Genomic DNA, 62,685 nt, shown 5'->3' on the forward strand with positions numbered 1-62,685 from the left:
TAGAAGCCTTCCTCACTCCCCAATCCCTCCCCAAAATCTCAGACAAAATGCTTAACTTTTACCTAAGCCAGCCCAGCTAAATAAACAGGTGCGTTTGGGGCTTTGGTTGATCACTGGTTTCTTCATATGGCTAACCTGGGAATTGAGTGCCTCCGAATCAAGACTCTCCCTCCTCAACAGGTATTGTCATTATTATTGTTGAGAAAGACAAGGAAGAAATTGCTGCTGCTGACAAGAGACCATGGTTATGAATTCCCATCCCTTCCCCTAAGCACGAACACAGCACTAGGAGTAGAGTGCACAAGTGGAAGTTTGACTGCAATTGTTGGAAAGGATTAATCCTTGCCCAGACAGCCAACTTCCACAGTGCAATAATTAAGTGGAACCATTGCACAAGATGAAGCATGAGGAAGAAAATTAGAGTATGCTGTGCAAGGGTTGTTTTGTGCTAGAGCTGTCCCCACATGGGTTTGCACTCCATCATGCTCACTATATGCAATGCTGTCAAGCATGTGGACTAATGCATTATCCTAGGATGAAGTGAGGAGAACACAGGGCCAATCTCATTGTTCTTCTGTGTAACTAATTGCAGGAGACAGCGCCTTGCTATTGTATGGGAACAGAGGTAGAGAGACAGAGCCCACAGGCAAGCAATATGAGAAAATAAAAACTGAAAGTACATACAGACATTATTCTTCTGTGACAAAAATTGTGCCTTCCTTTTAAAAAAAAACCAACCCATCAGACATGAAATTGCACAGCCAGAGAACATTTAAAAGATACAAAACCTAGGTTACAACAAATGCATAACTAAATATGGAAAGGTGGGAAGTCCTGATGAGCAAAGCATGCGTAAAAAGCCGTCACTGTTCAGTAAAGCTCTGACTCATGTCAACATGTCACTTCAGAGGCAGAACGTCTTGGCATATCTAGCCTAACACTGACACATGGCCGCAGACTGTAGGTGGCAGTGCTCTGGTGGGAATCCCCTTTACTTGAAAATTTCAAGAGCATCAAGGAAGACTTGCTTGTAAAAAGACACAAGTACCCCACTCCCATCCTAGCTCAGCATCAATTTATCCCAAAAGCCCTCTTCACTACCCAAAGCAAAAAACATTTCCACTCTGTTATAGAAAGATAAGGTTATAAGTCGCCTCCCTAGCCAACTCACTGCACAAGGATGTAACTTTACGGGGGCGGGAAGCAAACCACAAAACCCAGTAGATCTTCATGCAGTCATCAATTGAAAGACTGGACTGCTTTGCAAGGAAGTCTTTCCTGCAATGTATTCATTATGTAGCCAGATTAAGGCAACTGCCTCAAGGTTCCAAAGAAAATTTCCTTTGGATTTCTGTGCAACTTGCTTTTATATGACATTACTCTGGAATTACCAGGGCCTAAAAGCTTAAGTTCTAACACAGTATTTGTATTCAAGGTATAGCTAAAAACCTCACTGCTGAAATCCATTCTTGTTTTAAACTGACATGACTCCAGTAAAATGAACCAAGTTACACTGGTGGCACAGTGTCAAGACATCACACGGCAGAGCAATTCACAGAAGAAGTTAAGGGTTATTAATCTAGTGTGCTCTCTCTGAAATTAAAATCCCTACAAAGTTAGGTCTCCAAGACATGCTGTGCACACAGAACATCATCTGGTGCATGAGGAAAAAAAAATCAGGTACACTCCAGTCCACCACCATGGTATAAGGACACAATAGAGTCACTGCCACTGATGGAAGTGCTGGAAACATCCTGGAATGCAATGGGGCCAGGTGGACATCTCTCCCACCACAGAGATGCAAAAACTGCAACCTGGCTGCTTCTATCTGCGTTTCCAGCCCTGCGCCATGCCTGGCCTACAGAGGAGAGGTAAGAAGCTGGCAGGGAGATTTCTCTGTGCCTCCTCACCGTGTTGTGGAGCAGGTCCACAGAAGCTCAGATACAGGCAACTCCATACCCCACTGTCCCAAAGGTGGTCACCACTCTGCAATCTGGAAAACTGAGCCAAGCACTTGCCCATCCCACGCTATTTAACATAAGTATTGGTCTTATCCATGGAACTATTGTATCTTGTGTCTGTCCTGTATTTAGAAACAGTATCATTTTTCTTACTAGACCAAGGGTAAGAAGAGGTCACATAAACCATTATAGAGCCTAAAAGCCAGATATTAATTTTGAAAGACTGTAATAGCTTCATGATTGTGAAGAAAAAAACAGAACAAAACAAAACCCACACACCATCATTCCAGATGATGTCTTACATGCACTGGCTTCTCTGTAAAACGAATTTGCCTTTTCATTATTATTTACTGACTGTGCTTGTATTTCATTTGTATGGATTTTATCCAGCAAGTCAGGGAAAAAAAGCAGCCCCAGAAAATCTAATAAAAAGATAGAGACAGTGAACAATCATTGGAGTCTGTATCTTGACTCTTGAGGTCATATTTCTGCCTTTTTAATTATGTTCATTTCAGGGAAACAAAAAAGACATTCTCTATGGGAACAAATCAGAGCTGGTAATGGCATGGACACATTCTTCGGGAGCAGTAGTGCCAAAAAGCACAGCTGTAACAAAATGAAGAGTTCACCCTCACTGTTAGGCTTGAACAGCTAGTTCATCATCCAAATCAATATTAAAAATCCCTAAGACTTTTTAGCAGCTTCCTAGTTCAACTACATATGCTTAAGCATGGCTGAGCAGAGATCTGTGCTTTGCAGCAGATAGTGGCCTACACCCATGCTGCAAGTGGTGTCCCTCAGGTGGCCATATTGGGACCAGTACTGTTTAGTATCTTCATAAGTGACCTAGACACTTGGATCAAGCACACCCTCAGTAAGTTTGCCAACAACACCAACCAGAGCGCTGCAGTTGACTTGCCTGACAGGACACCATCCAGAAGGCGTTAATCTTAACCAGAAAACTCCGTCAATCAGTTCAGTAGTGGAGCAGATAAGGACATTTTTGAGTACCTTAAATCTCAGGGTAAAACAATCTAGAATTTGGCCCAGGAGCTTCCAGAGCCAATACTGAGTTTTTCGTAACAAGTTCCCAAGGACTCTCAATTTAAGTATTTTCATTAGTCTCAAGTCAAGCATGAGTTTTCTATAATGACAGCCTGCATATGTTTAACATATTAAGAGGCAGAGCAACTTAATAGGATACAAACAGAACCCTTGGCCGTACCCCATTGTGCTCAAGGTAGAAATAGCATGTAGGTTTCAGCAATAGGCAAAGAATTCATGACAACCAAATTCCATCACCAACTTTAAAACAAACTGCCTGGGGTTTTTTTTTTGCCCAAAGCCAGTGAGGAACACACATGCTTTGTCAGAGATTGAAAGGGACCACTCCCCTAAACTCAAAGGTCTTTCTCTAAATCGAAATAAAAATATGTATTAGGTCCTTCAGTAAGAATCAATGCTCCACATGCCCAGCACTAGGAATGAGGGCTTCAAGTTCAACTGCTGCATGCATTTCTTGAGCTGTTTCTACTGATCCAATCCACTTCAGCTGTAGCATTTCCCAGATCTGTCAGGGGAAAAGGAAAAAATTGTGCTTTCCAAGGGCAGTAGAAAGAAGAAAGTAGCTTAACTAGCACTCAGCCAAGTGATACCTTCTATTCACTGTCCTTCTGCTATTAGCCATTGTGGTATACATTGCTGTCCTATAAAAATACTTCTCCAAAGTTAAGACTCATTTCCAAACCACCCAAAGAATGTGGATCCCATGTCTGTAACAAATTTGGGATATGGTCCAGAACTATCTATTAGTAGTCATCACTGCTCACACAGGCGCTCTGAAAACAACATTTTCAGAGATGTATGAAAAGTCTAGGGATACAATGTCAAAAACCAAGTTTTGCCAGGAACAGAGTCAAAGAAGCAGCAAGAAAACAATTTGCTTCATAAAAACGTATGAGCAACTGCAGGTTCAAGAAATATCATCAGCTTATTCATTCACTGCATGAGTGCAGATGATGTAAGAACTGAGTGATGCCACTTCTCATGGCCATAGAGACATACTCTACTCATGCAGTCCTTCGTGCCACTCATACAGCTAATCTACATGTTTTCTTGATAAATTCTCTCCAAAATAATGCAGATTTTGTTTAACAATGACTTCAATAGAGGCTATTTGTAAATCTGTTGAAGTCACAGATTCAAAGAGAGTCCCAAAATTCAATTTGACTTGCCAGACATTTCATTACAGTGTCATTGTATTACCTTATTGTCATCATCCTTTGACTTAGCAGGGCTCCATGCCTTAAAATCCAGTTTTGTCCTAAGCAAGAAGCAAACTGCAGTCTTCAGCACTTTTCCCAAAGCACACAATCCTGTTGCTGTAAACACGCACCTAACAGGGCTTCCTAGTGAGCACAGTTAACATTTCAAAAACAACTGCAGTTCAATTACTGATGACCAACTCCAAAAGCAGGAAGAATGCAGAGGGACATCAGCACATCAGCTATGAAGATTCTCTTAAGAATCATATATTTAAACTTTCACCAGAACAATTTTTGTTCCATCTACAGAAGAATACATCACAATCTATATCTCAGAATAAATATTATATATAATATACACACATTCCCCAATATTTATACAGAATACATTTTAAAACGAGTTATCTAAGTTCTATTTTATTGTGTATGCAACGTGCATACATGTAGGCGTGTTTTTAAAAAGGCAAGCTGTCCCTACAAAGCTTCCTACCATGACTGCAATCCAGGAAAGCTCAAGCTTACAGCTAATATCCATAAATTATAACAAACATTCGTTAGCCCAAAGCCTGCATGACCAGTTCGTATTAACAATAATAATATAACTCAGTTCAAAGTTGAACTACATTCATATTAAGCAAACTACCTTTGATGTGTCTCACTTGTCTTACCAATCAAACCCATTTAATATAAACAATTTTGTTCTTAAATGTCTGCCATGCTAAACCTGAAAGCATTTCTCCAAGAAATGTTTTCTTCCAAGGTCACATAGCTCCAACAGGCTTCACAAACAGATTTCCAAGACAAAGTATAATATGCTGCATGCCTATATAATATTCAATGAATAAACTAATCCTTGTGTAAGTGCATGGACTGAAGGATAATGGAAAACAGACCAGGAACCCCTTATTGGCAGACTACGTGCTAACATTTTAAAGTGTGATTATCGGCTATGAAACAGCAGTATTTTTCTCCCAGCATTAAACTGAAAATCTCTGCTACAGAAAAAGATTACTTACAAATGAACTCAGTTTGTTACAAATTTAGAAGCTCATAATTGGTTTCCAGTTAATTATAGATTCATTAGTTGAGTCTCCCTGATGTGACTTCATGTTGTAATTTCAAGTTCAGTCTGCATGATGAGTCACTCCTGCTCTAGAAAGGATAAACACTAAGCTATGTATGTGCCTTGGAGTCTGAGGAGGTGGGGGGGGGGGGAAGGGAAAAAGTCAAGTAAGAGCTCAACTATAATTGGTCCTTTATGTCAGTGAGTGAAGTTGCCATGACCCTAATTTTAAGTTTTCAGGAAGTATAACTGTTTTAGTTACACACATTTAGAGAAGAGTATAAATGCCACACAAGACCCATTAGAAATATAGAATTTATTTCTCTTTACATTCAGACAGCAATATATTGCAGATTTGAACATGCCACATCTTGTATCATAGGTGACTTATGGATCCTATGTTTATAGCTGTGATAGCTATTGCTAGCCCAGATCAACACAAAATGTGTTTCTGGAGTGGCTCTCGAGGTCTTTAAGCCATTAGCAGCAATTTTTGCAGAAGGGTAGTCTTGAAAACCCACTTCATAAAAATTTATCTGTCATAGCCTACATTATCCAGCTACTTACTGTATCTTTCCTTTACAGCTCCAGATCTCAAGAAAGCAATTTTGACACTAGCAGTGGATTGAGGACTGGCCTCTTATCTTCCCTCAAGTAGCAGTTCTCAGTAAACTCAATACCACATTATAAGGCCACCGAATTCATCATGATGCATGAACTGTGCTTTTGACAGGGCTGCTCCTGTCCCATCCTTTAGGATCTGGAGCCCTTGCTTCCCTTCCCCCTTTGCACATCCAGGTGCAAGCTAACCAAAAGAGTCAATCTTACAGCTCTGACAACATCCTAAAACATGTTAAGTCATCTACAACTAAAAGTCTTGAGCAACAGGAAAAAAAAAAAAAAAAAAAAAAGACAAAAATTTGTTATGTTTAAAGCTTCAAAGTACCATGAACCAGGTATCTTCACAACCAGTGTCCTGACAGCACCTGTTCAGTGTCCTTCCCTTCATCCTTACAAACTCAGGAAAAACTGTGGTGCTTTTTTCCTTTTGTCTCTTAACTCTCCACACACTCAGCTAGAAAATACCAGGAGCTGCAGTGCATCATCACATAAAGACAGAGAGAGGCACGGGAGTGGGAAGAGTGATAGGGGAGGAAGAGATACAGAGACACTGCCCTTGGCAGGCTCTACACCAGTCATAAACAGAATATGCATACAGGTGATGAGGGATTCTGTTGCTCCAGTTTTTGTGGGTTTTTTAAAACTAAAACCATTATTCCTGCTAAGGCTGGCTGTGCAAAATTAGTTTTCAAGAACCACCATTCAGTCTGACTCTGTTCCTGTAGACAGACTTCCTATTGATCCCTTTCTCACTAGCATCTTGCTGTAGTTTTTCTGCTGTTCTTCTTTAAAAGTATCTTTGACCTTCGCTCGTTTCAGACCTCCATCCCTGGAACAGAGCAAGAGAAAAAAGCAACCCATCATGTTTGTTACCACTATTGTTATCAAACTATGTATTATATTAACTATCTTGGTCAACTCTAGAGTCTTAATCTAAAGGATTATTAAGAAGGCTTTTCTTCAGAACATCTAGAACATCCAAGTTTAAGCATGTTTATTAAAACATTTACCTTAAGTTGTAATGCTTATGCAGTCCAAATTTTAAGTTTAGTCCATTAAAGCAGTCTTACTCATGTTGGTAATAGGTTACACCTACCATAGAAATCTTTGCCAACGGGGGATGCTATTTCCCTAGACTGTGGATACAGTCAGTTTTGTGCAACACCATAGTTTTCTCCTGCATTACATCATTCAGAGAGTCAGCTGGGCCTCATAGTTGAATCCATTTGCCATTCTCTCTACCAGAATCTTGCTCCCAAGTTTGTTTCATACAGTCCTGTGAAATCTAGGCATTATGCTGCTACTTACTGAGGTAGGACATGACAAAGTTGGAGCAGAAAGCCTCAAGCTCTATGGTTTATTTTTTGTTATTCATCAGTTTTGCCAAGTAACTTCACTTCTGCTCCTTAATCTCAGCATGAGTCTCAACATGAAAAACAACTATGAAGGGGTGCTCTTCAAAAGCATCAAGCCTTTAAGTAAAACTCACTGCATGAGAGCTACCTGCTCCAAAGACTTTCACATACATACACACATGTGCACGTGAAGTTATTCCCTCATTGTCTTTTGAGTGGAATAATGTTGAATGTTACCCATCACAAAGCTAAGAGAAGCATCTCAATCAAACAACAGATAGTCCACAAACTCTAATAGGTACAGCATCACTCACCAGGGAAGTTCAGTCAGTCCTCCTTGGTGAGCAATGGCTGACCTCACTCTGTTGGCAAACTGAACAGCATCTTCACCTTCCTTCAAGGGTCATAAATTCAATATAATCAAAGCAGAGAGAAGTGAATTGAAACAGAATTCCATAACACTTTACATCTGCTGCCTCATCAAATTATCTCACTGCCAAACAATCCATCCCTTATCATGCCAACACAATTCCAATGTGATAATAATTTAGCTAATTTTTCCCCTAAAGTGTTGAAATCAGGGGAAAATTTTGCTCCAACAGGATGGAACATTAACAGCATTGCTACTGTGAATAGCAGCGTATTTACTGCTATCCTTGGCATACTTCATGCAAAGGAAACGCTAAGTCAAATACAGAGTCAAGACTAACAAAGTCCAGTAAAAAACTCTAATTTGGAGACATGGGTGGGTAGAGGTTTGGGGGTGGAGGGGGAAAAGTAAAAACAGGCACTTGCAGACACAGTCAGGCTCTTAAATAGTGATTAGTCAACAAGATGCTAGATCACCTTTCTAACCATTGGTGGCATGTACCACACATTGCAAACAATGGCCCAGCTGGTCATTATTCGCAGGAGGTAGCTCACAATGTTGTATTTGCTGCTGTTCCAGAACGCGTCTCCAAACTGAGGATCATACTGTAAAGGATCACAAAAAAAAAAAAAAACAAATTATAAAACCCCTTCCCCACAGACCATCACAGTCTCTCTCAAATCTGAGGAGGATGCTTTCAGTCACATACCAGAGTAAGAAAATTCACAATGTGTTTGCTTAGAACGAGGCTTTAGAAAAATCAGCCTGAACTTAGTGCTGCTTGTGATTACATGACAGAACCAGCAGCAGATGTCACCCATTTGCCCAAACAGCCACAAGAGTCAAGTCTTGTGTGAGCTGCATGCTTCTCTTCCCTTCAGCGCTGGGAAGGACTAGCTGGATCTCCCTTCCTTCCAGCCTTCTGGAGGAAGAAGCTGACCCCACCAGGTCCCACCAGCCAGGCTCCAGGACTCCACTTTCTCATTTCAGCCACTTATACTCTAGGAGTCACCCAAGGCATACAGCTGATTGCCAGAGCTACTGTGCTTTCATTAGCAGCTGTACTGAGACATCTTCATACTACCCAGACAAAAAGAGATCCCAAACTTTGAAATTCAGCAGCCAGCTATTGCCACTTACTTTGATCGCAACAGGATAGATTGTCCCTCCTATTTCAAAGCTCCCCTTCTTGAACATCATCACAGATGTATTGTTTATGCAGGTGCCTGTCCAGAAGAGAAACTGAAGCCATTACTTCACACATTTCAGTCGCAACACTACATCAACATACAGGTCTCTCACTTACTGAGGAGCAAATGCAGGCCCTTTATAGTTAAGTTAACCATCTCTCCCTCTCTTGCTTTAATTGTCTCATGACTGACTCCCTGAATGAAGCCAGAACACGTGTGAGAAAAACCACAAGGCTGAGGTTAGATCTGTAAAACAGTGAATTGATATTCAGAAGGCAAAAGAAACAGTCTTTCTATTCTTCTGCCTACAGCTTCGGCTAGGATATCCAATAGCCAGGGACAGTATTGTGCAATCTCATATTAAAGATGAAAAATAGGAATGCCCTAACAAAATCTAAGCCAGAGGTGAAGATACATTTGAGCACCAGAAGGCATGCAAAGAACAAGGATGATATCTACAATGCATGGAGACAAAGAGCAGTTCAGCTTCTTACCTTCTGGAAAAATTAAGATTGGGAGCTTGCTTTTATCCGCCACATGTTCCCTGAGTCTGTGGAAGCAGAAGGAAAGCTTAAAATAAATAGCACCTTTCCACTCTTCTCTCCCCAGGCAAGTGCATTAAAAGTATCTTTACATACTAGACAGCTGTCTGAAACCAAAGCCTTTCGCTGGACATTTATTTATACTTGCCTTTCTGTTTCTGACAAATCTGAGGCTTTGTGCAAGCCATCCCTTAGGCCCCTGGTGCACTACACTGAGGCAACATCCTGTTTTCTTTCCTCTGTATTAGCAAAGCCAACAAATGTATGCCATTAAGTCAGTCCACTTAATTCTGATCAACTCAGCCTGCCAGAAATTGCCTACACAAGAAAAAAAAGTCTTGCACAATGGTCCATCCAGGCTCTGCTTACTTAACAGCAGATTTCTTAAAAAGAAGACTCTTAAATGCTGACTGCTCACACTACTTGAATAACACCAGGATGACTTGGCAAAGCTGCACTGCTGCATAGAGGCCAATGAGGTGGTAAAAAAAATTAACCTGTTCAAATCAACCTGAAATTTCTTTAAAAATTAGGAAGAACTTCTATCACTGTACTGTAGTGTTCATGGGTATGCCTTTGGTGACATCCTGCAGAAAACTGCCTTTGTAAGCAGCTCAGTTTTTTAGCTAGACACATATCTGCCCCTCACCCAAATAAGCAAAGCTTATTATTTCTAGTGGCTCACAATTTCAAATGAAGTCAAGACAGTTCATGTCATAGAAAGCCTACTTTTTCACCAGTACTTCTCTTCAACAGAAAAATCTCAAAATTTGAAGTGAATTTATACCCTTTTAAAACGTGTATCTGAATTCAGACAAGCTATTATGCTGACAGCTACCTAAATGAGATGTTTTGTGATAGCCTGCTGCAATCCAGACCTTACCAGAACCTTTAGTCTGAACTGTTTCAGCCTGTATAACTTTTCAAGCCTTCCTTGGTGACCTGGGAACCTGACAGTTTCACCAGTCTACTGTACCAAAGCCCACACAAGCAAGCATATTTAGGTCATTCTGAATGATCCAGTTTGCTGCATATGACCCCTCCAACTCACTCCAAGAACTGCTGGTGAGCCACTACTACACTGATTGCTTCCACTCCTACCTACATCTACCAATTTGCAACACTCTGCATCATTCCAGCTTACAATAATGTGGAATTACAGTCCATTCGTACCCTTGTGATTAGCATTTATATGCAGCAGTCATAATTTGGAATAAGACAAAGATACAGCTCCTGCTAAAAGAAGATGCTTTCACAAGTTGATCTTTTGCCCTTTCAAGGTCCCAAGGTTCCAAGTTCCCTCTTTCCCACTACAACCTCACCAGCTTGTTGGGCTTCTGTCTTTCCAAAGCTGTAATTTCTCATCTGGGCCTTTGTTCAACGACTCGTCGGGGATTACAGACCCGGGCATTGTCTCTCAGGCAGTAGTAGGTCCCAGAGTTCCACTAGCACTGCAATCCCCGGCTCCAACCCGTATCTCACCTTTTTGTCACTAGATGGCGGTCTTTGACTTCTGAGCGTTCAAACCAGACGTGAGGACAGGCCTTGACTGTGGCTCTCTGAATCACTCCCATTAGTCCACCGTGAACCTGGCCAACCTGCAAGCCCGAGGAGGAGTATCAGCATATGAGACACCTGGAAAGCAGAACTTCCCTCTCTGCAACCCCCTCAGAAAAACCCAAACTCACTGGAGCCTGCAAACCAGAATTGGGCAGTGCCCACAAAAACTATTAAAATGCATTCACTTGAAAGTACCTAGAGGCATGCATGGAAGCATATCTCAAGTATTAAACCAGATGAAAAGCCTAGCATTGACAGTGCCAGGACCAATTCATAATTCAACATAATTTATATGTCTCCCCACTGACTAGTGCTCAAGTTGACATTTTTACTGTGAAAGTTAAGTACAGAACTCCACAACCAAAACCCCGCAATCTTCCTCTCTCCCTCTGCTGTGGTCATCGCACATCTCCTCATACCATTGCATAGCACCCATCATTTGTCAAAATGATCGCATCTATCGGTGACGTGTGGTTGGCAACACAAATTCCTCCTTTCTGAGGTTTGTTTTCCCTGCAATTACAAAATGTTTTGTTAGAGTACTAGTTACACACACAACAGTTCCCTAAAGCTGCGAGATGCGACTGCAGGTCAGGAAAGAGCTGCCTCATTTCAAATGGGATACTCACATACAGAAGTATACACACACTTTCGCTACAATGGCAGCTCACTCACTTGTTATGGTAATGGATAGTGCCAGACAGAGCTCTGACAAGGATGCGGGAGCACGTGAGGTGGACCACTTCACTCAGATAGTTTTTCACACTGAAAGAAATCACAGGCATCACATCTGGAGCATCCTGGAAAGCAGCTAGACACACATGCAGTATTCTCCAGTCTACTCAACATAACTCAGTCAAAATTTTCCTGGTACTCTGGAGCACAGAGGGATATTCCCAGCTCTACCAATTATTTGCTACAGCAGCTCAGCCAAGACATGTCATACCGTTGGTCTCATTTACCTAGGCACGGCTGTCATTTATTTATTTTTTTTTTAATCCCAGCACCATTAACTCCCCTACAATGCTTCCTTTGAGTCTCATGACAGCAAGAGAAGCTCATCAGAAATCAACAACCTCAGTCCTGGCTCAAAATGCCACTAAAAGCAAGGCCACAAGTTTGTGGGTAGAATGGACTATCAGTAGTCTCTCACTTGTAAAGTCTGTCCAGTCCTAATCTTGAGTCATTTGCAGTGATGTAACTTGACATGGTCGTCCCTCACAGATCATACACAGTACCTACCTGCTGTTTGGCAGCTGTCCTACCATTGTTGTTCCCACAATCATTGAGGTAATTCCAATGGCAGCAAGGGTAAAGCTACAGACAGAACAGATATTAAATCAAAATAAGTAGTTGTACTCATTTTAATATCACTTTCCCCTTTAAAATGGAAAGGGATTGCAGGAATTCAATTATTCCTCAGATACCTGACATATCCAGTTCTCTTCAACTCAGTAATCTCTGACACATTGCTCAAAATCATGGTCTAGCAAAGGCAGCAGACACCCCAATGCATATAGGGAGTTTTAGAGCTCAATGCACACTTATGTTGCCAATGCATATGACTTATTCACAGAAAAGATGACCACTAGCCCTAATCTACTCTCTACAGTAAATGGCAAGATTAAGATGGTCTGGATGGCTTCTTAACCATTCAAAGGAGCATTTAAGTGGGTTCATCTTCTGTATCTGCTAATGTTGCTTTTGGGTTAAAAAAGCTGAGATGATACTTCGGAAGACAACACAAGTTTTGTGTTCCCAGACGGACAGAATCCCTCAGCACCCACAAGCTTACCGTAAGGGCAGTAGGAAGCAGTACCGCACTACAACCCCAATGACCCACACAACAGTCAGTCTCAGGCTTATGTAGTGGAAGTTGACATTAGTCCTTGTGAGGAGATTCCAGGAGACCAGCTCTTCAGAGGAAAACCTTTGGGTGACTTCATCTTCCACAATGGCCTCAAACCCTTTTCTGCAGAAGTAGAATATGTCAGAGAATTCAAAGTCCACTCGATGCAGACGTGCAATTTCTTTCTCCATAGGTGTTTCATCTCGTTCAATGATACCTTGGGAAGGAAATGGTAACCCCATATGAGAAAATAATTCTACACAGGAATAGTCACTCTCCAAATCACTCTCCGCTCTGTACTACTTGAGGAGACAAATTTACTGTCAGAGCCCCTCCTGTGATAGCAAGATCAAATATGTAGTTGAACACAGCATACACTTCAGTAGGCCAGTTTTAGCTCCCCCTCCTCACATAAACACCTTGAGCACCAAATATTTCAAGTTCTGTTGCCTACTGAAGTTGAAGCAAGAAGGTAAACCCTTTCCTAACATCTGACAAGTTCTCAACTCAGCAATTTTATCCAAAACCATCTTACACCTCCAAAGGAAACCAAGTGAGACCTTGGCCTTTCCATTCCCTTCTCCTGGTTCTCTGTGTATTTAAGGGCATTCAGTCTCCTCCATGAAGTCTTCTCTGGTCTCTAGGCCTGCCTCTTGTCAGAGATTCTGACATCCCTCAGCCACAATCAGCCAAGATATGCTCTACTGCTACCTGCCAAAGCCCCAGGCTGCAACTCCTACCTGGCATCTGTGCATGGACCAGCTTTGAACTAAACTCAGTTCCCTACCTGCATACCACAAGTATTTTCTTTAAGTACAGACAGGACCACATTATTTTTTTTTATTTTAGTTTAAATCAAAGAAAAAAATCTTCCAAAATATACAAAGTCAAAGAAAGTTTAGAGGCGCCTTGATATAATTTAGTTTGGCACTAACAGTTGTGTTTCAGTTGAACTCTGCCCACATAATATCTGGCAACAGAAAAGAAACCTGGACAGTTCAGAATTGCAGTACAAATAGCAAGTATTCCCTCTCCTTCCCTTTTCTCGTTTCTTATACTTATGGTCTGATAAGCACCAATTCCTCACTACAGCTCTCAAAGGCAAGGACAAATTGTGTAAGCTAAATATAAAGATCAAGTAGCTGCTTTCTGGCAAGCAAGTCTGGCTCCAGAAACTGATGACTGAAGAAATCTAGAGTAACATTTAACCAGAACAACCATCCCCGAGACATTCAACTAGGATTACAGAGGTCCAAGTTCAGGCTGCCACTATGTCAGACACCCTCTGACAAACTGCATTATCTCTGTGATTCCACGTTGAGATAAAAAATGCAAAAGGAGGAAACACCCAACTGTTTCAAGCTACAAAGCTCTTTCCCATAAATACACATCCCACAATGCAGAAATCTGCATCCCAAGGAAGTCCTGTCAGCAGAAAAACTCTAAATCTATTTGCTGTGCAAATCACACACAACATTTAAATTACAAGTGACATGGAAAAATCTTTGTATTGCACTGTAACATACATATAGGATAACACAAGAAGCTCCAAGATACAAGTCCCACAGATCACTAAGGTAAACACTGAAGAACAACATGCAAGAGATCTCACACTGCAACAAAACTTATTAGCACCTTCAGCTCTGAACTCAGCAGCCACGACTTGCAATTCCACCAATGGACCATCTCAGTGCATTGTCCTATCACTAGCCTATAAATATAAACCATTAATACAGCACACCCAAACACTCACATGCCCTTTGGTATCTAAATTATACAAACATGCATCACATCAAACATTTAGCAGGATGGATTACACTTGCACTGTATTTTAAACCCTAACAAGAGCTCCAGTTTGTAGTTCAATTTTCCTCTCAGTCAGTTTCTTAAACCTCTAAGCTGTGAAACATCCAGGACCACAGGTGACCAAGCCCACCCTGTCTGCTCCATGCTGCTGCTGTGGTGGGAGACAGGTCATAGCCAAGAAACTGGCCAGGGGAATTCTCCAGTACCCATCACACAAGTATCACTCTTCTCCCCAGTTCCCAGGAGAACTAGGAACACTGCCTCCTTATCCAGTCCCCGGTTCAGCATCAGCCAAGCAGTTGGCTCCCCTGGCTCCTACTTCTTGGCTGAAACCAGCCCAGAGTTCAAGTTTGACACACTGTTGGCACAGCCAAGATAGCACAGCTGTAATGTCTTGCCTCACAAGTCTGTGCTGTCATTGTCACACGACATTCCCACATGCAAGCTGGCTTGCAGCCTTGGGACAAGCTACTCCAAGCCAAGACCTCAGCAGCATCTGAAGGTACTATGAACAGAATGAAACACGTGCTGCTCAAGTGACGTACTTAGCCTTCTTGTAATCAGAAGTAACATTCAATGGCCTTTAATCCCTTGGCCATGGGCAGAGCTGAGTTTGTCAAAGACAGCCAAAAGGCAACATTAAGCAGGAGTACAGCAAACATCACTCTCAACCAAAGAAGCCATAGCCACTGCTTTACTCAGTGTCACAGCACAAGCCCCGAGCCTTTGAGCTCACACACTCTAGTCAGCTAATCATACCAGGCTCAAATTTGACATTATCTACTCAGTCACACTACTTGCATAAGCTTTTCTTTTAGTGGAAGTCACTTTCAAAACTCTGACATAACAGTATTTTTGTTGTTTTTAAACCCACCAACTTGAAGAGGACTGCCAACACTCACATCGGCAGCTGAGAGCTGGTTATTCAGTGGCAATGAGACAGACATCTAGCCTCCAAGTATCTGCTCGGCCAGGAGCTACCACTGGGCCCGACACAAACATGCTACCCTCTAACACAGAGGGACCTTGAGGTGACAGCACCAGGGAATTCCCCACACAGTAACTACATCAGCCAACATTTTGCTTGGGACTGTTCCTTCTCACACCACCACCACAGGGGCACTGGCTGCCATTTCTGCCAACAGACGTTAAATACTGGATTTGGTACTGCAGATAAAGGTGGCGTTTCCTCAGTCAAGCTCTCTCGTGTCTTTCATACTGAGGGACACTGGATTTTAAGGTGTTTGAGGAGGACCATTTTTGCTCTGCCTGGGCACAAAAAAACCTTGCCCTTGCTCACATATCTGCAATGCTCCCTCCTATTCTGGCCCACCTCCTAGTGAAGACTGGATGGTCAGGAAAGATGGAAGAGGTGCTACACATTCCCCTTCAGCACTTAACATGTATATGCGTACACACACACAGACCCTTACCTTTACCCAGTTTTAAGCAACTACTCCATAATTCATTATCACCAGGAATTTCTCCTCCCTCAGTAAATATTGTGTAACGTAATTGGGCCTCTCCACTTGCTCATATTCTGTCACCTCAGGCTACGCCAACTTATATATTGCACTGTTAGACCTATACGTGCCCTGACCCTCAAGTACTTTCATCCACATAGAGGAACCTAGGCTCCTCTATCAATTAGCCCTATGCTTAAAACCTCCCAAGAGCAATATACAGAGCACAGCTTGGCACTGCAGACTCCACATCTCCCCTGCTCCCCATACCTTCTCAAGTAAGGAATAGTTAAGACTCCAGCTTACTGCAGGAAGATTCACCTACAGTGGGGAAAGGTTTTAGTTTTAATTTCAAATACAAAAAGGACATCAAAAAGAGTGCTTCAGGCCATCATTACGGTTGTGTAACCCCATCCGTAAGAGCACTTGAACACAGCCTGCACATAATCATCTATATGAATTACCTCAGGTCATTTTTACTAACTATCACTACTGCTCCAGATGGTAGAGTGCGCTCAGATTACTCCAGGTTCTGAACTACAGCTTGTATTGGCACTATACACTCCCCAGTCACACATACAGAGCGAACAGGTACTTGTGGTTTTATGGAAAGATAACTCATGGAACATTATCTACTAGCCAGGTCCTCTCTCCCTTTACCTTTCTTTTCCAAGAGAAAAAAAAACACACCTACATGCCAAAATGACCAGATGTCTAGGAAGACATAAGTTCTTGCCCTCTCATTGACCCATGACATAATGGGACACAAAGAAAAAGGATACCTTGCTGCATTACTGACAACCTGGGAAACAGATAGCAGGGCACTGACATTATCAGTAAGAATCACTCACCTTGCCTTCCCCCCACCTCCAAAAAACTCCCACAACTTTCAGGACATTGGTGAACAATATGGGACATACTTTTTCTCAGCCACTTTAAAGTCCACAATTAAATAAGATAAATTTTAATGTGTTTTAAGAGCTGCTGTGCAGTACCTCCAGTTTACTATTACAGGTGTTAACTAATAGTTAGACCTGCTACCATCAGAGCCTGTTTCATGCCTGGCCTGCAGACAGTACAATACCACTGTTTACAGTATTGATAAGGATACTCCTGTGGAGATGAAACGCACACAACCAGCTCAGCAGTTCAGTCCCCATTACTGTATCATGTTCGCACGAGCTAATTCACAGAATCTGGTAACAACTGACTTGTCTACTAACTGGCAAGCTGGTCCCATTTCCAGCTCTGCTGCCTAATGAGGGAGCACACAAAATGCTGACACTGCTGTCAAATGCTGTCAAAAATAAGCAAATCAATAGCAATACCAAGGCAATCAGGAATCAGGAGAAAACCAAGTGCTGGATGCAATACCTTGTTCAGCCTTCTCTTATTTCCTGGGCAAACTCAGACTGCTCTCACTGCGCTTACAGCTCCAAAGTCTTACAGCCAACTCTGACCTAGTACAGCCTACCACAACACACACAGAGTATGGGTTAAGATTTCATTTCAAAATCAGGCTAAAGGAAGAAATATGAAGCAACTCTTCAGCTGTCTTTCTACAGATAATGAGTGTAAGAAGTTCATCTGGCAAACGCTAAGGTAACTCCAGGGGGCAAAAGGTAAATAGCAGCAGACTGAAAAAAGGGCACAAATACAACACCACACACCTCCACCCAGCAGTCCTGCAACAGAAAAAGCACCAGGCTTGGGAAAGAAAAGTGCTGTTAGGACTGAGATAACTGGCCAGCAGCGCTGCAAGCAGTGACCTAAAGACAGAGTTCAAGACAAATCAAGCTCATACTGTAACTCAAAATTTTCACTCAACTGAGGACAGTCTCCATCTTAAGCTCTACTTTGTTTTGTTAAACTTAATGTTATTTCATACCCTTAATTTCCTCATCCCCTGATTTTTAAACCATTCAATACAAGCCAGCAAAAGAAGCATTTCATTTCGCAGGAACAGTTCTTGTGCCAATAGCATTGCAAAACAATTAGACATAACAGTTAGCTTGTAACCACCCCACGCCTTCTCCGGTTCTCTCATGCGCGTATCTAACTTCTCCATTTAAAAAGGACACAGTTCTCCTATTTTATAACATTAGTCTTATTAATTTGACTTTATTCCAAGCTCTCACCATTAGCAGCAGGACTCTTCAGCATCTGCGGCTGTGGCTTTTTGACACCTTTTTCGATCCGTATAGTGGCCCACTGTTGAAGAGAAAAAAACCAGTTATTTCACAAATGTAGTATTCATTTAAGAAAAAAGTCCTGTAAAAAAGCAATGGTTAATCAAAGACAGGTTGTGATTTTCAAATAATATCTTCACCAGGTAATCATCATCCATCTTCCTCAGATGTGTCCACAAACTCACACTGTAAGAAACACTGCCTCAGTGTATTTAACAATCAAAAAAAACCACTCAGTGCTAGTGAGTACTTCCCAGCACTGCTCGCCAGTCTTTGGGGAGTTGACTCAGTCCTCCACAGATGTTTCAGTTCCACTGCAGATACAGAGGCACCAAGAGGACAGGACAGGACTCCACCAGCCTTGCTACTTGCACATCAGCCAAGTCGTGGCTGCATGGAAAGCTCAGGGAGCTGAGCTCGACAACAGCCCCCGAGCACACAGCACATGTTCGCAGACACATCACAACTCGGCTTGTCTTCTTTCAGAGTAGTTGCACCATATTGAAGCAAAAAAGTCCTAACTGGGTTAAGTCAATCTGAGGCCTGCATACAGCTAACTTTGCTAAAAACCAAACCAGCATTTGCAGTCAAGGGAAGTCTCATTTAAGTTTGATCTCAGTCCAAAGAGGATTGCACATAAGATTTTTCCAAGCTGAACAAAAGTGAAATTTCCCTTGACTTTGCAACTGCTCATTTCTTGGCATTTTAGACCTCTAAGCAGCAAAGAAACAAGCCAAATCCCTGGCTACAATGTACAGCTGCCGAGAACCCCTTCCCCCGCCCTTGGGAAGGGCAGTCAGTTCACTGGGGTTAACCTGCTCTTTTCTAGCAGGTGGGCTAGGAGAATGAGATTGAATGAGGCAACAAAGTAAGCTCTGCTCTCCAAAAACTGGCAGAGCCACAGGAGTGTGAGGAAACTTCCTCTCATTTCCAGCCCTGATGGAGCTGGAGCCAGTTTAACCTGTTCTCAGGCCAAAAGGCTTTCTTGACCGTCAGCTGACTCGGTTCCACACAGTGCTTTTAAATAGCCCTTCCACCTCCTATGTCATGCTTCATTTTTACTGCATTAGTGATGACAATCCCTGCCCCAAAGCTTGCCTGTGATGACAGAGTAGCCCTTCGGGCCTGGATCCTTCCATTCCCTACGTGGCAGCTTTGCGAAGGGATGGAAAGCTCAGCCAAACTGGACTGACTTTGTGGCTCCCCATTACGTGCATTAATTCCTCTCCCATGAGACTTAATTCTGTTTCTAGAAATATTATTATAATAGGCATTTCCAAGACAGACAGGTAACCTGGCAGAAATGAGCTCACATCAAAAGATCAGGATAGTACCCTGTTCAAATCTTAACCTACTCTCCAGTCCTTAGACAGTATCAAAGGCATACTTTGTTTTAACAGATGGTCCTCACTGGTCTGCACAGAAAGAACCCAAATGCTAAACCATGCAGTTTTCACCTCTCTCCTTCAACAGAACTGTGGAGCATTTGGGGACACAGTTCCCCTTTTCAGGGTCAGTATCCTGACTCATGGCATTATCTCTGCCACATAACTTCCCAGGAACAGCCCCAAAACTGCTTACTATATCAGGTCTTGCTGAATCACAACCCAGCCTGCCATTACTTTCACTTCTTCCAGTTCTGCTGCTGCTGCTAAGGCAATAGCTGTTCCAGGAATAATTTTACATGTAGGAGTAACTTTCTGGCTACACATCCTCCTCAACAGTGGTATGGCAATAGAAGTTCTGGGAAATACCAGGATGAAACACTGTTCAAGGAAGAAACTATTCACATTACCTCCATTTCTATATTTTGTCTACTAAATGGATTTGGGGTTACAGGCAGACCACCAAATACATTGGCACAATCATTCTCTGACCAGACTTGAACCACTGTATTCAAGGAATTAGCATCTTTATAAGCAGGTAAGTCACTTATTACACAGAAGAGTAAGAACATACATGGCCAATGGTCTCAGCCATATACAGTAGCTGAGAAAATAAGTTTTCATCTTCCAAATCCTCTCAAACAGGTAATCAAAACTTAGCACTACCACCTTCTACTTTGCAAAACCTGGAAGAAAGAACAGTTTCTGTTTGGTGCTCAGAAAGAGCATGCAACACTCCCTTCACAATGGTCTTGCTACAGAAATTCTGCAGCTGCAAATTCATGCTCAACAGTGTCAAAAAGTCTGAGCCTCAGCACCAGCCATGAGGACACAAGCTATTGACACACGCCTTTGTAATGCTCCAAAGCTTGCAACATCCTACTCTAGCACAGTATCTTTTGACACTTTGCTATGCAAAGGAGGCAGCTGACTCTTCCCAAAGCAGACAGAAATTGCAGGGTCATGTAACCCAAGTAAGTTTCTGCTGCTTAGACACATTTATCTACCCAATTCAGAAAAGTACATTCCTGCTTCAAAAGTAGTATGACTTCTGGTCTACAGGTTCATCTAACTCCAGAAAGGTGCAGTACCTCACCTGAGGGATGGAGGGGACAGGGGCAAAGACTGGAGAGGACAGTTCCCTTTAGTCTCTATCCATGCCTTCCCAGGGGATGGGAGAACCACTACAAGCTTGACACTAGCGTGACATCTGGTATTTCAGGGCACAATTGACTTGCACTCCACAAGTCAATAGTTGAGGCAATTCTACTTTTGGTACCAGATCTCCCAGGGGATCTAAGAATGCTTCATAAAACCAGCTCCTCCTCTTGCTCCTCTCTTGGCCAGGAGACACTGGCTATTTATAAGGATCCAGGGCTATCAGCTGCTACATCAAACTAGTTTTAAGTCCTCTGTGTCAGCTTTCTTCTTATAGAACCACTGAATTGTTTAGGTGGAAAAGACTTAAGATCAAGTCCAACCATTAACCTAGCACTGTCAAGTCCACCACTAAACCATGTCCCTAAGCACCACATCTACACATCTTTTAACTGTGTCCAGGGACGGTGGCAGCCTGTTCCAATGCTTGACAACCCTTTCAGTGAGGAAGTTTTTCTTAATATCCCATCTAAACCTCCCCTGGTGCAACCTGAGGCTGTTTCCTCTTGTCCTGTTGGAGGAGAGAAGGCTCTGGGGAGACCTTCTATATCAACCTCTATAATAACAGACCTTATTATTCCAATACCTAAAGGAGGCCTACAGGAAAGATGGGGAGAAACTCTTCAGTGGGACTGTTACAATAGGACAAGGGGTAATGGTTTTAAAATAGAAGGAGGTAGATTCAGACTGGACATCAGGAAAACTTTTTTTTTTACAATGAGGGTTGTAGAACACTGGAACAGGTTGCCCAGAAAGGTGGTGGATGCCCCATCCCTGGAAACATTCAAGGCCAAGTTGGATGGGGCTCTGAGCAACCTGATCTAGTTGGGGATGTCCCTGCTCCCTGCAGGTGGATGGCCTTTAAAGGTCCCTTCCAACCCAAACTATTCTATGATTCTAAAAACATTACCAACAAAAGAAAGGCTAAGGAGAATCTCAATCCTTTATTGGATGCAAAGGGAAGCATAGTGACAAAGGATGAGGAAAAGGCTGAGGTACTCAATGCCTTCTTTTCCTCAGACTTTAATAGTAAGATGAGTTGTTCTTCAGGTACCCAGCCCCCTGAGTTGGAAGACAGGGATAGGAAGTAGAATGAAGCCCCCGTAATCCAGGGAGAAATGGTTAGCGACCTGCTACACCACTTAGACACACAAGTCTACAGGGCCGGATGGGATCCACCCAAGGGTACTGAGGAAGCTGACAGAAGTGCTCACCAAGCCACTTCCCATCACTTATCAGCAGCCCTGGCTAATAGGGGACGTCCCAGTTGATGGAAGGTTAGCAAATGTGACACTCTGCTACAAGAAGAGACAGAAGGTGGATCTGAGGAACTACAAGCCTGTCAATCTGACCTCAGTGCCAGGGAAGGTTATGGTACAGATCATCTTGAGTGCCTTCACGTGGCATGTACAGAACAACCAGGTGATCAGGCCCAGTCAGCAGGGGTTTATGAAATGCTTGATCAACCTGATCTCCCTCTGACAAGGTGACCCCTTAGTGGACAGGGGAAAGGCTGTAGATATTGTTTACCTGGACTTTAGCAAACCCTCTGACACCCTTTCCCACAGCATTCTCCAGGAGAAACTGGCTGCTCATAGATTGGACAGGCATACTCCTTGCTGAGTAAAAAACTGGGGCATAACCTCATGACATCCTTGTAGTCCTCCTGAGTTACCTGCCTCTTCTTCTAAAGGTCATAAACTCTCCTTTCCCTGAGTTCCAGCCAGAGCTCTCTGTTCAGCCAGGCTGGTCTTCTTCCCTGCCAGCTGCTCTTTCAGCACATGGGGACAGGCAGCTCCTGCACCTTTAAGATTTCCTTCTTGAAGAATGCCCAGCCTTCCTGGACTCCTTTGCCCTCAATCCATCATACTTAAAAAAAAAAAAAAAAAAATGCATGTTCCAGCAACCAAGCAGCAAGACATTTTTACTTAACTTTAATTAATCCAATCCTTCGACTTATTGTCAGGCACCTGAAACAAAGGCACTATAATCAAAGCCAAAATTTGAACTTTGAACAAATGAAAAACTTGTTTATATCCAGTTTGGGAAATAAAAGAGACACCATACGCAGAAACATGAGTAATTTCCCCTCCTTCCCACCAGCTAGGGATTTGCATCATCCATGAGCATCTAAGCTGGCTGCTACACTAAAGCACAGCTTTATGCTACAAAACTATCACAATGTGATCTGATCCAACTCACAGATGGGAAAATAATGTGTTTGTGTAGTAGAGATCAAAAAGCATGAAACAAAGTTTTAAGCCATAGCCTCCATTCTACTTGGGAGATGAGCAAAAAGCAGACTGGCAGGTCTTTGGAATTGATCACTTACCAGTAACATTGACACAAATCTAAGTGGCTTCTCCCAGCTTGTGAGCTGGTGCTGAGCAGGTAGTGTTGAGTGCCTCTGTGCAGACCGAAGTCTTTAGCAGGGATTCCTGAAGCAGTTTTGGGGAATGAGTATAAAACACCAGGCTCCTGAATAGATTAAAAATAGTTCTGCAGCTGGAGCTACCCACTGAACTAACACAAACTTAGAAAGCAGCACAATCACAGAAACTACACAAACACCACCAGAGGTCTGATTTTGAAATGTTTGTACTCCAACTGCTCATGACAAAGTAGTTTGGATGTCTTAATCACACACGGTACAGTCTGAAGATACTACACTTCACTAAGCAAGGAAAAAAGATCAACCTTTCCCTGAGAAGGTTTCCCTCCTCATCAGGAGGGCCTCTAATTTATAAGCATCTTAAAAAACCCAAACACACAGCAAGTCAACAGCCTATACAAAATGGCCAAATGATCCATTTCATTTATGCATTACTAAGCAACTCCCACATATATAGGACCCACGTAGTACTTGAGAAAAAGCTGATCAGACCTCAGAGGCAAAAAATCACACACTATTTACAAAAGATGTCAAAAAAACATTTTATCACCAGATAAGCCAAGCTTGACAGGTTGTTTCATGAAAGCACATCTAGAGATACTTTGTTATGATCAATCACAAGTCAAGTAATTAGGAACACTTCAGGGATTTCTCCTGTTTCCCTAACAGGTGATGCTTTACCTTTCACACTGTTTACCACCTTTACATCACCTCTGGCTTAATAGCAGTGTCTGACAATTATTCAGAAGAGGAAAGAATTACTGATGATGACCAAAGCGTGCAGTCATATGGAGTTAGATCACTGGTGTTCTCCTATTTAAAGGTACTGCTAGGTCGTGTTCAGAGCAGAAGTTTACAGGCTAGTTTAGGTGAGTACTCCTCCTTGGAGGCTCTCCAAAACTCAGTAATAACAGAAAGACTTCATAGCACCTCCCCACACAATGCTACATTACTTAACACAGCAAAATCTGCACACCAATTATTAGGTTGGTGTGAGGAGGAGAGGAAAACACCACCACCAAGAGAAGCAACCACTTCTGAGTGAGGGCAAAAGGTCAAATTCTTCTGCATATGTGAGTTGTATAGCAAGTCCTTCCTGGTAGACAGGTATCCAAAGAACAACAAAGTCCAGCTTTATAAGAAAACACCAAGGACATCAACAACAGAAATGTAAAAGAAGCTTCTTTTACACCAGCTTCCCAAACTGTTACTTTAAGGAAAGCTCTGAATACAGTTGCTGTTATTTTTTTAACAGCATGTGCTTATAAACAGATCAGAAACCCCAGTGTTCTCATGCTGTGAAATTGAGAGCAGTTTCAGGCCAGGGCTGTTGACCAGAAAGATGCTGCATTAATTATTGATGCAATCCCAGCAGAGGGTAACCACCAGCTCTGTCAATCTTTCCTACCTGCAGAAAACACACATAATGGTCTTCATAAGACTGGGGTCTCAGTTAATACAGCCCAGGAATTTACTTCAAAATTATGCAGCTGATTCGCTAAAATACTACTCCAGAAGCCAGCCCAAGCCCTGTAAACAAGGATGCATCATTTGCATCAGGCACATCCAAGACATGCCTCTTGTTAACACATGACCTGGTAGCCTTCAGAGTTACTCTATCACTTCAGAGCTCTCCATTTCTCCTCTGCCTGGCAGTCCCTGAAGGATACCAATTATACAGACAAAGGCCTCCACTGACACTGTGCAACATCAGTCAGCAAAGCCTGTTTCAGAGGCCAGCGAGTTGAAGAGGAAACAGTCAAAATGATTCACCAATTTATCAACTTAAACATTTTCTCCATTTCCCTTCCACACCCTTATACCCAGAGCACATGCAGTCCTGATGGTGGTTCACAGGAAGAAGCTGCAGCCTGGTATAGCTGGGACAGGACATAAAAGCCCATCCCACTGACTTTGCACAACCACAACCTACAATTTGACCACAGGCACCAAAAGATCCTTTCTTTCCCACAGACATATTATTCTCAAGTTTAGGTCCATTCACATTGCCAGCGTCACATCCAATGCAAGTACCTTTGGCTTCACCTCCTAACTACTGAATAATATTACATCCTTGCCTAACAAAAGCACATTCCCTGCAGGGGAGTGTAATAAACGATTATAAATTGCTTCTGTTTCAAGTGGCTGCTATTAAATCCAAATTGACAAGTTACAGGACACGAAAAACACCTACGACTTCAAGCATCTGTTGTGCATTACAGCGCAATCGGCAAAACCAACCACTCAACGCCTTCTCGGCTAACTGCAAGCCCCACAATCAAAGTGCCTCAAGAGATTGGGAGCATTCAGAGTGCTTGCAGCCATCAACAAACCATTAGCCCTAAAAATACACAATAGGGTGATATTAATTTATAGCTGAGCTGTTTCTTAAGACCTAATCACTTCCCTCAGGCTAGTTCATTTCTTAATATTTCACAAATAACACACATCACAGTTTAAAAATACAAGAAATGTCTTCCCATTAGGGCAGTGCTGCTGACAAGTCAACCCTATTGTCTCAGGGAGCTGGGCACACCCCCAAAAAAGCTAGCAGATTGGAAAAAAAAAAACCAAACTAGAGTATTGGAATTCATTCTTAACAAGGCGAGCTGCAATCTGTCAAGCAGAGATCATCACTCAAGGAGGTTCACTGCTACTGCCAAATACATAAGTACATGGTCTAAACTAGTCCTCCAGATTTTCCACAAACTGACAGAAACAGAGAAACAGATTGCTCTGTGGTAGTGGCTACTCTATGGGCCTTAATGAAAGACAAATTACTTTCTGAAAGGCTAACTGCTTGGCAAGAGAGCTTGAATGGCACGCTTGCAGGGGCCTTATCAGCCCAAACTCATAGTAGAGGTTATGAAAGAGGCAACAGACTAGGACAGAGGAAAAATGAGACCAAGAGGTAAAGATGCACTAAATTTAAAACTGGAAGCTATGTGATGATGTTTAAAAACAAACAGAGGGAAATGCAGCACGCTGTGATGATTGACTGCAAGAGGCAGTCCCCAGCATTTCAGCAACAGGAAAGATTTCTGTGGCAAGTGATCTCACAAGCATCAGCACAGTAGGTAGAGCTCCTTGGAGACAAGCTCCTTGGAGGAGCAAACAGCTTCTGGAGATGCTTTTGTAGCAGTAATCCAATATTAAAAAACCAAACATGCTAACATGGTGCTAGAGATCCTCCTATTAACACTGAAAGGGAAGCCACAGGCAGAAGTGAGCAGTTCCCTAGAAGTTTGGTAAGGCAATTCAGAAGCAAGTTAATGTACTTTAACGAATACCTCCATGATGGGAGAAGTAGGTTTTCTAATAGTTAAGTAGTCTGCCTGCCATACTGCAATCCTCGGGTATTAGCATCGCTAGTCACACTTTTCTGCTTTTATATCCCCTTATCACATCAGAAAAAATATCTACTCCATATAAAGCTGATCATCCCTACTGTAGTCCATAAGGGTTAAACACAACCCAAGAGAAGCACATCCTCAACACTGCTGTCTGTACATGCTGCATTTTGCTCAGAAGCATGTGCCTTGCTGAGGCAGCCCAGAATAGAGAAAAAGCTATTGTGCACCAACAAATCTCTCTTGTCAGTAATATCCAATAGTCAAAGTACAAGAACACTTTGTTCCTAAAAGGAGCTTTTCCCCTCCCTTCTCTTGGGCCATGCCTGCAGCATTGGGAACAACAAGCTTCTGCAGGAACAGATTTATTTTTATTGGCAGGAAGAAACTCAAGCATAAGTTCAGCATCATCCTCATCTTGCTCCATACCACAGCTTAGACAACAACTGAACACCAATTGTCTCAGACTCATTTTTGTATGCCTTGTTTCTTCTGACATGACAGTGGACCAGCAGACATACCACAACAAACTGTAGACTCTGCATCTACTTAGTTCCTGGACTATGGTGCCGAAGTTAACAGTGTAGACCCTCAAAACAGATTAGCTTTATTAAAGTCTATGCTGTTACCTTACAATATATGCTGCATAGGAAACAAACTGCAGTCACTGTGTCCTCCCACTACATCAACGTGTGGGATATAAAGAAGTAAAGCCAGAGAACAACTTGGTATTCAACTGGGGTGCACAAACAGCCACCACTTTGCAGACAGTTCCTGCGGTCTAGCCCAAAGAGGCAAAGGCAGCAGCAGCACCACCCTCCTGACTGAGTGCTCTGCAGGCCCAAGAGCCCTCCCTCCTGCAGAGACAAAGGGGACACTGCCTGGGGCTGAAAGCCCCAGACACTGACCTGGGGCTGAAAGCCAAAGAGGAAGCTTAAGGAAGCTAAGTTAACCACTGTGCCAAAAGAGGTCCTGGCCATCAGAGACTGCAGCATCCTACAACTCAACATAGCCACAAAACAGAATACTGCTTCCCAGGAAAAAGCCTGCATACTCAGTTCAACAGCTCAGGAAGTTTCAGACACCCAGGCAACAGCACAAGGCTAGTAGCTATGCATTTAACACTTTCCATTGTTGACATGATTTTTGAAAGGGTAAAGTCAGGTGCAACAACACAGATTGTCAGTGTCTCTTGTAGGCGCTGCTTGGAATCAGCTGGCAGACTATCAGCCTGTCTCTGTCAGGCTGCTAACCAAGACAGACTTGTGAGCCAAGGAACAGGAGACATTTCACAACAAAATACTCTCTTTCAGGGATTCTCCCCATGCAGGTATTCTGGGGGCATTGAGATAATAGACAGACCAAGCTTCTTCACTCTCCTGCAGCAAGTCCAACTTACCAGAGACTCTTCTCCTCAGAACACTTCCCAATTTGTCATTTCCTTTTCTTTTTTACATATATAATATTTTAAATATATCATATTTATGTACAATACAATTATGTATTAATATAATATTTAATACAATGAATGACATGTAATTCCAGAAAGTATTTAATGCAAAAGTAATAGCAACTCTCAAGGTAAGTCATTATTTCCTCTCTTGGGCATCAGAAGAGCTCTTACAAGTCACCATCATCAATACGCCATCAACTGCTTCTCCGTACTTCTGCCCAAGAAATTTTGAGTCACCTCTTGTTGCAACATTTGATGACATTAAAAAATGATTAATGATCTAAGAATAAAGAATGTAAATTGTGGTTAATCACAGGTGAAGGCAAGTCATCCAAACAATACTATCTTACTAGGTCATCTGGATTGCTCCCTCAGGCCAGTGTGACCTTCACCTTTCTCAGCTTCTGCTATCCAAAACTTTTCTTCCAGCAAAAACTGCATCTTCTACCCTTAACAGTTCTCTTCATACCATGCGTTTAACAAATGTCATTTTTATTAGGTGGGTGGTGGGGTTTTTTTTCAGCTGAGCACCAAGGATCTTGAAGGCACTGAAGTACATGAGCCAGGTTTAACTGAAAACCTTGTAGAACAAGATTAAATTAGACAAAATCTACTTTCCATAGTCACACACGGACATACTGTATTGCCACAGACTGTGCCTTGCATCATTTTACTTTTCCTCTTTATAACTGTTTTATTGGTTGGGGTTCCCCATCTCCTTGTAAAAAGTGTAATAAAAAAATAAAAACAGAACATTTCCACCAGCCATTTCAAAACACTCTTCCTCACCATCACAACGAGCTTCGGAGGCAGCATTTTCCCCCACGTAAACCATGGCCCCATCCGGAAATCAGCTCCTTCGCAAGAAATTCACTTTCCCAGAGAATCTGTAGGAAGATGGCGACGCAGGTGCTGGACACACTCGACACGGACGGGAGTCCATGTCTCTTGAGCATCGGCATGCCTGGCGCTTGCAGTGGCAGGCACGGGGCATGCTGCCAGACGTTTATACCCTCCAAGAGCATGACCCAGCACTGCTCCTCGCCGGCGGGGAACGGCTGACACCAAGCAGAGACAGCCGCGCCCAGGACATGGTACAGCCCTCAGTAACGAGGTTTATTTCACGCTCTTGCAGGATCAAGGAGCGCATGCCAGAGTCTGCACAACCATTAAATTCATACGGATTTAGGTTTCTGCCTAAGGGCTTGAACTCCAGAACTACAAGCGGACACAGATGACACCAGATAGGACGTGACCTACCCCTTCTCCTCCACTGCCCTCGCTCTCCAAAGCAAGCCAGGGGGGACAGACGCTTCCCTGGGTTCCCCAGCCCGGGGCAGGGCCCCAAGGACGGGAAAGGCCGCCCCCCTCCCCGCATACCTGCCTGCGGAGTCTCACCGCCCACGCCGGGGGCCCGACACCGCCCGGAGCGCGGCTGGCGGCCGCAGCGCGGCACTCACGCTTCCTCCGGCCGGAGGGAGCCGTGCCTGCCCGCCCGGTCTCCCCAGGACCGGGCACAACTGCACCGGCGCCACTGGAGAGAAGCAACCCGGGCCGGGGGAAGGGGAGAAAGGCCCAGCCACCCCCTCCCCGCCCTGGGGTGTCCCCCGCCTCACGCCGGCCCCAAGCGACACCTCACCGGGGGCGCCATTTTGGAGTCCCCCGGGGAGGCCGCTCAGGCCTCCGCGGGCCGCCCCCCTACCCTCCCAGCGCAGCGCGACCCGAGAAGGCGCCGGGCTACGGGGACGGCGGCTCCCGCATACCTCCAGCGTCTTCACCAACACCCACATGTAAGCCTCGGAGATGCCCAGCGAGACGCCCAGCGCCGAGGGCACCACGATGAGGGCGAGCACCAGCGCCAGCCACACTGCGCCCACCCGCGCCGCCGCCGACCCCACGTCCTCCATCGCGGGCAGCGCCCGACGACGCCTCCGCTAAGGAGAAGGCGGGCGCCGCCACCCACCGCCCTAAAGGCCCGCGGCCGCCCCGGCCCGCCCCGCTCCGCCCTCCCGGGGCCGCCAGCACCGCCCCGCAGCTGAAAGAAGTTGAACTTATAGGAACTGTAGGAATTTTATTTACATAGATGTGGCTACAGCGAGTGTCTTCTTGTAAAGGGGAACCGAGGGTGCTCCTCACCGAACACATCGTTCTGGAAGCACAGGGAGATGGGGCTTCGCCTTGGGAGGTGATGATTAGAGGACGGAAAGCAGCTGAAAACCAGGCTGCGTCCGCACTAAAAAGTCCTCATGTAGGAAAAATGGCTCCTGCGGAGCTGGACGGCAGGGAGGCAGTCCTGCCAGGGCATACCACTGTGCTTCGTGGCAGGTGCGTGGGCTGGAAAGCCATGGGAAGCATGAAAATGGCATCTCGGGAAGTGGAAAAGGAAAATTAGGGAAAACTCCTAGATCAGTGAAGAGTAAAGTAGATAAGGACAGCTAAAGAAGTGAAAAGGGACAAGATCTGTGCTTCAGCCAGCAGCACACTTGGTGCCCTTGTGTTGTGTCTTGTGCCTTGAGCTGGGAAGAGGGATTCACAGAGGGACCGGCCCTGTGGGTACCCGCCCTGGCACATGCCAAGAAAAACAAAACTTCGTGGAAAATGGCTAGAGGAGGGTTTATCTGCCCAGGCCTATGCATCGCAGTTGTATAGCACTTGGCATGACACAGTCTATACCAAGAAAGCAGTGTTAGCAGAAAGAAGCTGAAGTAAAAGAGCAATGGCAGCCTTGCCAAAGCATCCTGGGGGAAAGGAAGGACATTTTCCTCTAGGTTAAAGGCATTCAGCGTAATGTCCTCGTGCATCTTTAATAAGCATTCCCTAGAAAAGGGACATTTGACTTCATTCTCCATATTCGAGATGACAGAAATGTATCTAAGAGCCAAGTGCTTATGATCCAAGGGAAAAACCTGAACTAAACTCTAAAGCCTCAAGAACTATTTCCAGGACAGTCATGTGGATAAAGGCATTGGATTCTGGCTCCTATTTTTGGCTCTGGCACTGCGTCACCTTGGACAAGTCCTCTCTGCATCTCACCTCTCCTCCCACTCTTTGCCTCATCTAGTTAGAGAATTTCTCCGAGGCTGAGACAGGATGATCCTCGATGAAGCCTCTGGGTACAATGACCACAGAAAGAATCATCCCACTGGATCTGAGATTGCCAACCAACACTTCTGTGTTTTCATCCCTCTAAACATTTAGTTGTGATCATTCCCGAAAGGCTCAGTTAGGACTGAAGGCAGTAGCTTGTCGGTGCTGTACACACATTAATACAAGAGTCCCTGCTCCAGAGAGCTGTTTGCACTATAAGTGGTTTTCGAACATTACAGAGGTGTGTGGATCCAAGTCAATTAAGAGTGCCCAAAGTCGGAAACAGAAACAAATCAAAAGAACATTACCTTCCAAACTGGGTGATATTCACAACACATACACCCCTGCTAATTTTAAAGTTGTATTTTGTCCATTGCTTCACAAGCAGAAGATGATACAGGGCATTTAGTGCTTGCTCATGAATTTTAATCTGGGGTGCAAATGGCAGAGGCCAAAGGCTTGGTTGGTTTGCTTGTTTTTACCTGGCATTAAGGAGCAGAAGTCTCCGTCCAAAGGACAGGTAGCAACAGTGGATGCTGCCTAGCTCCTGAGGAAAACATTACAGTGTTCACAGTAATGCATCGTACAGATTTAATCTCCATTACATTTCAATATCTTCATTTAGATAGTAACATCTAAAATTGCCATCTGAAGCAAGAATTGCAATACAGATAATCCTGTTCAAGGCAAAGATTTTTGTTTGTTGACAAAACTTTGAAAACTGAAAATAAAGAATTTGTTTGACTTGGTCCCTGTGCTTGTTAACCTCCGATTTCGTCAAATGAAAAGAAGTCTTGACTCAGCACAGTGTGTGTCAGATTTGGTGGCATATGGCAAATTCCTGAGTCTCAGAGAGCTGAAATCTCTGAGATGTACCTGAAGCATCAAAATAAAATTCTGGATACCTCTACTGATAACATTTGTCACATGGAATTAAGGCATCGCTTTTCTGCCACAATAGCCTGGCTATTGGACCTACTGCCGCTGTCCTCAGGCTCCGTAAGCAGAGAGCAGGAAATGAGCCATCTCTACCGATGTTTGTGTTTTAGAGCAGAGCAAGGTGACTGATTTGATCCCTGCTTTTATTACACACCAGTGGGGGAAAAAAAAATGGTGAAAAGGTATTTTGATGGGAGGCAGTTTTAGACACAGATAGCCATTCTATATAAGCTGCACAGAAGCAGGACAGAGGCAGGACTCACATGCGAACAGAAACTCTTATTTTATTGCATCCAGTTTTCCCCTATGCACTTGCATGAATAATTCACAAAGCCATTAATGTTAAATTGGAAAAAAATCAATTCTGTTCTTGAGTTGCTTCAAGAACCACCTTCTCTGCCTGGGACAGCGGGGAGAAAACATGCGTGCTAAGCTGACAGCCTCCTCCTAATGACAGAGCTGCTGTCGAAGTCCTATCATGAATGTGCTGAAGTTCATCCTTTGCACATATCTTGCACTCCCATCAAATAATAGCTGGCTGTTAACTGCAAAAACTGTTGACCTGTTTAAAAAAAAATCAAACAGCTTGCACTCTTTGCCAGTGGCCTTTGTCTTTTAAAAAGATACAGCTGTTATAAACCACTAATCACCTATCTACTGATAAATTAGTTTCAAATTAATTTCATCATTACATTTTATTTGTTTGCTCTGTACCCCGTGAGAACAAAAATTGCTCTGCCTCACTTTTACCAGTGAGGTTTTCCTAAAAGGGGAAAAGGACTAGGACCATGCTTTCAGCACAGGTGAGACAGCATGATTCCACTGAAGACATGGAAAGAGTGCTAGTGTTAAAAATTTTCCATGCTTTCATTTTTTGAAGGCCTATTCTATGTACAAAGGCTACATGTAGTCATGCTTTCTAGTGGAGCATTTTCCAGTAAAAAGTGTAAACCATGAGAAAGAAACATCCTATAAGAATATATCAGAGTTGATAAACTTGGGAGATGACATTTTCATATATCCTTATTTTCAATTTATTTCACAAAGTACAGTGCATACCAAAAAAAGCTTCCGTTGCATCGGTATGCTTCAAGTTTATCTAAACCAGGTGCTCTGAATGGATCCAAAAAGTTTTGCTTTGTCTTTTAACTTTGTGAGAAGTTATCAAGATTCTTATTTTCCGTTCTGTAAACACCACTAATAATGCATTTGTACATCTGTAGTAAGAATACATTTACATTTATTACCTTAATATGCTTGGCTATCTAATGTAATGCATGATTTTAACAAAGGGGTGGATTTAATCAAAGACTGAGAAAAAGCATGTGTAAAAGTCTCATCAGTCTTACTACACTGCTTTTTTGAACAATTTATTTTTATGTTCTTTTGGCTATACTTATTTTATCCCACTCAATTATCAGAGCCTATCAAGTCTTGGTGATGTGGAGCATGGCTGCAAACTTGGTTTCCAGGATAAGAGAGATGTCACTGAACCGACCTGGGAAGAGAGCCTGGATGGTGTCACCTCACGTGGCAGTCACACTCTCCCTTTGCTAAATTATTGCGGGCATTATTGGCTTCTGGTAGGTCAGATCTAATAAAAAGTAGTTTTTCATTTGTCTTCTGTCACTGGAGCTAGGCAGCTTCAGAATATCAAACAGTTTCATCTCATGTAAATAGCTGTATTTTATTGGAAATAAATAGGCTCAGGGTAGTTATCCTGCTGCTCCCTTTTATCTTCTGCTGTTGAGGAATGGCAGGTAGCCAGCAAACCACTCGGGGGAAGTCTGCAATCTCTCGTCTGTCTTCTCACTGCAGGCAGGCCATGCTTTCTCTCCACCACTGTATTTGCTATAACTTATTGTAAAAAATTATACCCTTTATGCAAGGAGTCAGATGGTTTCAGCTTCACTTTGTATCCAGCAACCTGGGTGGAGTTTTACCTTCTGCTCTCATGGACCTCCAGTTCTTATTAGGCTGAAAATAAATGCAAGTAGCCTGCCTTCTACGTACCCTTGAAGCCTAATGCTGTGTACTGATGGAGCTGCAGCCTTCTGTGTTGCCTCCAGAAAGGACGAGGGCTCATAAGTGCTGTGCACTTCATAAACAAAGCACTCAGACATGGTCCACCTCAAAAAATGTAACTTCCATAATTTAGAAATTTAGGTTTCTAGGAGTTCAGCAATCCCAGCTACAACTAAAACCCTGTTAAAAGCCCCAAGGTTACTTTCTCCTTGCAATAAGTGGGAAAATGTGAACAAGTAAGAAGAATATTAACAGAAACAAGCAGAAACAAAGGGGATTCTAGCTAAGACAACTAACGGAAACACACTGCAGTGGAGACAACTGCAGGCAACAAAAAGTGCGCTCATGTCCCACACAACCTTTTGTGTCTCTGAGGTGCCTATGCTGAGGTGACTCAGTGAGGAACTGAGTCGTTAATGCTGGAGGGGAAGGATGGAGGAGAGGAATCTTCACTAACGCAATGGTCATATGAATAAATCCCAGGGACAAGCATTCCCAAGTGTTGAGCATCCAGTGCTTTTCATTTGGATACCCTAAGCACAGGCTTTGTGGTCATTTGGCCTCCCATCTACAGCAGGATTTTAGCACTTGAAGCATAACAGCTGAGACTCCCTGTTAGTCTTTGAAACAGGACCTTGAGACCTCTCTAGCAAGCAATACACTTGCACATTATTCAGTGAGACATCTCAGTGCTTGTTCCTGCAAGTTGCTAAATATGCTGGCCTTTAGACAACAAAATATTTAAGTGCATACCTAAAGCTTGATTCTGTAGCAGTAGAAGAGCATCAGAAGGGAATTCAGCAATGATCTTCCCTTCATGACCTTAAAAGCATCTGTGCTCAACTGACCAAACCACCTAGAAACCTTCACCACTGTGTTAATGTGGAAGGGGTTCTGTGAGTATCGGAGTGGTTTTGTGCATCAAGCACAGGTGGATACACAGACACCATCTTCGGAGCAAAGATGCTACAAACAGACAACCCAGTGGACATGTGAGAATCTGTGGCATCAACACAAGGAGCACACCACAAGGATGGCACCTCCTTTTACTGTCCACCATGACCTGAGGCCTGGCAGCCTGGCTTTCTACTGCACTCAGAGAGGAGAAATTGTGAAGAAAAAATATGTATGTATTACTCCAGAACTTCATGGTCTCTTTAATGACTTAAGCTTCCAATATAACAAAACTACCACTTAAAATGACACTGTACTTTTCCATCCATGCCAGTATTTTAAGGAAGAACAAAACATGCTGATGTCCAGTGCAAACTTCATGAAGTTCCACAAGGCCAAGTGCAAGGTCCTGCACATGGGTTGGGGCAATCCCAAACACAAATACAGGCTGGGCGGAGAATGGATTGACAGCAGCCCTGAGGAGAGGGACTTGGGAGTGCTGGTGGATGAGAAGCTCAACATGAGCTGGCGATGTGCACTTGCAGCCCAAAATGTCAACCACATCCTGGGCTGCATCAAAAGAGGAGTGATCAGCAGGTCGAGGGAGGTGATTCTCCCCTCTCTACTCTGCTCTCGTGAGAGCCACCTGGAGTACGCATCCTCCTCTGGAACCCCCAACATAAAGACGTGGACCGGTTGGAGTGAGTCCAGAGGAGGGCCACGAAGATGATAACAAGGGCTGGAGCAGCTCTCCTATGAGGACAGGCTGAGAGAGTTGGGGCTGTTCAGCCTGGAGAAGACTCCAAGGAGACCTTACAATGGCCTTCAAGTACCTAAAGGAGGCTTATAGGAAAGATGGGGAGAAACTCTTTAGCAGTTGTGATAGGACAAGGGGTGATAGTTTTAAAATAGAGGGAGGTAGATTCAGACTGGACACCAGGAAAAAAAATTTTACAATGAGAGTGGTGAGGCACTGGAGCAGGTTGCCCAGAGAGGTGGTGGGTGCTCCATCCCTGGAAACATTCAAGGCCAGGCTGGACAGGGCTCTGAGCAACCTGATCTGGTTGGAGATGTCCCTGCTTCTTGCAGGGGGGGTGGACTAGATGAGCGTTAAATGTCCCTTCCAACCCAAACCATTCTGTGATGCTATGACACGCATACAGTGCTGCCACCTCCTGGTCTCCTAGCAAGAGCGACCCGTCCCCATCTGACACCTGAAGCAGACTGTGCAGTGCAATGCATGCGCTTGATGTGCCCACCGCATTCCCGTGTCGCACGTACGATGCAAAGGGTCAGGGTGCAACATGCAAAGAATTACTTAAGATCCAAATGCATAAGACAGCGCCTGGGTAGAGATCAGCCTCAGCTCAATGCTAACATAAATGTATTTTTTATATAGATCTCTCTCCTTATAATCCCTTGTAGGTGTATTTTATAAAATGGAACTAATAAAACACAAGACAAATGGAGCGGTTATTTGAAATATAACATGCAGTTTATTTTACTGAACATGTGTACATATGTACATCTTATGTAAAGTTATGAATTTTGTGGGTAAAGGAGACTGCCCATAGCCCTATATGATGAGCATTTAAAAAAAAAAAATCTATTATATAATTAATAAACACAGTACTTACTATATGAACAAATGAATGCTTATGACATAGTTACAAAATAAGCTGTAAGATGTCTGTATAAACTTAAAAGGTAGTATTTAATAGCTAACCCATATAAAAAAAAGAAATACTCCTTTCTAAATTATCTAATAACCTATTTCTTAAAAGTCCAGTGTGAAAGGATATGGTATTTTCCCCAATATTATTATATTTAATATCCACCCTGTAGATATTATATGTCTTTCACCACCTGCATGTTTTGTATAGTCAAAAACAAATACCAAGGGATATCAACTGATGTCAGTAATCCTCAATTGCACTCAAATCATGACTACTGATTAGTAAAGCAATTATCATATTAAAAGAGTTCAACGGGGCTCAACATACTGTAAAATTAGAAATCCGTCAATACCACAGCCATTATATAGAACATCATTGATTGGATGTACTGAACGCCAGCCTTCATGACAATTGATCACGATGAACCCTGCTCACAAAGGAGTCTGGTACACTAATTGAGGAGCCATCGTTAAACAGAATAATAAATAGAGGAGGAGGAGGGGAGAGGAGAAATGGCTAAAAAGCTGAAGTCTTTCCTATCTCTACAACAACCACAATAAAAAAAGCAAAGAGCTAGGAAGGCCTCTGTCTCCACCATATGTCCACTCACATCTAAACCTAGTCTTCCAAAACCATATGCATCTGTGAACTCCTTGCAGGTCATCTCCACAATCCACGCCACAGCTGGGAAGCGTTCCCAAAAGAGCCTGAGCAACAGGTATTTCACCTCAGCATGAACATTTCCAAAAGCAAATCCTGCAGAGAGGCTAGAAAACCCACAGGTCCCATCATAACGCATCTGTGAACTATCTCCGTTGGCCTGCTTGAAATCCAGCCTCAAACTGCACACGTAATCCAAATATGTTCCTTAGAGTGCCTTGAGGCTAAAAACAAACTCTGGGTGAAGAGCTGCCCAGGCTGCTTTCCTCACTTTCGTTCAGGGCAGCCTTCACAAGGAAGAGTTTGAGTAAAGCACTGGGTCCTTGAATTCAGCACTAACTGCTTGCTGTTCTCACTACAGCTCAAGGAAATGCATGCTGGTAGAACACAAGTTCAGAGCATCTCACTTACTATCCTGAAAACACGTTTTCTTCTGAAAGTGTCCCCATTCTTGGATCAGGAGCAAACAGCATCAAGGTACTGAAGAAACTCATCACAGCAAATCCAGAGGAGGGCCACAAAGATGATCAGAGGGCTGGAGCACCTCTCCTGTGAGGACAGGCTGAGAGAGGGCTGTTCAGCCTGGAGGAGAGACACGGCTCCGGGGAGACCTTACAGCGGCCTTCCAGTACCTAAAGGTGGCTCATAAGAGAGATGGGGAGAAACTCTTTACCAGAGCCTGTTGTGATAGGATGAGATGTAATGGTTTTAAACCAGAAAGAAGCAGATTCAGATTTGATATAAGGAAGAAATTTTTTACAATGAGGGTGGTGAAACACTGGAACAGGTTGCCCAGAGAGGTGGTTGATGCCCCATCCCTGAAAACATTCAAAGCCAGGTTGGACAGGGCTCCAAGCAACCTGATCTGCTTGGAGATGTCCCTGCTTCTTGCAGGAGGTTTGGACTAGATGAGCGTTAAATGTCCCTTCCAACCCAAACCATTCTATGATTCTATGATAAGTGTTGCACTGCCTTCAAGAACAGCCCATGCTTGCTGCCTTTACTGAATTTTAAAATACAAATAAAAGCTATGGGGTGAGACTCATATTTGATTTTGAAGCCACTAAAGGACAGAAGTATTTCTGATTTTGGTTTGTCACAGGGAAGAGACAGCCTGGGGAAAGCCCACATGACACAGGCTGCTGAAACGTAAAACAAGCCCAAGCTTTGCTGGTAGTACACCACGGCTGATGGCCAAAGATCCGTTGTTCGGGGTGTGCAGTTATTTCTACATTTTCATGGTTTCATTAGGAGAAATAAGAGGCTCATTCATCGGAATTTAGGGCAACTCTGCACTAAATGAAAGGTTGGGAAGGCTGTGCGAGGGAGAGGGTGCTGCCCCTGAAGAGAAGCCACTAGATGGCAACCTTTGCACGTTTTTTAGGATGCACGGATGGGCAATTACTGAAACCCCTCTTCAAACAGCAGCGAGTCAGGAAAAAGAGGTTTCTCCCGGTAACGTACAGCAGGTCAGCAGAAGTCGGGGAGAGAAGAGCATTTCAGACGTTCCGAAAGATAAAACACAGCTTTAGAAAAAGACATTTGGAGTCAAGGAAATAAAAGACTCTAGCCACATCAGTCAGTCTTAACATGCAGGTACATTATAGTGAAAGATTATTAGACATTTTAGCAAACTGATTCAGTCCTCACAGAGTACAAGAGGTCACTAAATTGCTTATGATTATGTCTTCTAATAACCTGTAACATTTCTGTTGTTACAATTAACTCACTTTTCTCGTGTCTGCGCTGTGCTCCTGATAGATAGTAGGCATTCGGGCATCCCTTTATATACATACAGATTTTATATATATATACACATATACACCCACACACGGGGGGGGGGGGGGTGGGGGGGGAAGTGTATTTTTATATATATAGAAACAGACTTCGAAAGATCTGGTCCTATATGTATTTGAGTCATATAAGTTTTTGGAGTCCCAGGAAATTTAGAGAACTTGTCTAAAAAACTGGCTCAAGTACATTTAAGGCAATAATGGTCCTTTACACAGAAACTACCTTACACTGCTTTAATGCTGCATCATTACAACTGGTTTCAGGTTACTTTACCCTTGTAGCAGGGCAGCACAAAATCCTTTAAACACTAATAGTGGTAATGTCCAAAAAACTTATTAGTCCAGAGATGAAAATCCAGAAATATGAGCCAGATGTTGACGATATTTCAGTCTGTATATCTAGTTTACAAGGGTCAAAACATAAATCATCTTTAAAAGTTCTACTCCCAACCAAGAAAAAATTAGATAATAGTAATGCAAACATCCAAAAAAAAAATGTTTTCAGAGGACTCCTTAGCAAGCTCCAGTTTTGGAAGCCTGCCTGAGGAAGGAGAGGCATGTTAAACACAGTGACCCAGCCTTTATGGAATTCTGAGTTACCCTCAAAGCTCCAGGACTTTAGATAGAGGAGATACAGCTCCAGCCTTCAGCCCAGTGCAGAAGCAGGAGAGCACCCAAGTGACTTAAGGTCCCAGGACCTATGCCATGTTCAAAGATCCTGCACTGCACCTTGGGCATGCTGCATGAGTTTTATTAAGGACCTAAAGGTGGAATTTATTAAATATATCTGGTTTTCCATCTACACAGCTAATCAAACAGGGATGCCTTCAAAAGTTAGCATAAGCAGCTTTTTTGACTTTCTGACTCACCCACATAGCAAGAGGGATAGATTTCTTTCACTCATTCCGACACACATTTTCAACTCATGGCCCACTGTCTATCCCATCTCAGAATTTTGTGATGAACGCACCTAGGACTGTTTTGGTTTATTTCAGTTTCATCAACATGATGCATTAGTGCCACAGCAACAGTTAGCATCACTTAGACGCTTCATACGTCGGTATTAGCCAGCAGCATCAAATTACAAAGCAAGGCTATGTTTTACAATGTGGGTCTTCCATACACGGACCAGCTCTATCAGAAGGCCCTTGTATTTTATTTGAGAGGAGACCACTCAGTCAATTAAAAGTGCAAGGCTCATTGGGTAAGGAGCTGAAGGGCAAATACATTAAGTGGTAAACAGCAGAGGAATTTGGGTTCTTGAGGAACATTAAGCCGCAGGCTTCTCCAAGATGATGATACATCTTGTCTATGTAGCTTGCAGAGCTAGCAAATAAATTAAAAAAAAAAAAAGCATTACTTAAAAATTCAGTGTAAGTTAGTTTGGGGTTTTTTTTGTTTGTTTGGTTGGTTTTTTTCTGTTTAGTTTTTGGGGATGTTTGTTTGTTTTATTCAGTGGGATTTGGGTTGGTTTTGTTTGGGTTTTGGTTTGTTTTTGTTTTGTTGAGTGCCTCATCCATTCAAATATTTCTTCTCTTCCATCTAAGCCTATCACTCAGCACAAGTTAGCATGAGACTGTGCTACATTTGATCCTGCAAAGGTACAGAGCTAAAAAAAAAAAAAAACCAAAAGAAAAGAAAACCCAAAAAAACCCCAAATGAGCTCAAACAGTTTAGAAGCCTGGCTCCTGCAAGACCACTGGAAGATAAGCAAAGAGGAGTAACACCAGTGCAAGTTCTTTGATTGTGAAAAATAAGTTTACCGGTTTCCCACACACACATTATCATGGGAAGATGTTCTTTTTACTGTTACCATGCCCTCCTGCTGGAGGAGGAAGACACACTTATCTGTGGTGTCTTTTCAAAAAACAATAAATTTCAGCTAAAAGCAGTTGCCAAGGCCACTGCTGAAAAATGCAAGTGAAATACATAATATCAAGAGAGGGGAAAGGGGGAGATGGAAAGTAGGTTAAAAAAGCACCATAAGAAACCAGAAACATTTCTTTAAAGCACGGCAAGATAAAGTAGTCTCTATTTAAAGTTGGCATTTTTACTGGTAGCTAACAAAGCTAATCTTGCTTTTGTCATTGACAAGTTCTGGGGTTCATAATTGGCTTTAAATTTACCTATTCTATGTGCAAGTACCTACTTCACAGAATTTTTAGCTTCTTTTGTCAAGATAGCCAGAAAAATGGTAGAGAAAATATAGACAACCCCACTACTCCTCCCACAGCTCAACCAGTGACATGTAATACTCATACATTCACTTGTACAAGACTGAGTCATAACCGTAATAAGGATCATATATTCAGGGGCTCTTCTCTTGGTGAGCTGGGGAAGTGTTGCAGGACAGGAAAGAAGAAAAAAAAACAACCCAAAAACAAAACAACAACAACAAAAAAAACCACCCCAAAACCAGGCACATCATCTCCTAATGTCTTACAGAAGCAGAGTCCAAATGAGAAAATTCCTCTTCCAACTGTTCTTCTCTATCTCCCCATCTTTTCCTGTCTCTGGTCCCTCTTTTTGCCTGTTCTATCTCCCCTTTTACCTCTGAGCAGGAAGGAGGCACACAGTAGTGTGGGAAGGATGCTTCCAACACTTGTCTTAACCCCTTGCATACCATTGCAGTCTCTGTTCACAACTCTCAGACATCAGTCACACAGAAGGAAAAACTCCCAGTTTTAAACTCTGGCACACTGAAGACATCTAACAGTTATCAGCAGAGTATGTCACATTTCTTCAGAATTTTTATAGTTAGAAACTAAATCCACAGCTTCAACAGACATGGTAGCACAGCTTAATACAGTTGGGAGCAAGCAGACTTCTTTCACTATTAGAAAAGCCCAAAGCAATTTTCCTCTGTAGGCATACTGCTAGCGCTCTCCCTTCCTGGGTGGGAGTTTCTCCTACTGCTTACCAATATTTGGACTGGCTTATCCACCAAGAGAATTCACATACCTGTAGCAACTATGCCAGGCCCAGGCACAGAAGAGGAGAGCTCAGTTCTGTGCTACTTCTGTGCCAAGCAGCCTTAGGGCAGTTTTCACCTCAGTTAGACCCTCCTCAAATATTAGTTTTCTCTCCAGGGCTGGGCAGTGTTATATCTGTGCACCTTTCTGCAGGATGTATTTGTCCTCCATCTCTGCCAAGACATCAGTCAACAGGCTGCCATCACGTAAACCTTATTAACTGTCCTTACGAACTCATCTGTCTCAAAGCAACTTGGGCAAAGTAACACCAATTCGTGTGTGCTTCATTAGTGATGTTCAGATCATTAAAGAAGCCAGGTTCTTCCACGTAGGAACTACTTAACAGGACAGCAAATATTTTATACAGATAAATACTACAGGTGACAAATATTTCCATCTCAGATTCCTTAAGTGTATGTGCTCTGTTTTTTTCTGGAGAATGGCCTTGTCAGAACAAATCAGTAGCCTCCCCATTGAGCAGGAAGACAAGCAAGTGGCTATCCAGAAATAACTACAACAGAGGATAATAGAGTTCATGTCACAGGTTTTCTTTAATTTGTGTAATGCGTACAAACAGACACAGAAAGGGATATAGCAAAATCAGAAGATACAATATAATTTTAAAATATTTTTCTACAACATTGTCCTTGGCTGTAACAAATTTATCCCAGCATCACGCACCCAGGCATCAGGAACACACTGCCCTGGACAATGTTCTGCTGTTTGTCAGTGGGACCCTGGAAAACCTCTTACGTTGCCATCCCTGGTCTTGTGACACAGAGGGTTAAGTCAGCAACTGCCTCTTTTCCTCTGATATCCAGATACTTCCTCTCCAACTTGGAAAATATATTTTTGTGAACTGCTTAGATCTTCTGGCGTCAGAAGACATTATCTCTACAGCAACACAGTGACTATGGCTCACAGGAAAACTGCTAGTCCAAGTCATTGATAGAGACTAGGACTACAGGGGCGTTTTATTATGAGTTTAAAAGGTAACTTTCAAGTCTTCAGGGCAAAGATTTTTTTTAAATGGTGTTTTAATGAACCTAAGTAATTTTATTGCAGATTCTTCTCACTCAACATTGGTGAGAATTTTACTAGTATATTGTAAGTCTTCCTATTTATAAAATTACATCCTTATTTAATACAAAATACTATCTCTTTATGGTTTCCCTGCTGTCTCGTATGCAAAATATCTTACAGAGACAAAAGGAAAACACGTCACTTTTAATATAAAAAAATAGCCCATTTTCTGGTAGAGATAAGTCATGGAAAAATTTAGATAAAATAAATATCATTTAACAAACATTTCCATTTCCCACAGATCCATTTTCTATTACTATCTGGTAATATTTTTTCTGTTGCTCTTCCTTGAAAGACTCTTTGACCTTTTTCCTTTTCAGTCCCCCATCCCTGAAAGATACAGAAAAGAAACAGCCTTAAGCTTACTTCAGGGTCAAGGCAGAAAAAAATTGCAATATTTAGACTGTGTAGTCAAAGCAGTTTTCATGCTTAATGTCGGCTTTTGTAATACAATGCTAAGTGATCTGTACCGCCAAGACTTGCCACACAACACAAACAATGCCTTTCCTTTAGTCCAGGACTTAACAGGCAAACAATTTGTTTTCACCAAACAGTACCTGCTGGCTAAATCCACCTGTCATCTCTGTTTCTCTTTTATGCTATATTAGTCTATTTATTCTAGTGGAACTGTTAAGGAATAAAATAATATTGGAGTCAGCAAGGGTGATGGACTACAGCCCAAGAAAAGCAAATCTAGAAGAAGTTTTAAAAGATTCCAGGCTAACATTTCAGAATGCAGAACACCTAAACATGCTTTAAACTCAACCTCAAAGGTATTGCTTCTTACCAAGGAAGCATAGACATTCCTCCCCGAGCAGCAATGACAGCCTTGACTCTGTTGGCAAAGTGAACAGCATCTTCTTCTTCCTGAAAAAAATAAATAAATAAATACATACATACACACACACACACATACATATATATATATATATAAAAATTATTTGCTTTGCAACTTAAACATTTTCTCTATGTCTCACTTTGAGTGGTACTTTTTGTCAGACAGCAGGCACTTGGGTTTATGCCAGCCCACAAGCCAAGTGTGACCTGCAGGACAGTTCCAGCTGGTTCAGAGGTACACTGTCTGGTTTGCTACCATTCAGTGCCAAAAATAAGTGGGAGGCTCCATGGTTTCTGAGGCAATCTCAAACAACATACAGCATGAGGTCACAAGTCTGGCCAGAGCAGGGGATGCATCTGCTCCCAGCACTTCAGTATCAGTCTGAAGCTGGGAACACATCAGCAGGACCACGCTTGGAAGAGATTGTGTGCCTTCAACAGGGCTAGGGCCTGGCGCATTCAACATCAGCAACTTACTGTGAGTTCACAGGAGTCTGTTTGCCCAAACTGCAGAGGACTGAAGATACATGTGGTACAGCACCTTCCCTGCCAAGACCAGGGCTAAGCAAAGACCGGGGTAGGCGGTACCAAACTGGGGCTTTGCTGAAGCAAAGGCTTTGACCACTTTGTCAGCGTCAGGTTGGTATCCAGGGGCAGGGGGCTGAGAGGCTGTGCCAAGTTGTGGGGTAAAGCTGCTGGGCAAAGGATCAGCTGGATATTCTACAGGGCTGAGAAACAAGGAGGTGGGAGGAGATGGAGGTAGAGGGAGGACACAGAAAGCAGAGGAAAGCAGAGGCACTCCAGTGTGAAGTGAAGGCCTGAATTTATGTATCACTTCTGGAGTAAAAAAAAAAACCAGGAGGTCTGTGCCAGGCTGAGGGGCAGGACTCCTGCAGCATAAAACCACATTTTAACATTTCTTCTAGTGTCTGGGAGCAGAGGAAAACAAGGCAGCTGCACCCAAGTAAAGAAGCTATTTGGAAGCAATAGGGAGCATGAGGCAGAAGTGTCTGAATAGCCGCAAAGTAGTTTTCACTTGAAAATAACTAAACCACATAAATTTGTGCTCACTTAAGACTACAGTGTTGCTTTCTGGCCTTTGTCCATTAAGTTGTCAATAAATATTCACAAACATAATGCCAACACATCATGCGTAGTAATGCAGACTTCCTCCCAGACAACATTTTATGAGCATTTTCAAAACACACGAAAGCTTAAGTACCTCTTTGACCATTGGTGGCAGGTACCACACATTACAGACAATAGACCAGCTGGTAATCACATTAAAAATATAGGTCATCATGGAATACTTTGTGCTGTTCCAGAATGCATCTCCAAAGCGGGGGTCATACTAGAAGACAAGAAGAATAAGCAAAAGAGCATGACCTGCTACCTTAGTTTGAATCTCATACACTGCTCTTTTTTGGCCACAAAGTCATAGTTCAACTTGTTAGATCAGGGGCAAATCTGAGCATATCTCCCAAAAGTAGCAGTAAATTCATAATGAAGCTCCACATTTCAACATTTATTACAAGTTTGTAACAGTTAACCTTTACAAGCAATGCAGGACCCTAAACTGTTACAGACCTATTGAAACGTCTCAACTCTAACAAGACAGGTAGACTCAAAATGTAAAGACTTGTCAGCTATAGATATGCTGAGTACAAAGGTTTCCTTAAAAACACTCACATCAGTTTTAACGATTTCCATAAGATTAGGAAACATAATTGTTGCAGAAAAAGTAACTAACGTATATTGAGCTAGGGTGACTTGGCTAAAGCTACTCAGAAAGCCTTGGAAGTGCTAAGAAAAGTGCTTTACCCCCAGAGCACACAAGAGTCAGAAGCCCTAGGACAGAAGCAGTGGACCAAACCGAACACACAGCATGGAATTCCAACTGTGCTTTTCAGGTTTCACTGAATATCTTTACAACTCATGAAGAGCAACATTTCCCATACTGCACTGAACGGCAAGACATTGCACACCATGAAGATTTAGTTTTCTCAGAGCTTGTTCAGTACCTTATTCACACAGAACAAACCTCTATTTAAGATTTACACATGAACAGTTTCTCTGACATGAGGAGCTTCTGCAAATAATCCTTCCACATTGGAAAACTGCAAATACATTACCTTGATTGCTACTGGATAGATGATCCCTCCTACCTCAAAGCTTCCCTTCTTAAACATCATTACTGATGTGTTGTTTACGCAGGTACCTGGCCAGAATTAAGACAGATGAAGAGCTTAATCCACTCTGAAAAGTATCAGCTAATGAATCCTAAACTGTCTTAAGGAGACTTAAGTTGCTAAAGGAAAAAGTAAACTTTAGTTCTGAAACATAATCCCAGAGCCTGTTCTCTCTTCCATTATGCTGTACACTAAAGCAAATAAACTGTCATAAAGCTGTTCTAAAATATGAGAATCTGACTTTTAATATCTCACAACAGCTAATTAATTCTACATACTAAAAACAAACACTGCACTTGTAAAGACTGTCTAATAAAAACTGCACTCAGTGGCAAGAAGAGCAATAAAATCAATATAGTTGTTTCCTACCTTCTGGGAAAATTAAAATGGGTAATTTGGCCTTATCTGCAATGTGTTCTCTAATTCTGTGGAGAGAAAATAAAGTTTCAGTGTATACTTCATATTTGTATTTGGCCAAGAATCTAAATATCCATTGCCTCTTACAGAGGACAAGAAAAGCCCCATTGGCCTTTGCCAGTCAGTGGCCTCACCCGGGATGTATGCTAGTTTTATGCCCTATCTCAGAGCTTCTCTCTTGCTAATGGCAAAAGTAAGTTTTCTACAAAGCTGTATGCAGTTTTATTTCACCATTTTATACCAATTAGCACAAAAGCCAGAGAACGGTGGTACTTGAAGCATGTAAAAATCAATTCCCATTTATCTTTGACAAGTTCTAACTATGAACATAGTTTAACTGTCCTTCTGACTGATGTATGTTCCATATTTTGAGTTTTCATGTGTTCTAGGTTCATAACATCAGTTTTATATTTATCTAATGATTCTCCACATCTAGTTAAGAGATAGGCCACTATTTTACTACATTTGCTGCATCACTTAAAAACAAATGTATTACCACTAAGCAGATTACTGACACTCAAAAACCTGTTGTTTTTTGAGACACCTGTCTTTCCTATGACTCAAGAGTTCGTCTTCTGTCTGCATTAAAGAACAAAAAAAAAAAAAAAAGAAAAAAAAAAAAGAAAAAAAGAGAGAATGATCCAGCACAGGGGGAACTTCTCAGTTTTTCTAAGGACAAGTTACTTAATGTTTAATGTTAGCTGCATTGCACCCTATTTCATTAAGATTTAGGATGACTAAGAACAGTCTCTGCAAACACCTGAGAACACAAGAACTGCCACACTGAGTCAATCCTGTTATGTCCTTAAAGTCCAGTATGCTGTCTCTGCCAGGAATCAATACTGCAGCCCTGGAGAGCAGTACCGGCATTAACCACAACGTACTAAGCCACTTCTCCAGGATGCTCTTCTAGTTTCTAGCAGCTAGGTGGTACCTTGGTCTTTTTGGGTTTTGGCAAGTTGCTGGTTTTGTTTTGGTTGGGGGTTTTTTTGTTGGTTTGGGTTTGCGTTTTTTTGTTGTTGGTTTTTTTTTTGTTTTTTGGTTTTTTTGGTTGGTTGGTTGTTTTTTTTTTGGGGGGGGGGGTGTTTGTTTGTTTTCCCTCTACAATCAGTCTTCCTTTATCCTGTATTTACAACAGATATAACCAGCTTCAATGCTCAGAGCTGATTAAAAAGGTACCATGGGGAGGCATGACCTGGGAAGCAGATGTGCGGACAGAACTGACTTCTGTCCTGACATCCCAAATCATCAGCCTTGAAACTCAAAGAATAGGCTCCTGCCTGCAGCAGGCAGGGTGACTGTGGCAATGTTGCAATCCCCAGAAGTCACAGGGTAAATGATCAAAAGTTCAGTAGATTTTTGCTGCACTGTGCACCTTCATTGACAGAGCAGTTCCGAACCTTACACTGACGACAGCCTACAGCTACCCAGCAAAGAGAGATGCAGGGGCAAGAACAGTCTCAGCTGACACTTAGACCTCAAAATTGCTAGACCTGACAGGACAATTAAGCAAACACCTCGCTACCTTACTTTTTCCTCACCAGATGACGGTCATTCATTTCTGAGCGTTCAAACAAAACATGCTGACTGGTTTGCATGCAAGATTTTTGAATAAGTCCCAGAAACCCTCCATGTGTCTGGCCAACCTGCAAGCCCAAAAGAAATTGGTTACTATGCAAACACACACACTTAAATGATAAAATTCTGAACACAGATGCACCAGTTTCTAAGCTTGTTCACAAATTATACCAATCATTTTGATCAAAAGCATGCACACGCCTGTGTCTATTATTTTTGAATGTTATGAAATCCCACTTTTTCTACCAGTAAGTTTATCTGCTTGCCCAACGCTGTATCTGTGGGCATCTCAACCTTACCAATATTTACCGACTGTCTTGTTCATACCAAGGAATAGCATCCATCACTGGCCAGGATTAGAACATCTAATGGAGATGTGTGGTTGGCTACACAAATGCCTCCTTTCTGAGGTCTGTTCTCCCTGCAATGCAAGTAATTAGTTCATGTTTGTTCTCCAGACTACAGGCCCCATCAGGTGACCCATCCAGTGAGTATACATCCACAATCAAGACTCTCAGTGACAAAAGCATTTCAGGCATACAACTTATCTGCAGTTCCATATGAAGCAGAAGAACACAAAACATTTTACAATACCAGTATTACTATGATGTATGTTAGAACTTCTGGCGGCATATTACAGCAGATAAGTAATCTTTCCTCATACTTTCAAGAGTCTCTTCACATTTCAGTAGTTTTGGCATTTCACCAAAAGCAGTTTCCTTTTAGCTGAGAATACAAGACTTCATTGGAGTAGGCAGTTTAGCTGTATATATTACCATTCATAGAGGCATATCTCAAAGAATATTTCAAAGAATATAAAGCTCTAAAAGCAAAGACATTAGAGCATGATATTGCTTGTTTTCTGAAGCACAAACAAAAAAATATTTCAGAAGCCTCTATTACATAAAGCTCCACCACTAAGCAAGCAAAATATTACCAAAAATTATGGTAATACCATCCATAACTAACTTTAGGAGAAAGTGTGAAGAATTTAATTACCAAACAAATCAGCTAAAAGAACAGTTGAACATTTTATGGTGATGCTCTTGTGTGTGATTATAACGCGTTCATGGCAAACATTGAGAAAAATGTCTAAGTGCATATTTAACCAAGAGCACAGTACTACTTCACCATCACATATCCTGTCAATACGCAACAGAAAACACAGTAGGGCATGTAAACATCTTGACAGAGTACAGAAGATCTAAACAGCTTCTTGGATCAAACTGCATCATCATAGTATCTGTCTGGTAACAGAATAAGAATCCCACTCTGAAACTTGAGACACTGAGTACTGTAAGAAATCAATACCAAACCAATGAGAGCCAGATGGCACAACTCACCTGTTGTGGAAACGAACAACACCGCTCATACATCGGATACCTAATGTGGCACATGTCATCTGAACCTGGTTGCTCAGCCAGCATTTAACTCTAAAAGAAATTAAGCCGTACATACATTTCCAGTTCATAGAACAATGTAATGTAATCTCTCCAAATTATTTCCAATAGTTGTTATTACAGAGACCATAATAAGCAGATTCATTGCACTAACAATGCCATGCAGGAGGAGCTTATTGGGTATCAAAGATATTCTTGTTCCATTCTTCTACTGTAATCTATTCTAAACCTACCAGATTCAAAGCAGAGAAGGTAATAGTCAAGGTTTTGTTTTACAGATTTTCTCTGGAAGCAACTGCTGTTGACTCATTCATTAACATTAATATAAAAACATTTAGCTGATGAATCATCTTTGATGGGTTTTTTTTCACTGATAATACATAATCTCACAGTATTAATATGAAATTGCTCAGGACAGACTGTTTACTTGCCCTATTCTGACTCAAGAAGAGGATACTCCAAGACACGCTTCTAGCAGTATATATCTGGCTTACATTGCATAGCCACTTACAGATGCCATTGCCATACTCTCTCTTAGTGCTCTCCGAGTTTACAGCAGAGATGAAGTCACCCCATAAGAGTTCCCATTAATCCTCTGGACTCAAGCAGATTTATAATCCAACACACTAATTCAAATCCTTAAAGAAATAAAAAAAGAAATGGAAAGAGCCCTCAGCAAACACCTACCTGCCATTTGGAAACTGTCCTACTACCGTCGTCGTCAAGATAAGAAAAACAATGCTGAAGACAGACAAGCAGACACTACAAAGTAAAATAATCTTAATTAAATGCTAAGAAGCAAAACTGGAAAGGCAAGCAAGAAAATATTTTATTTAACCCTTTGATCCATTTCACAATGCTTCCTTCCACCATTAATAGCATCCAACTAGCAATACAAACCAGTTAAGGCCAACAGGATAATACAAACACATACATTCACTCAGTTAATCCTGCACTGAGTACAAAACCTTGTGCTGCCTGGAGCGTATCTTCCAAAAAGTATCACACCCTGATCTGAAGCTATCATTGTGTTCAAAGATGACAGTGAGTATTGGCTAGTGTTCTTTAATGCAGGTGAGATTTATCAATGCCATCTTAAGCTGCATGTCTAAGTTTACACACAGGCAAATGTGCTCTGCTCTGTGATTGACTGGTAGGAAATACCTCCATGCACTGTAACTATCTTTTAAATATACTGTCCTCTCAAAGGAATAAGAAATTTTAAAACCTCCTGCTCTTTACAAGAATGCATGAATATTTGTAACTGGTAAATATGATAAAGGCTACTTTTGCTTAAAACAAAACTTTAAAAGTCTGAAAATTTAATACATTCCAAGTGGATATCTCTGTGCATCCAGTCTTCTGCTCCCTGAACACTGACTTTGCTTCACATCCCAATCTCTTAGACAGGTAAAACCTGATCTTTTCAGTTGAAACAGTTGTTACTTTATACAACAAAAAGATCTCCAGATCAATTCTTTAAAGTTTTGCTGTTTTTTTTTTTTTAAAAAATAATTACTAATAAAACATATGGAACACGAGAAATGAACATCTTCAGCACCTTTTTTTTTCTTTCAGGGATATTTGAGTTTCAATGGCATGTTGGAAAACAAAATCATGCCAGGTTCTCCTTTCTACACTAGTCAATATAACATTATTTCACATCTTTTGTAAAAAGTAACATGAGAAACAGATCCCAGCAAATTACATCTGGCTCACCGAAAAGGCATCAGGAGACAATACCGAATTAGGATCCCAATGATCCATACAACCGTCAGTTGCCAGCTGACATGGTGCAAGTTGGCATTGGTTCTGCTGAGGAGATTCCAGGACACCAGCTCCTCGGAGGAGAACCGCTGGGTGACTTCATCTTCTGCAATTGCCTCACATCCCTTCTTGGAGAAATACATAACATCAGCAAGGCTGAAGCATCCTGGGTGCTGGCCAGCCATCTCCTCTTCCATGGAGGTTTTCTGCCTCTGAATGATCCCTGCATGAGGAAATAATTCTTCCTTTCACACAGTGGAATGGACAATATGGATTCCAAAAAGAGTAAAATACATCTGCTTCCTTCTACTCCAAGCATCATAATCACATTGTTATGTCACATTTATGTACCGGCATTCAGTTCCAAAAGTTACTTCTCTAATTCTATGCCATATACCACCACTAAATTGTTGAAGAAAGGAAAAAAAAACATTCAGAGAAAGCTGCAAATAAAACCTTGAGCACAACACCTATTTCATTGTAATTTACCAAACAACATATGTACCTAGAAATGTCAACAGCGCGCTGCCAAGATTACAGACCTGTCCTAGTGCCTTGACTCAAAGTCAGGCAGTGTTTGTATAGCTGTTGTTCTTCTGCTGTTGATTAGTTTTACTTTTTTTCCAGCTGTAACAAACACCTTCTTCTGGTATTTTTTCCTCAGAACCTTCTCTCTTCCCCATCCCTTCTCCTTTAAAAGTCACTTCACTACCAAGAAACTTCAAAGTGTCTAGATTTTTCCTCCGAGATATATAGAGTAACAAGCAGCATTGTACAGGAAGAGAGACAATACATTCATGCTCCATACCTGTAAAGTTACACCTCACAGGACAGTCACACAGCAAGTCTCAATGCTTGCTCAGGTCAGTGCGAGACCAGGTTCTTACCTGGCTGTTTACAGTGACTAAAATGGTATTGATTCATACCAGCTAACACTTGGCTTTGTTTAGGGTTTTATTGGTTTGTTTTGGGCAGGGGGTGGGTGTGCGAATATGGGATGGCATTAAATATATATTATTTAAAATACATTTAATTTATCTTAATCAACATACTACCCCCACCCTGCTCCCCTCCTCCCCGATCAGAATCACAAAAAAAACTTTCCTCCAGCTGCACTTCAGTCAAACTTTCAACATCCAGGAAATTACCAGACCTAAAATTCATTAGCTGACAAATCAAGCAGTATACATCACTAACGACTAAAAATGGCACTACAAGTAAAAGGATTATAAGAACTTAATCCAGTCCCTTTTGGTCATAGAAGAGAGGAAAAATAGTTGAGAAGAGAAGACAAAGTTACTCTCAGATTTTACCCCCGTGCCTAGAGAAGAGTGCAAATTGTAACTGTGACCCATAGGATGGTGTAGCTCCTTTACTTGAGAGACCCTGGCTTTTTGCTTGCTAGAAGTTACGAGAAGAAAGAGAGAATCCATATAGAGCAACATCAAGGGCAAAGAATACTCATTCCTCCTAATCTTGTAAAGCGAGAGCTGACAGAGTCAAAATACAAAATACTCATAAAAACAGGGACAGCTTCCCAAATGCTTATTAGCAATGTCTTTCTATGCCCACACGAGTCTCTAACACCATTTATTCAGAAGACTCAATCATTCACACATTACCTTGCTTATAAACATACTTAAGGTCTCTTTTGTAGACTTGTAACTTAAGCAGTTATTTGCCCAAACTCCATTTCAGTTTTCTTACTTAACATCAGATGCAATTCATGTTTCTGTTTACTCTTTTCTACGTAAGATATTAAAATAGTTGCATTTTCACAAGACAAATAGTGCTGTGCCACCTTCATTCAGAGTTCTTACCAGTGGAGATTAAATTTTCAAGTGCCAGCGCCTTCTGCTTTTTCACTCCCTCCTCAATCTGCACGGCGGCCCACTGTTCCCAAAACAAGAAAAGTAGATGTTCATAGTTTTCATTTGATCATTTCCAGACATTCTGTAATTACCTTATGTGAACTCTGAGCCTCTTTTATTGAAGCCAGGTGTTAGATTTTCAAATTTTTCAAATTCAGCCTGAAGGCTGCCCTGCACGCCTCCCATTTCATGTGTTACATAAATTATCTTTTGCCATTTTCAGGAGAAATTGTTTATCTCAAACTTATTTTCAGGACACAGGCAGTTGTTTTTTTCCTGAGGCCTCACAAATTACTGAGCTACTTGAGGAACTCTATGAGGTCCATGGGTCCAACACTGTCTCTTCTTCAGTTAGCTTCAGGCAATAGAATTATGCAAAATAGTATCACTTACACTAGAGACATGCTGGAAGATTAGATCTAAAAACTGATTTTAAAGAATAAAAAAGATTACCTCAGTTTTAGGGTATTCATGCAGTTTCTGTTAACAGAAAACAGAGGAGGGACCATTTCACATCCATAGTATTTCTAAAGTAGTAGTTTTGCTAGTGAGCTTTCACCCTTCCCTGTCTTTACCTTTTTGAGCTAAACCAAGTTTCTCCTCCCTGTGCAGAGCAGCATAAAACTCCTCCATTAGCAAAATCAAATACACCAACATGGCTAATTTTTTTATGTTTTCATAGTTTTGAATGTTTTCATCATACATAAATAGACATCTGAATAGTAGCTCTCACGAGCACTAGATCTTCCCATATTTACGTCACACTATCTGCCCTAACAAAGGACACAGGATGCTTGCGTGTAGGCTCTGCTCATTATTAAGGAATCAATGACCCACTCAACTTATGTTCTCACCTGCTATTAAGGCTTCCCATCTACATCAGATAAGGATACATACTTCTGCTTCAGGGTAAACTCCTGCTAAACAGTTTATTTCCCTCTTACTGACATGTGCAGCTATTTAAGCCACCATGAAGCTTGATCTCAAATTGCCTCCGTGTTACAACGTACTGCATGTGCCAACAACATCGACCAGCTTTTTTGCCATCCTTAACTTTTATGTGCTCTCTACCAGCTCTTTCTGTAGCTATTGAAGTTTAAGTCAGTAACAAAAAAGGGACACTATCAGGACATAATTGGAATATTTTAGTCACCCTTAGTTGACTTTTTTTACAGCCATCTTAAAACAAAATAAAAGAGATAAAGCAAACTAGGCAGTAATATGATATTTTAAACTCCATTCAAACCATCTGTTATAACACCATTAAAAAAGAAAATACCCAAAAAACAACAAGACAACCCACCACCAGACCTTCACTTTTTCTATACTTTACAATTATTCCCTAGGAGAGGTAAACTAGTGCATCATCTGTCTCAATCTTTTGCAACACATGGAGAGTCACTCACAATTGAGGAGCCAGGGGATGTCACGAAAATAGCAGCCCACACAGAGAACTGAAAGAATATATAGCATAGGAATAAGAATGTTGCAAAAGAGAGTAAAGGCAGACATGTGACAAACTTAACCTCTCTATAACATATTGCTGGTCCTCACTCCCAATATCCTTTAGGCTAGTTGTATAGCATGAAGGAAGGAAAAAAAAAAAAAATCACCTAGTTTGGCAAATAAAGCCCTTTGCTTTACTCTCTGCTTTCCTGTCTACCACCCTTATCTTGCCATCATAGTCCTCCTACATGAACAGGCATCTGCCAGTTGGCAAGCACTGGCAGAAATGAGCTTGCTCATACTGTCCTGAAGGATTTGGAATACCTCAAGGAAGCTAGCTTTTCAATCCTAGGTAGAAAAAGTGCGATACTCACTGACCAAGCTGATTCACAAAAGTACGTTAACTAATTCAAATGAGCAAGACAAGTCAAAACCAACAAAAAAAAAAGTATAAAGTTTACAGTAAAGAATAAAGTCCTGCCTCATAGCATAGAGAAACAGTGGGAGAAGAGTGGCAGCCTGTAACTAAATAGTCAGTCAAGGGTACAAAGGCAGAGGACAAGGCAGATGAGTAAGAGCTTTCAATAGGTGAATGGCTACACAGGGGTTGTTAGCTTAGAAAAGAACTAGCTGAGACAGCAGGTGACAGAGGTCTACAAAGTCTGGACTGGCACAGAGCATGTGCATAAGGAACAGTTATCAATTTTCTCTTCAAATATAAGAGCTAGGGAGCATTGTATCAAAGTGTTGGGCAGAGTGTATGGGCAAGAAAAAGATAATATATTTCCACAAAACACAGTTAAGTTGTGGAGTTCATTGTCCAGGACATACGGCCAGAGATCATCTGAAGTGGGAGCAGTTACATAAGAACATAGATAAAAATCATCATGGGACACAAAACTCTCCTAACTCATGAATCAGCACAGGAGGCAGAAGCAATAAGCAGCTGGGAGGATATTCCTAGCAATACGGCCTTACAATCACCCAGCTCTTCAGCTTTTCATCAGGCAATTGAGTTGACGTCCGGCTGTCGGTCTGGGTCAAACTCTGGACTGACCCAGCAGAGTAGTTTCTATGTTCTGCATTTGGTGACATTTGTATGTTTAACTTGTTTTTAAAATATGAAATAAGGCTTTATGATTGCCTTTGTTTTGCACAGTATTGAGACAGAGCTGTTATGCTGGTCTTTGTTGCAAAACACTAATGAAAGGATGTTTTATATACCTTACAAAAACACAGATGTTGCAACTAACACAGAATTTAAGTGTTAAATGGAGCAACTTCATTCTTAAGTTTGCTGACCAAATGAGAACTCAGGTGCTGTGCTTTCCTCCTTCCCATTTCTAAAGTGATGAGGACAAAAACATCCAGCTGGAATAGCGGAGACTTGAGAACCTAACTCCAACAGCCCATTTGTCTGAGGCTTCCCATAATTATATTCCGAACAAAATAAGAGTGGCTAGTATTTCATTATATTAACTACTTTTTTCATCATACATGACATGAAAAGCTATACAATATAGAGTGTTCATTTATAAAAATCTCACTTCTTGTGGTTTTTTTCCTTTTAAGTACAGTCCAGTACTCCATTTTTTTCTGTACAGTGTAATTATTTGGTTTTGTCCCTCTTCCTCTACGTTCCATATTTGACTACCTCATCTCCCAACTTCTCACAAAAGCTTTTTCTAATCACTCATTTCACTGGCTTTTTTCAGTCCTTTTCTTGGCTTTGTTTTCATGTGTGACAAAGGCCTTTGGGCAATTACTCTATGTAAAGTCTTCTGATATAATTATAAATAGAAGGTCAGTAGGGTTTTAGTGCAAGCTAAAATCACCATCTAAGATTAAGTACTTACAATCTTTTCATCCAACAGTCCTTACTGTCTGCCTCATTTCCCCTTTCATGTCCCAAACAGGAACCCAAATCAAATGATCTGCATATTATATAGCAGGTCTGAGAGGATGTGCAAGCAGTGAAAAGCACTCACAAGTCTCCTGGCTGCTGTAGTGAGGACAGATGAAATATGTTGAGAAGGGTCCCAAGCATTTGTTTGGGACAAAAGCACAAGTATCTTTTTTTTTTTTTTTGATGCAGTGGCTAGCTCAGGATAATCACGTATTTGAAAGCACAGCAGTGGGCTTCTTCCACCAGCTTAAGTGTCTGCAACATCTGCCCATACTCCAGTGGGAGTTAACAGCACATTAGCTACCTCAATGTACAAGTGAGCTATCAGTTAAAAAAAATATAATAAATTATTAGCTGGCTGATGTCTTTCCTATATGTGAGTATTCCTCAAGAAACAACAGTACTCCAATTTCCTTATGAGATCTGAGCTCAGATCTCATAAAATTCCAGAAGATTCTCAGCAAATGGAGCTACAGCTGTTTAACATGTTTATTTGACTCTCCACAGGACTGTGAGAGCATGGTGTAGATTTTATTCTAGCAAATGTATTTTCTTGTACAGCTGCAACACTAAAAACCTGGAATAACATCCCTACCACAGCTTTGCTAGTATCATCACTTCCACCAAACCACATTACAGGCAAATGGATACAGAGGTTAGAGAAAACACATTATTTCACAAATAAAAGCTTACAGGCATATGGGAAAGACTAATCCTACCAGAAACCAAACCAAATTTATCTTTATCATTTCCAGAAATGTTTTAAGGATAAATGAATGGTGATAATAGTAATTATGGGCTAACAGTTACGCAATTGAGAAGTTACCGTCTTGGAGATCTTTTATTTTTAGAAAAACAAACAAACAAGCAAACCACCCCCCCCCAAAAAAAAAAAAACCCCACCAACTAAAAACTCCACAAACAAACAAAAACAATCACCTCCCAAATTTTCAAACCTTGAATCTTGCTTTTGTAAAAAGGTTTGGTTTGTTTCTAAGAAACAAATATCTAGATTCCTTGATGGAGAAGTAGCAAAGGGTACCCATTCTTTCCAAACACAGATTAAATCTTGCCCATTTGTTCCAGTCACTGTTCACACTGCTAAAACACTTCAGTGAAGCCAGGAAATCAAAATGACTTACCACATGCCACCATTTCTCATTTCTTAGTAATAGATCTGCAAACTTGGGTTCTATCCCAAAACACCTAGAGGTCCCAGCAAATTTAGTAAGGGCTACAGATAAGCTTTCTTTGAAAACACAACTTCGGAGGGGGCAGAAGTCTTTTGACTTTATAGACCTTGATTTCAGTATCTGCTCTTATTTTTCTCAAATTGTCAAAACATGGAGGAAAATAAAGTGTTTTCCCTCTGCCTCCCAATTTGCCTAGTCATTTACAGCTGTAAGAAGCAAATATAAGGTGCTCCAGGTGAGAGACCTTCTATTAATTTTGCTGGTCTACATAACGGACTAAATCAAATGCAACAGAACAGAGAATCCAGTCGTAGTGCTCAATGCCGGATTTTTGGCAAAACATCAACTAGTTGTTTGGTACTTCTAGAGTGCCGATATTCCTGAAATATAGTCAGTATTGTGCTAATACATGACTAAGCATCTGCTCCTAGCATTTTCAGTGTAGCGATCCAGCATGGCATCCTATTTCACCATTCAGGCTAACAACAGAAACCAAGGATGGTCTTTGTGCATTACCCCATGAGCAAGATCCCAGGTCACAGCTAGAAACAAGTCAACGCTTCACTAGGCTACCAATGTCAAGTCGTTCATTTCTTGAACGAAGGGTGCATATAAGCCTGCTTTAAAGCTAACTGTATGTCAAATGGCAATTTCAGCCATGTCCTGGTGAATGAGTCCCAGGACTCCAAGAACAGGCCCAGCAATTGTATGCACAAACTTTAACCCAGCATTTCCCAGCCCTACCCTTACTTCTGAAGGGTCAAGCGGGCCACAGCACAAGCAAAGGGGGTCTAACATTCCCTTCATCCTCTCTCTCTCTCCCATTTCCCACCAAGATAGCTCTTAGTTACTCTTTTGGCATGATGAGAAGCATTTGAACAATACTTCAAAGTAAACAGCTGAAACTAATCGCAAGATTAAAACAGAGGAAACTTCTTTTTTGCTCACAGGACAGTTAGGGAACAACTTTCAACTAAAGAACAAAACAAGCCAGCCTGTACCACCATACACAGAGCTGTGCTCTTGTTATTAGCTGCTGCTGAGATGGGGAACTAGACATAAAAGTCTGTATCTGATCACATAACAATTAACTTAATTACTTCTTTTTTGATAAATTAATCCTCCATATTGTAAACACAAAATTATCATACTCATAACCTGTTATGAAAACTGTGGAAAGAAAAACATTTAACATGCTTTTCCAAAGAGAAGCACCTTCCTACATAAAGGTTGAATGTCCTTCAAAGTTGGGAAATGCACAGAGGAAAAAAACCCAAATATTTTAATGTCTGCCAACTGCAGCAGCAAAGCTGTTCAAAGATCTCCTCAGGTTTGTGTTTGACATGAGAGAGCGTGGTGAAATCAATTCCAAGTGCCATAACCCTCTTATTTAGTGTACAAATAACAATTTAATTAGCATACCACTGGCTGATAACAAAAAAAAAAAAAGTGTCACATATAAAAGCCTGTATTACATGTAGCCACTGCCAACAGTCATTGCCATCAGCATCTGAAAAAACAAGTAACTCCTAAACTTTGCAGCCATAGGCACTATGCTAAATGATATTCATACAGCTGAAGACAGTCTCTGCCCAAGAGCTCTTAATTGGTATTTAAAAAAAGAAGAGACAAAAGAATTACAGGACAGAAATAAGACAGAATTGGCAACATAAGATGGTGATGATATCAACTGTATTACAGTGTTACAGACATATTCCACTGCACAAATAGATGGCTCTAACAGCCAATACTAGTAATAAGTTTTCTGCCACAAGTAGAAAGTACGTTCGTGAAAAGCAGATTTATGCCAGAATGACAAAGTTAGTCTACTGGAAAACAGAAATTTTTCCCTGTTTAATATGGTGAATTCAGAGCACCTACTTTGGCTGGTGATGGATATGAAAAGTCAGACTTGAAAAATTAAATGCAATTCTGGCTTATTAAAAGCCCCAGAAAACTTTTACTCAGGATCTGAGCCATGACGCATTCATCTCCAGAAAAGTTACACTTTTAGAAGGTTACATGGATTCCCTAAGTCTCGTACAGCAGAACTTGTGACTGCTAGATCCTCCAGATTTATAACTGGAAGAAGCAAAGACACACAGTCAGTATTCTTACTTAGAACAGTACTTGTTAATAACATGTAAGTAAAATCATCCAAACAAAACCATTGAGACTTATGTACATCTAAAATACGTGTTATTGTTACTTATCAACTCCCATAAACTAACACATTTTTAAGTTTATATTTGACTTATCATGAGTATAGCATGAAGTATTCTAACCAGTTTGAACTAGAAGCAATATATCATAGAATCTCTATGTTAACCCAAGAAAACCTCAAACCAGTACCAGATTATAACCCAGCACATAACTAGATATCATTAAAAACACCATTCAAAAGAACTATTACATAAGTTAAAGCTGCAAACAATGCATCCAAGTTAATGGAATTCTTTATGCTGACTTTTATGGCATCTATATCAAAGGTACAGACTTTATTTTTTTTTATTAAACATGTTCCGTAGTAAACACATACCTTTTTACCCCAATTCTCAACTTACCTCTAACATTTTTATTACAATTTTCACATAGAAATCAGAAATCCCCAATGACACTCTAAACATCGAAGGCAACAAAACTAACACCACAAACAAAATTGTCCAGATAGACAAAATCTTGCCTTCTGCAAGGCTGTAGCCCTCTCTATTTTCTTCCATGCTGGCTCCTTCAAAACACCAACTCGCTGCCTTTCTGAGAATATACGATCATTTGTAGTGCAGAATCCAGCAAGCTTCAAGAGACAGAAGCAAATAAAAATTACACATTCTAAGAGCCAAAACTATCTCTAGGAGAAGGCTGCTGCTCTCTGAAGCCTAACACCACAGATGCTCTCAATGATAAGGTAATTTCTACCCATTGTCCCGCCCTAACTCCACCCACTTCCTTTTAATCGATAAGCATTTACTCACCAGATATAATACAGGGGAGAAGAAATTAAAAACATGATAAGTAATACTATATGTTAGGTAATAAGATACTGACAATAAAAAAAAACTTATCAATGTGTCAATGAGTTTTCACAAAGCAGCCCACAAACAAATTGCAATACAGAACCAAGTAGATGTGGTTTTCAGACTGCCTAAAATCTTCTCTTCGCAAACTCATTTACTACATATGAAGCACTTTTCCAACTGTCATTTGCTCAAATTAGTGCCTTATTTAGTCAGACTTTCTACTTCACGGTGAAGTGACTACCTCATTTTGGTATTTGACCAAAAAACCAAAACTGAAGCTTGAGGTGCAAGTCAGGCTTTTAAATTTTATTTTTTTTTAATAACACCTGTGAAATGAAGATACAAATTTCAGCAGGCAGGAATTGACAGTACAATAAAACCTGCTCCCTCCACTGCTCTACAAGAAATTAGCCAAACTGTATTACAAGGTTACAAAATGCACTGTGGTGAAGTAACAAGCCACCTACCTTTGCATCTATTTGACTACAGAATTTAAATACAATAGGTAAGCAGGTTTCTCATTCTATCCAGTCAAATGCCAATAATTTAATTCAGTATTTATTAGGAAAGACCCAGTTCAGCCCCTTACACTTACCCCTCTCCAGCCTTTTTGTATGCATCGCAGAAGAAACAAAGGTGAATAACTGTATCTCTCGAACCTGAGAGGAGCCTACCAGCTGCTCATTTATCACCTTACCACAGAATAAATTAACTAACCTTGGTGGAATGAGTATATAGGGCCTAAGTTCCAAGATATGCTGGTCTACGAAAGATCTTTCCTTTGCACATGCATTATTAATGTGTTTGTCTAAAGCTCAGACTGTCTTTTTAAAATATCCCCATGTACCATTGTTTGGTTTGTGTTGTGGAGCAGCCTCAGCACACACAAACTAGATTACTTGGAAACAAAAGCAGACCCAAAGATCCTCTGCAGAAAGTGCACCCAATACTCTCCAGTCAGTAACAGAAGTACAGAAATCAGTGGGCTGCACTAGCACTAGGTCATCTTGTTTATACCATGCATCCAGGCACCAGCAATAGGCTTCTGATGTGTTACCAGCTCATGTGATACCATGACACGTTTCTTGTGCCATGCAATGAGTCAAGCAGCTTTTGTATCTTCAGATTTGCTGCTGAATACCATCCTTCACGTCTTTGTAACTACCTCACATCATCTTCAGCAATTGAACTCTTCTTTTGCATCTTCTTTTCATTAATTATCTGCTTTACCTTCTCTCCCCTTGCTTACCTCTTTCTAAGCTTTCTGTGTCTTCTACAAAACCTCCCTGGTTTGTTTTTTAATTGTTTCTGCCTTCCCATTGCTCTTTCTCTCAATGGCAACCTCAGGCCCCTTACTCTCCCATTACACTGCTGCTACCAGGCTCACCGTTACCCAGTAGTTCTTACCTGCCTCACCAAAAGGCTCTAGTTCTAGGCTTGCCTAGGAACAATGTTTCATTGTCTGTAAAACAGCTTTGCTCACCCGTTTCTGTTTAACTACCATTCCTTACATTCTCATTTCTGGTCTCTTCCTCGAGTGGCTTGCCCTAGCAGGCACATGTTCCCTAGGGTGTCATACGATGAAGAGCTGGAAGAGCAGGTGCTGATCCTGTGGCACGACGCAGCACATTTCTGAATAGCTACCTTCAGCCTCGGCGCAGGGGATCGGTATGCATGTCGTCTGGGTGCTGAAAACTTTGTGGGCGGGAGGGTGGAGGTAGTTTCTGGGACCTGATTTGAGGCAGGAAAGGTGGGCAAAATGAAGTATTGATAGCACACTAGGAAGTAACAGGAAGGTGTGGTGACTTTTAATGGGTTGCCTCAGCAATAAGCCTAGGCACACAAAAGAGGGATAATGTCTTAAAAGAAGAAAGGGAAAGACAGACTTCCTTACCCTGGTGGGAGGAAGAAGAGGTTTCCTCTCCTGAATGAGGGAGAATTTATTTCCATCCTGCGAGACATTA

General features: G+C 41.8%; 2 protein-coding genes across 2 annotated transcripts; both read right to left on the minus strand.

Moving 5' to 3' along the window:
* Nucleotides 1-5,585: 5,585 nt before the first annotated feature.
* LOC104485737 (glycerol-3-phosphate acyltransferase 3) lies at nucleotides 5,586-29,907 on the minus strand. Its single transcript, XM_086746490.1, has 12 exons — nucleotides 29,735-29,907; nucleotides 18,183-18,255; nucleotides 12,722-12,992; nucleotides 12,169-12,243; nucleotides 11,602-11,691; nucleotides 11,346-11,439; nucleotides 10,849-10,964; nucleotides 9,319-9,374; nucleotides 8,775-8,860; nucleotides 8,111-8,239; nucleotides 7,579-7,658; nucleotides 5,586-6,738 (listed from the first exon to the last, which is right to left on the minus strand). The coding sequence occupies exons 1-12, from the start codon at nucleotides 29,876-29,878 to the stop codon at nucleotides 6,612-6,614; spliced, it is 1,341 nt and encodes a 446-aa protein (XP_086602616.1). The 5' UTR covers nucleotides 29,879-29,907; the 3' UTR covers nucleotides 5,586-6,611.
* A 13,408-nt stretch (nucleotides 29,908-43,315) lies between these two features.
* LOC104477704 (glycerol-3-phosphate acyltransferase 3) lies at nucleotides 43,316-60,424 on the minus strand. The gene is made up of 12 exons (XM_010117872.2): nucleotides 60,269-60,424; nucleotides 53,109-53,181; nucleotides 51,241-51,511; nucleotides 50,209-50,283; nucleotides 49,465-49,554; nucleotides 48,449-48,542; nucleotides 48,074-48,189; nucleotides 46,496-46,551; nucleotides 46,070-46,155; nucleotides 45,160-45,288; nucleotides 43,888-43,967; nucleotides 43,316-43,430 (listed from the first exon to the last, which is right to left on the minus strand). Exons 1-12 carry the CDS (start codon nucleotides 60,422-60,424, stop codon nucleotides 43,316-43,318), a joined length of 1,341 nt encoding a protein of 446 aa, XP_010116174.2.
* Nucleotides 60,425-62,685: the final 2,261 nt, after the last annotated feature.

The sequence above is a fragment of the Chlamydotis macqueenii genome, chromosome 4 (genome assembly GCF_036417535.1).
Source record: "Chlamydotis macqueenii isolate bChlMac1 chromosome 4, bChlMac1.mat, whole genome shotgun sequence".
NCBI lineage: Eukaryota > Metazoa > Chordata > Aves > Otidiformes > Otididae > Chlamydotis > Chlamydotis macqueenii.

Excerpts from the sequence above, each read along its gene's own strand:
- LOC104477704 (XM_010117872.2), bottom strand. The coding sequence starts at position 60,424 with ATGGAAGAAAATAGAGAGGGCTACAGCCTTGCAGAAGGCAAGATTTTG. Across the intron at positions 48,543-49,464 it reads GTTGTTCGTTTCCACAACAG|GGAGAACAGACCTCAGAAAG; the intron begins GTGAGTTGTGCC and ends CTTGCATTGCAG. Across the intron at positions 46,156-46,495 it reads CATTTTAATTTTCCCAGAAG|GTACCTGCGTAAACAACACA; the intron begins GTAGGAAACAAC and ends AATTCTGGCCAG.
- LOC104485737 (XM_086746490.1), bottom strand. The coding sequence starts at position 29,878 with ATGGAGGACGTGGGGTCGGCGGCGGCGCGGGTGGGCGCAGTGTGGCTG. Across the intron at positions 12,244-12,721 it reads TGCTTCCTACTGCCCTTACG|CTTTACCCTTGCTGCCATTG; the intron begins GTAAGCTTGTGG and ends TTCTGTCTGTAG. Across the intron at positions 7,659-8,110 it reads TGCCACCAATGGTTAGAAAG|GAAGGTGAAGATGCTGTTCA; the intron begins GTGATCTAGCAT and ends TGACCCTTGAAG.